General features: G+C 35.8%; 1 long non-coding RNA gene across 1 annotated transcript; it reads left to right on the top strand.

Moving 5' to 3' along the window:
- The first annotated feature begins 61,282 nt into the window (after positions 1 to 61,282).
- On the top strand, positions 61,283 to 69,706 carry LOC112934529 (uncharacterized). Its single transcript, XR_003237971.2, has 2 exons — positions 61,283 to 61,346; positions 69,523 to 69,706. It is a non-coding gene; the product is annotated as an uncharacterized lncRNA (long non-coding RNA).
- Positions 69,707 to 72,089: the final 2,383 nt, after the last annotated feature.

The following is a 72,089-nucleotide window of genomic DNA, read 5'->3' as shown; positions in this document are numbered from 1 at the left end:
TCACTGCAGACCCAGAGGTTTCAGAGTGAGATGTTGAGGCAGTGCCTGTTTGATGGCATTATTTTCTCTGGATGCAGGAGACCAGGTCTCTGCTGAGAGTGCAGGAGGAAGTTGAATGCTCTGATAATTTATTCATGTGCTCAGTGATTGGAAAGTCTCTGAGCATGAGTCTTTGTTGTGGCCAGTTCTGTTGGTGCCGTCTGTCTAAAACTGAAAGGAATTAAAAACCAAGCTCTGCGGCCTTTATAATAATGACTGATAAAAACTAGATACTGAATAACAAAGCATTATTGGACAGATGGATAGATGATAGATAGATAGATAGATAGATAAGCAGACTTAGATTACCCAACAAGCCATGGCCGCTGTGGCATTTGACATGGAGTGTGTCTTTAATACTCCGGAGAATTCTGTATGACAGAGTTTTATTTTATTAACCCACTTTCTACATGAAAACTCTGAGGATCAGAAGAGTAAGTAACCTTCTACACTTCACTACAGTAGAGTTAGAATTTGAAACCAGCTTTGTTTGACTCCCGAGTCCATTTAATTGTCATTTAATTATGTGCCCAGACAACATGATCCAGAGTCTCAAACTCTAAATAGGAAAGAAGCATAAACTATTATAAAGCATAAACTATTATAAGGAAGGAGCCCAGAGGAGAGCAATAAACAACAGTCAGGAGTAGGAACACAAGCTCTGTGGGAAAAGCAGTGAGGGGCTTACAAGGGGAGGTCAATTCCTTAAAGAGAGGAAAAGCAGTGAAGGGATAGCTCATAATAATTTTCAAGCACATGGAACTTTCTCTTTCTGGAGAAATCAAAATGTCATTCCATAAACATCAGTGATCAGAGTAGAGTATCATGCCATCACTTAATGGTATGTACTAACTTCCACAGGAGTTAACTAGCACAGTTTCTGTTGACTGTCTGGTTGGGAAAACCTCCCATATGGTATTGTAATGCAGTGGAAGAAGCCAGTACAGAGTGAGTGCCATAGGAATGCAGAAGACAGACACCCAAATTAAGTACGGGTGGGGATGGATATTGGGAGATCCCAGGAAGGTGAGGGAACAGGGTATATGTGGAGAACTGCTGGCAATTTATCAGATAAAGCTGAAGGAAAAGATCTAAGCAAAGAGTGGCAAGTGTGATAGAGGTGGGCTGGGACCAAGTTCACAGGACATTTTCACATCTTGTTGTAAGACTGTGAGCACCTTAGGGACCAGAACTGAATCCTGTCCCCCTTTGCCCAGCAGAGTGCTTGAAACCTAGTTGACTCTAAAAACATGCTGCTAAGAAATTGTGTTTTATTCTGCAAAAGAAATATTGCAGGGTAAAGTACAGAGGAGTGGCATAATTAGATTAGTGTTTTAAAGGGCTTGGGGGATTCCAGGTGGCTGAGGCAGAGGCAGAGTGATGTCCAGTGTGTTTGGCATGTGTTAGAGGTCAGGACCTCAGGCTCAGGAACAGGTCAGTGCTGGGAACGGCTAAAAGATCAGATTCGGGGCAGTCCTGCTGATGGTAATCTTTCAGTGCCCAAATGAGCAGTTTGGACTAAAATCAGGTAGGGACATTAAGAGCGATTGTAGGGCAATATATTGATAACAGTGTCTTAGAAAGCTTGATTAGACAATGAATTGCAGGGCAAAAGCCTACAGGTTGAGTGTTCAGTTTGGGGGCTACATGGAAGTAATTATGTACTAGAAGGCAGAAGTTCAAACCAGGGTCTTGAGGTCAGAAATAAGGAGGGTAAGATAAATTTTGAAAATAAATCAGCACTTGGGGATTATATTTATTTTTTCATTTATTCATAATTATTCAGTTTATTCATTAGCATGTCATATTGTTCTACAAAGAACTTAAGCGACATATAAACAAGAGAAAATAAGTTCAAGAGAGCTCTCAGATTCTGATCCTGAGGAATAGATACTGTTGTGCTGACCAGAAATTTACATGAGAAAAATAAGGAGAGATCAATTTAATTTGTGCATGATGATAATAATGTAAAAAAACGATAGAAAAATATTTATTACAGAAGTACAACGTGCCAGTCATTCTCCTATTAAATTATTTCTACCTCAGTCCTGTAATATTACTAGTCCCCCCCCTTGGTTAAGTCTTGGAGGTTATAGAAGTTGCCCAAGGTCACAGAGCTATAAATGATAAGACCCGGATTCAAACTAAGTTGGATGAGTCTGAAGCCACACTTTCAATAAGCATGTGATACTTTTCTCCCCTTTTCCTGTGATTCTTAGTTGATAGCGCGACGCTATCAACATCCAATTGGAGATGCCGCTGGAAGAGGTATATGGAACTAGAGCTCGACTGAAGGGCTTACACAAGACTGTTTTCCTTCAGGAGCCTGCAATATGACCATATTGCTTGATGTTAAAAGCATGGACTATACTTTCAAGTAAGTAGGAGAAATACTTCAGTGGAGACTTGGATCTGAAAATATTCAAAGTATTACCCTTTTAGAGGATGCAGGAAGTTTCTACATTTTAGGGTAGATGTTGATTTTTTTTTTTTCCCTCTCCAGGAGATGTCACTTTGGAGTGTTGCTTTAGTCACATGGCTATACGTTAAGTACATGGTGGTTTTGGAATGCTTCCTGCAGACTTGATTTACTGAGTCCTCTCTGCTTGGTAACATATATTGGGTGGTTTAGCTGGGATACTCTTCTTAGATATGGACTTATATTTCCATACATCTGAAAATTGCAGTTTGGGAAGAGGAGTACATGTGTTCTTGTGTGCATATGTGTGTGTTAGAGGAGGCCACAGGAAATCAGGCTTACAGACAAACTAGAAAGTCGAGAAAGGGAAAGGGTCTTCCCTTATTCTTGTAGTAAGAGGATTGGAAAGCATTGCTGGATTCTCCTGGATTATTTTTCGTCTGCCCGTCGTACACTGTAATTTTAAATAAACTATATTGAACTTTGGGATGGATTCTTGGACTTTGTGATTGCATTCTCAGGACAATGGGAGGAATATGAATAGGTAACTTTGTTTTTCAGTCTCAACTCTGACTTTAAAAAAGCCACCTTTTCTCTGAATGTACAATAATATAATGATATTTACCTAATAGGTCCAACATATGTAAAGTTCTTAACTCTGTGCTCTGGCACAGAATAGGCACTCCATGGTGCTAGATTTTGAATACTACTAACTAATACCTGATTTGGAGGGAGTAGTTACAGTCAGCAGTCAATGTACTAAGTAAGTACATCATGTGCTTCTCATCCAATCTCCATAAAACCCTATGATATAGATAATGCTATTATCCTCATTTTAGTTATGAAGAACCTGAGGCATAGGGAGTTGCAGTGACTTCCTCGTGGTCACAATTAACAGGTGGTAGATCTGGGAATTAATCCCATGCCATCTATACTGCAGCCTGATCAATTTTGTCACCCTCTGCTAATCATCTTTCTACAAGAAAGAGGCCTCGGCATGGGATAGGAATTTAATGTTTTTCTTCTGGGTCCTAAGAGGTTTGGTTCCAGATTCTAAGCTGGGGCTTTCCCATTGTTAGATGCTAAGGTATGTGAAAGCATCCAAAGTTTGGAACAGTGGGCCCTAAGACTAGTATGGTCTTAGAGCCAATTTCATCATTATTCTTTGTGTCACCTGAACTTCTGGGGGAGTGTATTAAACATCTCAGCATGCCTTAACATAAGCAATGCCTTAGCCAGCAACATCAGCCTGAAGTAGCCAGTTATGAGATGGTGAGTAAGGGTCTGCAGGATTCTGTGGCCGTAATTGTTTAGACCTTCAAAGTAAAAGCCATTGTGGACTTGTGGAACATATTCAACATTGAGGTAGCAAGAATTCCCACAAATTATATGAGAAGAGGAAAGTAACAGAAGATTGGATTTCCTGCCATTAGGGGGACAGGGTCTGAGACAATGAACTGCAATATTACAACTCTAAAGGCAACGTTCACATTGGACTTGTTCTTCAGAGGGAACCAATATTTAGACTGTAATGTGAGTGGTGCCCTCTAGGAGTATGTAGTGCAGCCATAATGTGTAAAGAAAAGTATTACTCTCAGAAAATTAGAGAGGCTAGAGACCCTTGAATTGCATAAACATCAGTGACATCATTATTTAGTCCCTGCTAGGAACTAGGCATTTTACATTTATCTTATTGCTAATCCTTATGACAGTGCTGCTAGTTAGCTTTTATGATCCCTATTTACTGAAACAGAAAATGAGACTTAAAGAGGTTAAGTGAGCTCCTCAAGGTCACATAGCTAATAAGTAGTGAAGATGAAATTTAAACCTAGGTCATCTCACTCTAGAGTCTGACCTTTTTTCATCATACCAACCTGCTAGGACTGAGTGCCAGGCAAAGGAAGAAGAAACAATATAGGAAATAGGAGTCTGAGAGCAAGTAGGAGAGGCAGACCAGTTAGGAGCAATGGGAGCTACGGGAATTTTAGGAAGTCATGATCAGTGGTATGAGATGGAGCTATGGGAATTTTAGGAAGTCATGATCAGTGGTATGAGATGCAGCAGAAACTCAAATAGCACAAAATAAAGGCAGAACAACAGATTAGGATGGCAATAGTTTGTCACCTTTAGTATCATCGAAGCCATATTTATCTATTAAAAATTATGGAACATTTGGAAAATAGTAGCAGCATCTGAAAACCTTCTGTTTAAGGGATTAGAAATTAACTAAATAAACTGACCAAATAAATAAATAAATAAACCCAACCCAGAGTGTTAAGTGTATTAATCAGAATAACCCATCTTAAGCCACAGTAACAAATAACCTTCAGTGTTGAATGGATTAACACAAGTTTTTACCCACTACATGTCCCTTGACTGATGTTCTCTTTTTTGTCCCCTTCCTTTGAGTCCCAAGTCGATGGAACATCTACTATCTCAAGTATTGACATGTATCAGCAGATACATGTCAGCAGAAAGGGACCTCTGACAATTATGTATTTTGGCTTAGAAGTGACATATGTCCCATCTACTCACAACTCTGGCCAGATCTAGTCATATGACCCCACAGACTCACAACACTCCCATTAGGAGGCACAAAGTGGACAGGGGCCGGCAGATAAGTACTAAGACCCCCCAGGGTATGGGACTTGAAAGAGGTGGCAGGATCCAGGATTTTCTTTTCCCAAGGCAAGTTTGGTATGTTTTTTATATTTGAAGGAAAAAGAGAAAGAGCCAGTTGATTGAAACAGGAAAGGTCATAAATATTAAAAAGCCTGTGAAAGTGACAGAGCAAAGTTTTAGAGAGGTGGAAAGAAGCCTGATAAAGAGCCCAGAAAAAGAAACAGGTTACGAATGGACAAGTCCTCTCTGAGAGTCTGAGGATTTTGAGAGTGAGAGTGAGACATATACGCAGAGAAGTGCTAGATAAAAAAGAGAGGGAAAGCCTGAAACATTTACTGTGAGAAATGGACTAGAATGGCCCAGTTATGCCTCATAAATCCAGTCAGGACTGTAGTGAACAAATGAAGCTGAGAGCTGAACCCAAAAGGACAAAAGAAATGATAAGACTACATGGCATCTGAAATAGTGTTTTACTCCCCCCCTCAACACTTTTTTTTTTTTTTGCTTATGAAAAAAATGGCATTTTAAAGTTATGTGGTTTCCTTCATGTATGGAGAACAATAGCAATCTTATAGCTTATGACACCACTATCCATGTGTATAAATGTTGAAGAGAAAAAGAGCAATTCATAAGTAAGAGGATTTTCCTCAAGGGCCAACTCATCTTCACTAGACCATCTCTTAGTATGAGACCAGACAAGGAAACAATCCGTATCTTGGTTTATTTAGATACAATGAGAATTTTGACTCATGTTTCTAGAGGAATGAATTCTATTCCAAATTTGAGGAGAACATTCCCATAGAAGAGTTTAATCAATGCCTGGGAGCACACTATTGTTTGCCCAGCATTAGAGAGAGCACAAATGTAATTTGCTATATATATATATATTTTTTTTTGAGACTCTATTTCAAGCGGCAGAAAATCTAGTTCTTTCTGACTTAAGCAAACAAGATATATATTATAACTTATACTTAAAAAAAATCCTAGGGATAGAATTAGACTCCAGCAGCAACTAGAGGTTCTTTTTTTCTTCTCTCCTTCACTCTTTCTCTCCCCCCTCCCTCTCTGCTTGTCTCCCTGTGTCTGTCTGTCTCTTTCCCTGTCCCTTTCTCCTCCCTTATTCCATCTCTGAGCTCTTCTTTCTACTGTACTAGCTTTATTCCTAAATCAGCTTCCCTACATGGTTACATGATGTCCACCAACATCTCCATGTTTACCTTCTATAAGCTTTGTCTAAAGGAAAAGAAAGACCTATCTTCCTAACAGTTTCAATGACAATCCCCTAGTTGTGGTTTGCTGGCTCTGATTGGCTGGTTTGGGACATGTGACCAGCCTGAATGAATCCTGTGATGTACCCCCTCAAGCAGATGCAGATTACATATCCCTCCTTCAATCAGAGACTGGTAGGAGCACTGATATCATCCCCAAGAAAAACAGAGCATCACTTGCAGATGAGGAGTCAACAGATGCTATTTAGGCCAAAACAATGTTTACTTACATTGAAAGAATTTTAACTATAATTTCAATACTTTCATACATCCTCTGAAGTTTTGGACTCACAGAGGTAATGTCTCCAGTCAAAGAGAATAACATTGTCTGTCCATAGCCTTTGAGACTTATCTATGTTTCTTTATATGGCACTCTTGAGTAAGAACCGTTTTGAAAATAAGCAGAAAGTTTAAAAAAAAAAAAAAAGGATAGCCTAACGAGCTAAAGTCAGAATATTTTCAATGATGGCTAACTAGAATTATTCTATAATTACTCCACCACAGCCCTGAAAGTGAGTCACCAAGAAATGAATATTTATAAGCTTTCTGACCTCAAAAAATTCGAAATCTTAAAGGAGGTCACCTAAGGAGACTGTGGAAAACTTCCATGCAACTTATTGGCAGATGATTTTAGTTCTTATTTCAAAAAGCTTGGTATGAAATGCATGCCATCTGGTTACTGGGAAAATTCTAGTGTGTATTAATTGCTTGTGTGAGAGACATTCCTTCCATTTAGTTGTAAATGATTGCACCTGCAAAGGGGGAAAAAAAAAGAACATGTCTTATCACTTGCTCCTGGGGCTGGAAGATTTGATGACACAATACTGCTATTTCATCCACTTTTAAAATCTGTGTCTGATCAGTACAGCTGTTCTCCCACAACTATTTTGAATATGCTGCGTTGTATACCAGAACACAGGATTGCCGGGGAAAAATTTCGAATAGCACGAAATGTGTAGACTACAGTGGTTCCTTTCCATTTCTTGAAGGCATGTCTATTTCAAGATAAAACGCAGGTATTTTGGATTTTGATTTTAACCCTATCCGAGGAGTATAGTTCAGGAAAGCAGGCTTTAGGCAATTCTATATTTTCTAGGCTTGACTCACCTGAGAAAGTTGGCAAATTTCTGCCTAAAATGAAGCAAATCTCTGCCTAAAAGCACAAGTGGAAACCTCCATGGAGAGTCCTTCATCACTTTCCCTGTGAGACCATAGAGATGATCTAGGCATGCAGCCTCAAACTGGGAGATTTATAGACTTTACAAGTTAAAAACCTTGTTACAAAAAGCCTTGTAATACTATAGTCTATTTTGTGGATCCAACCTTTATTTCATCTGGGGTGCACAACTCAGTACCACACAACCAGTGGAGACAAAGGAGTTTTTCTTGTTGGTACAGAGGAAAGATGATAGAATTTAGAGTTTAGGTAGAGTTTATACATATCCTCGCTCTGCCACTTATTAGCAGTGTGATCTTTGGGAAATTACTTGCATTCTGGGGGCTTTAGCTCCTAAAAAGAGGATTAAATACAATTTTCCTAGGGCATATGAGAAGTATTCATGAAATATTATATGTGAAAGTGCTTGGTACATAGATATTAATCTAATGTCCCTTCCTCAACTCAAGCATTATAGAAGTGCTCTATTATTGCTTAGTCCTCCCGAGTTAATCTCATGCTACCTGGCAAGTTTACAGTATGCACAAATTATTTTCTGCTAAATGGCCATGATTTACGGATTCAGACTTGCAAACTCTTCTTTCTTCTGCATTTGTGAACATCAGGCATTGAGAAAGAATAAATAGATACAAATATTGGCAAAATCCTAACCAGTGGATCTGATTTTATTCCTCCAACATGTGTAAAAACTTTCCAGGAAGTGTATTTAGTGTCATTTGGCTGAATGGTAGTTTTGATTTTTACTGCCAGAGGCGATCTCTTCTTATCACACAGAGCAATTCAGCTCCTGATATGCCCCACACCATAGAAAATATGGGAGTTGAGATCCCAAGAATGCTGAACTATTTAATCAAGTGGTGACAAACATACTTATTCAGTACCACCCAGACAAGGAGAACACCATACTCTGTCTTCAGAGAATAGGAATGCAACTATCAATTATGGCAGCTGAGTAGTAATTTGGGCCACAGCACTGCAATGGGAAACTCAGCTTGCAGTATACCTGGTGAAACCTTTACATCAAGAAATGTGATATGGAAGTCAAAACCAAGTGGTAAAAATCTTTAAAGACCTGTAGCAACTTATCAACAGAGAAGACACAGCATATAGAGGACAACAAAATAGAGACCAGGGATAATGGTTCTTGACTGTTACCCATCTTTGAAGAGTGTCATCAGGTTGAATTGTCATAAAATAGATTATTGTACATTAAGTTGAATGTATGCTAGTTTTCTGGTTTTCAATGCCTTTTTTTCCAGAAAAAAAAATCAAGCAGTTACATTATTAGAAAAAAGGAAAAGCAGAACCTTATTGTCATATGGGAGTTGTTAAAGATGAAAATATTAACATCCTATTCACTTCTATCCCAAATTTTCAAGGATATCAATTTGCTTCTTAAACATTTAATTTTACTGTGCCAGATTCTAAATGCTGTGAACTTGTGGTTTCAAGCATTTAGCTTCCTTTAATGCCACTTTAACAGCTGATATTTGTGATTAATAAAATATATCTTTTAAACCAATGTTTCACCATCATATTAAAAATTGTGTTTTTAGAGAGCTTATGCTCCCTTGGCTGGAATTAGTTAATTCACACTAATGATGTTTTGATTAAGAGAATTTCTTTTTCACTGGATTCATGGAGTTCTTAGAAAATGTACTGAATAGTTCAATATTGAAGTTCCATCTTATTAATTGGAGCTGGGATTTTATCTCCTGCATGTTGAATGTTGTAGCTACTAGAAACATTACTTAAATAATTGTTGGCTTATTGCACAGGTTGGTTAAGGTCAAGGAGACCAAATCCCAGCTTAGATTTCAGAGATGACAGAGCATATCTGTTTTGATCAGGGAGTTACCATGTGCATAAAGAAGTCCTCTCTCTGGGATCATACCACTTTGCTATTTTAAGATCTTTAATATTTTATGCATTATGCATTTGTCAGACAGAAAGATGCCTTCACCCACTAAACCGACATTTTAATTGAGGAAGTTGTAGCCAGAAATAAGAGCTTATGTTCTAGTTAGTAAGAGTTAACCCAAACTATAAATATATAAGGCCTTATTATGCAAGAGAAATAACTTAAATGTGATTATAAACCATGAATTAGTCTTTTTTAATCTTGAATTTGTCTTTATATTGTATTTTGTCTTAGAATGATCTGAAAATTAAATATATTTAAAATAGTTCTTTAAAGTAAAAACATGTATATATTAAACATTTAAAGCTGCCTTTAATTCTTCAGCTCTCTGTGTTTGCACAATTCTCTAATTCTGTGCTGCATAGAAGTAGAGTTGCGATTTTTCACTTCCCCACAAGGTCAGGGGATTAAGGCCGGAGAATTGGGCAGAAAGATCAGTTATGACAAGGAGAAAAGGGATGGAAAAAAGAAAGAGCTGAACTTTGTCTCTTGCACCATTTCCCTGCTTATATCCTTAGGACTCATGTCTTGCATCACTTCCTTCTTAGATTAAAACACTTGGAACAGAACAGGGTTGATGTTCTATAACTTAGCCTATTGAATTAGCCCCATCTTATTTTCTGAAGGCAAAATGATAACAACGATAACAACACCCCTAGAAAATCACACGCACACACCGACATACACGGGGAGGTACACAAAGCTGGATGACTCTTTCAGTTATTGGATTGGCTTGGGTGGGAAAGTATGGGTGATCATGTTAACACGTTTTTAGCTAGGATGAACCCAAGCATTTCCCTTTCATGAACTGATTTCTCTGAAAGGGCCACCCCCGACCCCTAGGAACATGGTCTGAGGTGTGTTCCCACATGGCCTCAGTTGCAACTGTCTTGGTCATTATATGCTGACCAAAGCGTTACAAGTTTTAGCTTAGTGCTATTGTCACGAAGATACAAAAAACTGAACTTAAATATTGAAGACCTAAAGGCACAGATCTCTAACACCAAGACAGCATATTCTTCTTCTAAGGCTCTAACATTCCTCCTTACATTAATACTTCCTGACGAGTTAGCACTTACAGAGAAGAGAAAAACTTTTAAGTGTGGCATCAAAGATCTTTCATGATCTCCTTCTTACATTTTCAGTTTTGTCCCTCATCCCTCCCCCTGTATACTGAAAACTTTGCAAATCACTGAATATGCTCCGTTGTTCTTTCTCCTGGTGTGTGCTACATCCCGTTTCTTTTGCTAGACTCTTTTACCATACTTCATTGCCTGGTTAACTTTTTTTTTTTTCTTAACATTTTATTTATTTATTCATGAGAGACACACAGAGAGAGAGAGGGAGACAGAGACACAGGCAGAGGGAGAAGCAGGATCCACGCAGGGAACCCGACGTGGGACTCGACCCCGGGGACTCCAGGATCATGCCCTGGGCTAAACCACTGAGCCCCCCGGGCTGCCCTGGTTAACTTATTTGTACTCAGCTTTGCTTTAAACCAACTTAGGTTTATTTCCTGTTACAAGTCCTTTACTGATTCTCATAAGATTAAGCACTTAATGTGATTAAGCACTGCCGCTAAGTGCACATTATACTTCTCCTGGTGAGGCACCTCATATGCTGTCTTCTTTCTCTTTTTGATTATGCATTCCTTCAGGGTCTATGCTGTTGTATCTGTTGTATTAGGATATTCACTAAATATGTGTGATCAAAACTGGCCATCTCTGGGAACCAACTGTTAGAAAATTGCTGGTATTTTGCTATGTGTTTAGTAGGAACAAATTGGGAAGAATTGAGGATAGAGGTCACTGACAGGAAAGAAGTTTTTCTTGAAAGATGAGAATGAATTTGACTGGAATTCAAAGCTTAGAGAGTTGCTACAGATAATTATTAGAAACATTTGAATGTCAGGCTGAAAAGTTATGCTGAATGAGAAGTCAAGAACCATTGATGAATCTTAAGGAGAATTACATGATTCTAGTAGTGATAATGATGGATAAGATAAAAAGAACAGAAGTGATTTTTCTTGGAGTTACTTTTGCCTTTCACATACTTTCGTTTCTTTATAGCCTCTCATTCTGTACTTCTTAGTCACTTTGACACTTGATGACTAAAATTATGGAATTTTAGCACCAAAAAAGTCTTAGTCATCTAGTTGAATCACCTTATTCAGTATTTGAGTTTTTTTCCCTATAAGGTTTTTTTTTTTATTATTATTACAATCTATACTTACAATTCATATGTCCTCATCTGGCTCATTCAACTTTTGGAAAAAAAAACTCAAAGAGTTTATTTTTATATTTAATTAAGATATACATTTCTTTTAGGTCAACCACTCATCTTGGATCCCTTCTTTAAGACTATATATAACAAATTAGCACCCCCTACACAGCCTTGTTTTCACTGAAGTTCCTCTGCTCCAGAATGAACATCTGATTCCATTCATGCTAAGCTACCTGATGTCATATTAAATTGTAGGTACAAGGGTAAATCTATGTGTCCTTAAGGAAGATACTTAAATAACAGAAATGCCAAATAGTCCCTGACTATTTGTGTGGATTATTTGCATGCCCGCTTAGGGACTTCTGTTTTGTTTCCTTGTAGTTCAACCACTGATTTTCCTAGGGATTCTAATTCTGACATTTCCATGCTTTAGTTTGATATGCCTTTTTAAGTAAACACAGTATTTGACCTAACCAGCCTCTACTTCATCATTGACAAGGTTTTGGCTTCTTATCAAAGTCCATATCATCCCATTCTCCATGATCCAATATAACAGTTGCTATTTTCATCTTTGCTCTTAGGCTTTCATCACTCAAATTTTATAATGACCTTGTCTAGTGATGAATTAGGATATAAAAAAACAGCATGTCTTCCCTATTCTGTATTTGTACAGTTGTGGGTTTTGGCCACTAGTGAAAGTTTTTATGTTTATTGCTATCAGATTACATCATATTATATTTAACTCTTCATTAGTCTATTCTGTTGACAATGTATTTATCTGGTATATAACATATTCCATTCCATTTATAATATATTTTGGAGGTTTAAAAGAGAATCAAAGTACTTTTTTTATCAGCATCTCAATCTTAGACCTAAATTCCTTCTATCAAAATTTGTTCATTCTTTTTGGCATGAAAAATAATCTTATTTGACAGATAAGTTAGAAGCAAAAGATTAAGAAACTCAGTTTTTCTTTGTATCATCTCTTGTCAGTTATTGACAGGCAGCTATGTCCTTTTTTTCATCATTGTGCCTCTATCTTCTTCAGAGAAGTTTATCATTAACTATAGTTTTTTTCTTATTTGTTACATGTTGATTGCCTTTATGTCTCACTAAAATGTAATTCATAGTAGTTAAAATTTTCAGCAAGGCAAAAAAATGATTTTTCGAATGTTCTGATTTTGTTTTCCAAAGAGAGTCATCCAGCTAGTTTTGAATCTCTGCAACATTGTATTTGTTTGTCAAGTTTATGCATTGTAATCAGAAAATACTGTCTTCTCTGGATCTGGCTTTGTAGTTTAAAATACATGCTTGAAGTGTATTAGTCCTATTCATCTCTTCTTTGTTTTCCTCATAAATGACAGGCAAAAAGCATCTACCCTTAGGCTCCTGGGTTTCAACTGGAAGCTCATAATTTCTTTAATTGGGCAACTATACTGTTCACCTAGCATTCATTATGCCTGTTTGAGTTAAGTTACACTACTATCATTTCATGTGGATCAGGAGTCTAATCACATCAAGTTATGGTGAATCCTCTGAAGTTTATTAACTGTGCTGAACCAAAACTCAACTTATTTTAATTAACTTGCTCATTAATATTACTGATTTATCATTCATAACATTTAGGTTAGTCTGTAGACGGCATTCGTCTGTAAGAGAACACTTCCTGAATTGAGTCTTTATTTTTTGCATTAAAAAAAAAATTGTTTTCAGATTCCAGTGTGGACCTGTTTATCTGAGCATTTCTCTTCACAATCTTCCTTTCCAGTAAAAATGCAGACCGAAGTACATGAAAAATAATACTGATAAAATGTAAAGTATTATCTCATTATAGCATTTTCTGTGCCTCGTTAACTTAATTAGTTTTGACTCCATCCCAGTCATTATTTGGAAAGCCATGAGGGTTTCAGTTATGTTCACTCATTTTTGCCATTTTTTTTTTCTGCCCCCTTGCTAGTGTCCGCCACTTAGGAGGACACGTGAGTGCCATTCTTCATCATTGCTACTGCTGTTGATGGTTTCTGTGAGACTCATGATGACATTGCTAAGGCTGCTGTCAACTGGGACAGGTCGTTGAGACATTGTGACAGCTGTATTCACTGGCATTCTATTGAGGTGCATAATGCCCTTGAAATCCATCCAAGTGGTTGTTTGTATCAATAGCAATCCACTTTGCAAATCTCTGTCTTTTAATTGATGTAATTAGACGGTTTACGTTTGATGCAATTATTGAATCTTTGTTAAGGCCTACATCTGACATTTTGTTTGTTTGCTTCCTCTGTTTTTCACTTCTTTATTTCTTTTTTCCCTGCTTTCCTGTGTGTGACTTGAACTTTTTTTTAGACTTCCACTTTATCTATTGTGGTTCTTATTGTATCTCTTTGTGTGCATATATACATATGTATTTAGTGATTGCTCTGGATATATTACATGATATATATATATATAGTAAATTTTCAGTTCTATCTACTAGTGTTGACATTTTAACAATTCAAGTGAAGTACGGTGACTTTATCTCCCTTTTTTTTTCCTGATTATAATAAAATTGCCCTAAATATTTCCTCTATAACATTAAGACTTGCTTTAAGCAGTGTTATAATGTTTGCTTGAAACATCAAACATAATTTGGAAAACTTAAGAAGGAAAGGAAAGCCTGTTACACTTACCCATAGTTTTGCTCTTTCTGTTGCCCTGTTATTTTAAACTTAAAAAAAAAAAATCATTTCTCTTTCAAGAACTTCTTTTAGCCTTTTTTTTTTCCTGTGTAGCACTGATAGCAACACATTCTCCTAGTTATTCTTTATCTAACAATATCTTGATTTCTCTTTCATTCCTAAAGGATATTTTCACTGGATATTGGTTTCTGGTTGACAGTATTTTTCTCTCAGCACTTGGAAAATGTACTACTTTCTTCTGCCCTTTATGATTGCTGATGAGAAATCTGTTGTTATTCAAATTGTTTTCGCCTTATACCTAAAGTGTAGTTTTTCTTGCTGCTTTAATATTTTTTCTTTCTTCTTCGTTTTCATAAGTATGACTATGGTATGTCTTGGAACAGAATTTTTGGGGGTTTATGTTGTTTAGATTCTACTATGCTCTTGAACCTGTAATTTACATCTTTTGCCAAATTTGATAAATGCAGCTATTATTTCTTTAAGTACTTTTTCAGTCCCACTTTCTTTTCCTTTCCTTCTGGGACTCTATTTTAATGACACAGGTGTTCAATCTTTTGCTACAGTTCTACATATCCCTGAGATTCTTTTCAGTTCAGCAATGATCACCTTTTCTCATTCAAGTTGAGAGTTTCCTGGTTCTCGTTATGAGAATAATTTTCTATTATGTTCTGGACATTGGGGGTATTATGCTATGAAGATCTGGGTCTTATTTAAATCCTCTGTTTTACTAAGTTTTCTCTGATACCATGTTGGCAGAAGAAAAGATGGCTCTACCTCACTATTGCTGGGTGGGAATGGTTTACCTCGTGGTCTTCATTGACACTTCAAGGGGTGCCTTGTTACCAGTCAGCAGGGATGGGAGTTGAGGTCCCCATTGGCCTCTGATGATACCACCCTTGTCTGAAAGGAGGAGAGGTACTTACTTACTGCTTCCCATATAGCCTCTACTGATATAAGGGTGAAGGGCAGTTCTCATCAATGCTGGGAGGTTGCAAAAGTCCTTAATTTCTATTAAGTCTCTGACAGTAACTCAACAAGGAGGGAACTGAGTATCTCATTACTCCTAGGTCAGAGTGTAAGTCCAAACTCCCCACATGGTCTCCACTGATACCACAGAGGGGTGGAGTGTTACTTTTGGGTAGGAATAAAATTCCCATATCCTTGCTACCCAACCTTCTCTGACACGACCATGGTTGGAGAATTGGGAAATTTTATTATAGTCTCAGGATGGTGGAGTTCAGGCTGTTTTCTTACCCTTTGCTGATTAGCTAGGGGTGAGGCAGCAGGGTTTTTTTGCTTGTTTGTCTATTTTTTGATTCTTGAATGGAGTTGGGTGTTTATTGTCTAAAAGTGTTCTACTTTGCTAGACCTGTTTCCTGGTTCTTTGGCTAAATAGAATTTAAAAAGCAACATAAAATGCTTTCCTTAATCAAAGGAGATTTACCTCAAGTCATGGAACACAAAATTTCAGAGATGGGAGGAATCTAAGTGCTTTTTCATACCTACTAACCATCTTGAATTCATGTCCAGCAGAGATGATACAGAACAAAAGTTGAAGCAGTGTGTGTTTTTTAAAGCAGACTGAAGTTGAGGTCATAGTATAAATATATCCTAAGAAATGTAAACATTATAGGTTAATCTAGGGCTGAAAGAATGTGTCTCACTTGAAGAGTCTTAGTACTTAATATTGGCCAAAGATATATTAGAAAAATTTTAATCTAGGGTATTAATTTATGATCTGTAAGAAGCTTTGTGAAGACAATTTTTAAAACCTCAATGAGTTGTTTCTACCCTGTTCTGGAAAAAAAATGTTTTTCATGGTATGTGCTGATAAGTCAGAAATTTCTGAAGCAAAACAAACTTCTTTATTTCCTTTCTGTTTGTACAGGTTTTTCCACATTTTAAATATAAATATTTCTATTAAGAAATAATAGCACACATTTCATGATAGAAAAAAAGCCAAAATCCTTTCATCATACTATTTTATCGGTACTAGTATATCAAAAGGCTCCAGATCCAAGATACAATCTGCTAAAAATACAGCTCTCATTAGCCTTACTTACAAGACTATTTTAGTCTATTTATAGGATAGGCTAAGCATTTCATGGGAAGAAGTTCATTGTAAGCAAGACAAATGTCACCCAATCTGAGGACACATGGAAAGATATGGGATGATCAAAATGTACATTTACTCAGATTTAGTCTGGACCTTTTTCATCTTTTCTATTCATCACCCACAACTTGAAATATTGGCCCAGTGTCTTGGAGAGAGAAAATGGCTGTTTAAACTGTCATCCTTATTGGGGCTTCTGAGGAAGGGTCAGGCACTAGTACTTTGTGGAGGGGCATTTCCTCATGGGCTAGGCCTGGAGCCATTGCTGGGGGTCAGATAGCATACTGAAGAGCAAGTAGCCTGGAGGTCTATGATGGCCACTATATGAGAAATCTTTTTGGGATTCCTAGACTCTTCTAGTAAGACTAGAACAGAGGATAGGTGTGTCTGTGGGCATAGCAATTGTGGAGATGAAAGCAGAGCCAATGAGAACAGTCTGTTTCATTACAATGACCTTGTTTTACATCTTTTAGATTGATGTAGTCCAGAAAGACATGAATTACATTAGAAACCTAATTTCTTTTTAAAATTTATACTCCTTTAACTTTGAAATGTATAGCACACATTTGAAAACTTCTTGTGTTACTGTATAGCTACCTTTTGCTGTTGACCAAATGAAAATAATTTACTCAACTACCCCTTCCAGAAGACTTCGGCTCCTAGGACTTCTACCAATCTACAAATACTTGCTGCTGTGTTACAAAATATAGTTAAATGTTTTGAAATTTATTATTTACACCAATAAATGGGATTTTAAAAAATGTTTATTTTACAAACCTGATATATTCTTATCTTAAACTTGATTCTCTACTGGAGGTCTCAAGAATGTCCGTTTTGCAATTATTAAACATGCTTTGATACCTTAGTTCAGACATTAACTGGCTTTGTAAGTCATGGGACCTCACTGATAAGTTTTAGGGCTGTGCCCTTCCCAAGTGTTTCTTATCTTTTGTTTTCTCTCACCTCTAACCCTTAGGTGAGACAGGAAAGCTAGAGGGAGTTGAAGTCAACTTTTTTGCATATGTGAGATAAGGCTCCAGTAAGGTCTTTTTCAATGAAGAATAGGTTTTATTATGCAATACACTAGTCATACTTCAAAATGGTTATTTCCCCCCCTCCTGCCAACAATAGGAGGTGATGTAAGTGGGCACTTCAACCAAGGTTGGTTTCCTGGTGTAAAAACAATGAAACTCTGTGAATACCCTAAGATTATATTCCTGAGGAGTTTTTTGTTTTGGGTTTTTTGTTTGTTTGTTTTTGGTTTTTACTCTCCAGGAAGTCCATACTCAGCAATTCATCAAAATTACAATTTAACTGTACATTTACTATTTAAGCTCCTGATTCCAGCAGTTTCTGCTCCAGGTAAGCTGAACTTGCATTTGCCTGTCTCTCTAGGTTTTTGGATGCCAGTTTGCCCTATAATCTCAAAAAAATCCCCCTCCCCCAATTGTTCAGCCTTTTATTTATTTATTTATTTATTTATTTATTTATTTATTTATTTATTTATTTAATCTTGTAAGATCTGGAGTGACAACTTTAAAACACTTTATATTTTGGAGCTGAAACTTAAAGTACACATTTTTTTTAAACAGAAAATGAACATTAACTACATTTACCACTTGTCTCGTATTACTTTAGAAATTACACTCCTGACAGCTACCTCAATAGAGGCAAATTTGCCTAATATTTCTAGTAAAATTGTTTCATGCACTGCTAATATTGTTTCTTGGAACATTAACACATGTAACTCACGACAAAGATCTTTATACCTCTACACATATTGCTGGCATAAATTTTCAAGAACTCTCAAAGAATTAGGGACAAGATTGTATTGGAAGAATAAGGATATGATCTAAATTGTTCAGACAGACATAACAAGTTTGTCTTAGTTATCGATGGATTTCCAAACATTTCCAGCACATGTTTATATTGATTTTAATCAAGATGGTCTAAAAAAGTATCATCAGTCTACAAAACCAAAGTGCTGTTATGGATATGATATATGCTTACATAGCAACAATTTTAGTACAAGTAATGAATAGCTGAAAATTGCTGGTAGAGTTTGGGGTTGTTCAATTGTACTGTCCTTTCAAAGTCAGCAGTTGAAAGTATAAACAGAAAAGAATGTCAAGATTTCCCTCCTTTCTTTACATCTTGCCATGTCAAAAGGAAAATGAAGAATCAGAGATGAGTAATGCAAGGAGCATACACTGCTCCACATTCTGTTGTTTTGACAATGATGAGAGCTTACAAATTTCAAGTTCCTTTGAAGAAACATAAAATTGTTTGACAGGAACACTTCTGGGATGGGTATGAAAAGATCTCCATGAGCCCTCTCCCCAATGAAACAATCATATAAGTAAAAATTAAGTAATTAATAAAGAGAGCGGGAGCAGGGGGGTGGGTGGGGACAGAGAGGAAAAAGGAGAGAGAAAATCTTAGGCAGGCTCCCCACCAAGCACACAGCTCAACGTGCTGCTCAGTCTCACAACCCTGAGATCTTGACCTGAGCTGAAATCAAGAGTGGGACCCTTAACCAGCTGAGCCATCCAGGTGCCCTGCAAAAATTATTTAAAAATCAATTTTTTAATGCCTGGAAATTGTCCTAAGGACATAATAAAATGGAGAGATATTTATTGAAGAAAATTTATTAAATATGAATAAGAATTGTGAAATAATGCAATATTTAAAGCATGCCTCACTCCCAGCTCAGTGTGATTGAAGCACTGTTTCAGGTGGATTTAGCCAAGAAGATGGGGCTCACTTCATCTCCAATTCCCAGACTAGGACTACAGTTTCTCCCTGGGAAGGGCAATATACCAGCATTCTCATCATCCCCAGCAACATGTTGCAGAAGCTGCTTCAGGCCAGCAAGTTTAAGAAATCTGTAGCTCCCCTTTTCCACCCAGACCCACTCACAGACTGGAAAAGCTCTACCTCTGCTATGATTGACTAAAAACTGGCTCTGAGCATGCCTACTCCAGCTCCCTCCGAAGAATGACATCAGAGGCTATCCAAAGTGGGTTAAATACACCTCACTGAGCTAATCTCGCCAGATCATTTAGCAAAGAAAGAAATAAACAATTCACAGGAGTGGGAAAATCAACATCCAGATTTGACTAGTTTTCACTAAAAAATATGAAATATCCAAAGAAAGATTGCGTCATTCACAGGGGGAAAATTCAGACAAGAGAAACTGCCTTTGAAGTGGCCCAGATGGTAGACTTAGAAGAGAAAGACTTCAAAGCAACTGTTATAAACACGTTTGAAGAACAAAAGGAAACCCTGGTTAAGAAATTTTTTAAAGAGTAAAAATGACAATGTTTTATCAAATAAGAAATATTAATAGAAAGAAATTGTGAGAAGGAATGAAATGTTAAGCCTGGCATTGATGAGTATAATAATCATAATGAAATATTTAGAAGAGGGGATGAAGAATAGGTTTTTACTGGCAGAGGAATCAGTGAACTTAGAAATATATGAAGATGGAATCTGAAGAACAGAGAATAAAAAGAATAAATAAATATGAAGAGAGCCCCTGGAAAATGTATCACACCAACATATGCATAATAGGAATATCTGAAGGAAAGTAGAAAAAACACTAAAAAAATGGCCAAACATTTTCCAAATTTGATGATATACATTAATCTACACATCTTATCAGCTCTATAAACTTGGATAGGAGCACAAAGATCCACACCCAGATACACCAGAGTCAAATGTTGAAAGCCAAAAATAAACAGAAAAACCTAAGCACAGTAAGAGAAAAAAGACTTCTCACATACAGTGGAACTCCCAATATTATTAAAAGCTGAATCCTTATCAGAAACAGTGAACAGCAAAAGACAAGTGCTATTAAAAGTGTTATAAGAAAAAAAAAGTATCCACTTTTTAAAAAAGATTTTTTAAAGATTTTATTTATTTATGTGAGAGAGACAGGTAGTGACAGAGAATACAAATGGGGAGGAGAGGGAGAAGTAGGGTCCCTAGGATCATGACCTGAGCCGAAGGCAGACACTTAACCAACTGAGCCACCCAAGTACAGTCCATCAAGAATCTTATATGCAGGGAAACTTTTCTAAATGAAGGCAAAACACATTCCCATATATAAGCATACCTCATTTTATTGTGCTTGTTTTATTGTGCTCCACAGATACTGTATATATATATATACACAAATTTTTTTTACAATTGAATGTTTGTGGCAGTCTGTGTGATGCGAGTCTATTGGCACCATTTCTCCAACAGCACTTGCTCACTTTATGTCTGTGTCACTTTTTGGTAATTCTCACAATATTTCAAACTTTTTCATTATTATATTTTCGTGGCGATCTATAATAAGTCATTATTACTCTCTAAAATCTCAAATGATGTTTAGCACTTTTTAGCAATAAAGGATTTTTTAATTAAGATGTGCACATTGCTTCTTTAGACATAATGCTATTACACACTTATTTAATAGATAGTGTAAGGTAAAAATTACTTTTATATGCACTGGGAAATCAGAATATTCATTTGACATACATTATTGTGATATTTATTGTAGTGGTCTGGAACCAAATCTACAATATCTCCAAGGTATACTTGTAAATAAAAACTGAGAGCATTTGTTAATAGCAGACATCCAATAAGCACTGAAGAAGATTCTTTAGGCTGAAAGCAAATGACATTAAATAGTATTTCAAATCCACATGACAAAACAAAGAGACTAGTAAAGATAATTATGTAAGTAATCATAAAAGATAGTATAATGACATATTTCTTCTCTGTTTTTCTCTTAACTAATTTTAAAAGAAATGCCTCATTTTATGTTTATGCACATAAAACAATATGTGTATAATTGTATTGTTGGGTCTCCATCATGTAGAAATGAAATATATATGTAATATAAAATATAACAGCACAAAGAAGGTGGATGGCAACAAGGCTATATTGGAGTAAGGAAGTGACAACAGAGTTGGTAACTCAAACAATAAGAACAAAAACAAACAAAAAAAAGCCAAAAAAGAAGGTTAACATAACTAACTCCTAAATATATAATTGCTCTCTTCTTTTCTCAGCTTTATTAAGAGATATAAAATTATGTAAAGTAATAGTTATACCATTGTATTGTTGGATTTTTAACATATATATATGTATTATGTGTAACAATAATTCTAAAAAAAAGAGGAGGAGAAAACTAAGAAGTAAAGTTTCTATATCTCACTGGATTTAAGTTAATATAAATCTGAAATAGATATTATCAAGTTAAGATATGTTTTAAGCCCTGGAGCTAACACTAAGAAAATTATCATTTAAAAAAAGTTAAAGTTATTAAAGGAATTAAAATGTTACAACAGGAAATATTCACTTAATGCTTAAAGAAATAGTAAAGGAGGAACCCAGGAGCAAGAAGACATGAGACTTGAGGTGCCTGAGTGCCTTCATTTATTAAACATCTGACTCTTTATTTCAGCTCACGTCATGATCTCATGATCATAAGATTGAGCTCTGGTCATGCTCCACACTCTGCAGGGACTCTGCTTAGGGTTCTTTCTATCCCTCTCCCTCTGCCCCTTCTCTCATCTCCCTCTCTCTCCAAAATAAATACATCTTGGAAAAAAAAAAGACATGAGACATGCAGAAAACAAAAAGTAAAATGACAGACATAGCCCAACCATATCAATAATAACAGTAAATGTGAATGTTGTAAAAATTTCACTCAAAGGTAGGGGTTTTGGGACTAGATTTTGAAAATCCAACTATACACTGTCTACAGAAGGCATACTTTAGATTCAAAGATAAAAATGTGTTTTAAGTAAAGGAATGGACAATTACATGCTATGCAAATAGCAACCCCATAAATGCTGGTATAGCTATACTAATATCAGACAAGTAGATTTAAAGAAAATATTACTAGAGATAAAGAAGGATATTTTATCATGAGAAAAAAAATCAATCCACCAGGAAGATATAACAATAATAAACATGTATGTGTCTAACAACAGAGTCTCCAAATACTTAAAGCAAAAACTGATAAAACTAAACAAGAGAAATAGACAATTAAATGCTAATAGGACACTTTAAGATTCTACTTTTGATAATGGATAAAACAACTCTTTAGAACACCAATGAAGATACAGAGATTTAGAAACACCAGAAATCAATAGGAACTAACAGATATCTATAGAACACTCCACTCTGCAGAATATGCATTCTTCTCAGCACACAGGCAACATTCACCAGGAGAGACCACATGCTGGGCTTTAAAACAGTTATGAACAAATTTAATAGTATTGAAATCATACAAAGTATGTTCTCTCAACAAAATGAAATAAAGTTTGAAATCAACAGAATAAAATCTAGGAAACTCACAAATATGTAGAAATTAAACAATGCACTCCTAAATAACCAGTGAGTCAAAGGATAAAACACACACACACACACACACACACACACACACAAATGCCTTTTTTTAAAAAAAGATTTATTTATTTGGGAAAAAGAGAGTGTGCACAAGCAGGGGGGCAGAGGATGAGGGAGAGAGTATCTGAAGCAGACTCTGCACCAACCATGGAGCCTCATGTGTCTGAGATCACTACTGGAGCCAAAACCAAGAGTCAGACACTTAACTGAGCCACCCAGGTGCCCCAAGAATACTTTTAAATAAATGAAAGTGAAAATATGACATGCCAAAATTTGTGAATGAAAACAATAGAGAAAATTAGCAAAATAAAAAGAAGTTTCTTTGGGGAAAATATCTGTAAATTCACAAACCTTTAGCTAATATTACCAGGCTGAAAAGAGGACTCAAACTACCAAAACCGGGAATGAAAGAGTAGATATTAGTAATGCCTCTACAGAAATAAGTATAATTACATAAATAGGTATTATAGCAACTATATGCCATGAAATTTAATAACTTTGATGAAATGACCAAATTCCCAGAACTACCAACAGTGACTCAATAAGAATTAGAACATTTTAACAGACCTATAATATTAACATAAAGAAACTGAATTAGAAATTTTAAAACTCTTAGGCGTTGAATCACTAGATTGTACACCTGAAACAAATATTACACTCTTTGCTACTTAACTGGAATTTAAGTAAAAATTACTTTTTTTAAGTAAAAGTATTTTAAAAAGGAATTTTAAAACTCCTATACAGAAAATTCTAGTCTCACATGACTTCACTGGTAATTTCTATCAAACATTTAAAAATTAATGCCAATCCTTCACCAGCTTCTCTGAAAAATTGGAGAAGTAACAAATCCAAACTCATTCTCTTAGGCCAACATTACTCTGATACCAAAATCAGATGGAGACAACTCAAGAAAACTACATACCAATATTTCTTATGATTATTGAGATAGAATTCTCAACAAAATATTATCAAACTGAATCTAGCAACATAAAAAGAAAAGAAAATTATATACACCATGGCCAAGTGGGGATTTATCCACAGTTGGTTTAAAGTGTGAAAATTAATGTAATAGGCTATATTAATCAAACAAAGGACCAAAGCTCATAATCATTGTTAATGGATACAGAAAAAAAATTGACAAAATTCAACACACTTTCATGATAAAAATTCTCAACAAACTAGGAATAGGAGTTTTCTCAACTGATAAAAGACATCTATAAAAAAGTGACAGATGATAGTGAAAAACTGAATGTTTTCTCCCTAAGATCAGGAACAAATTAAAGTAATAAAAAAAAAACTTCTCACATTCATAGATCAGAAGACTGAATATGTTAAGATGACAATGCTCACCAAATCTATAGATTCAACACATTCCTTTCAAAATCTCAGCTTCCTTTTTTGTATAAACTTGCAAACTAGTCCTAAAAGCCATATGGAATTGCAAGGGGTCCAGAATAGCCAAAACAGTCTAGAAAAACAACAAAATTGTGAGGACCACACTTTGTGATTGCAAACTCTTTACAAAGCTAGAATAATCAAGGCAGAGTGGTACTGGCATAAGGAGAGACAGATCAATGGGACGGAGTTTGAAGTCCAGAAAAACACTCTTCCCTTTATGATCAATTGATTTGCAACAGAGGTGTCAAATGATTGATTCATGAAAGAAAAATAATCTTTTCAAAAAAATGATGCTGTAACTATTGGATATCCACATGCAAAAAAGTGAATATGAACCTGCTCATATACCATACATGCAATTAACTCAAAATTGATCATAAGCCTACATGTAACAGGTAAAACACTTTAAGAAAAAAAAATAGTAGTAAATCATTATAACCTTGAGTTAGATAATTGCATTTTTTCTTTTTTTTTTAAATTCAGAGGCAGAGAGAGAGGCAGAGACACAGGCAGACGGAGAAGCAGGCTCCATGCAGGGAGCCTGATGTAGGACTAGATCCCGGGTCTCCAGGATCACACCCCAGGCTGCAGGCGGCGCTAAACCGCTGCGCCACCAGGGCTGTCCGATAATTGCATTTTATTTATTTATTTTTTATAATAAATTTATTTTTTATTGGTGTTTAATTTGCCAACATATAGAATAACACCCAGTGCTCATCCCATCAAGTGCCCCCCTCAGTGCCCATCATCCAGTCACCCCCACCCCTGCCTACCTCCACTTCCACCACCCCTAGTTCGTTTCCCAGAGTTAGGAGTCTCTCATGTTCTGTCTCCCTCACTGATATTTCCCACTCATTTTTTCTCCTTTCCCTTTTATTCCCTTTCACTATTTTTTATATTCCCCAAATGAATGAGACCATGTAATGTTTGTCCTTCTCCGATTGACTTATTTCACTCAGCATAATACCCTCCAGTTCCATCCATGTCAAAGCGAAGGATGGTTATTTGTCGTTTCTAATGGCTGAGTGATAGTCCATTGTATACACAGACCCCATCTTCTTTATCCATCATCTTTCGATGCACACCGAGGCTCCTTCTACAGTTTGGCTATTGTGGACATTGCTGATAGAAACATCGAGGTGCAGGTCTCCTGTCATTTCAATGCATCTGTATCTTTGGGGTAAATCCCCAGCAGTGCAATTGCTGGGTCGTAGGGCAGGTCTATTTTTAACTCTTTGAGGAACCTCCACACAGTTTTCCAGAGTGGCTGCACCAGTTCACATTCCCACCAACAGTGCAGGAGGGTTCCCCTTTTCTCCGCATCCTCTCCAACATTTGTGGTTTCCTGCCTTGTTAATTTTCCCCATTCTCACTGGTGTGAGGTGGGAACTCATTGTGGTTTTGATGTGTATTTCCCTGATGGCAAGTGATGCGGAGCATTTTCTCATGTTGGCCATGTCTATGTCTTCTTTGGTGAAATTTCTGTTCGTGTCTTTTGCCCACTTCATGATTGGATTGTTTGTTTCTTTGGTGTTGAGTTTAATAAGTTCTTTATAGGTCTTGGAAACTAGCCCTTTATCTGATACGTCATTTGCAAATATCTTCTCCCATTCTGTAGGTTGTCTTTTAGTTTTGTTGACTATATTCTTTGCTGTGCAAAAGCTTCTTATCTTGATGAAGTCCCAATAGTTCATTTTTGCTATTGTTTCTTTTGCCTTCATGGATGTATCTTGCAAGAAGTTACTGTGGCGGAGTTCAAAAAGGGTGTTGCCTGTGTTCTCCTCTAGGATTTTGATGGAATCTTGTCTCACATTTAGATCTTTCATCCATTTTGAATTTATCTTTGTGTATGATGAAAGAGAGTGGTCTAGTTTCATTCTTCTGCATGTGGATGTCCAATTTTCCCAGAACCATTTATTGAAGAGACTGTCTTTCTTCCAATGGATAGTCTTTCCTCCTTTATCGAATATCAGTTGACCATAAAGTTCAGGGTCCACATCTGGATTCTCTATTCTGTTCCATTGATCTATGTGTCAAATAAAACACGAAAACAGAACTGGAGGGAAAAAAATAAATGTATTTTATCAAACTAAAAAATATAGTGCAAAAAAATCCCATAATAGTAAAAATACCAGATAAAGTAAAAAAGAAAATCATGGATATGATACATGTATCTAGAATATTTTCAGAACTACTGCAAGCAACAATAAAAAGACAACACAATTTTTAAATGTAAGCACCTGAGCATCATAGTCAATAAAGAAATGTAAGCCCAAACTACAATGAAATGTCTCTTTATACTCACTGGGATAGTTGTAGTCAAACAAGTACACAATAACATATTGGAGAGACTATGGAGAAATGAGAACCCTTATATGCTGCTGGTGAGGATGTAAAATTGTGTAGCTGTTTTGAAAAATAGTTTGACAGTTCCTCAAAATGTTAAACATAGTGTTAACACATGACCTAGAAATTTCATTCCTAGGTATATGCCAGAGAGAAATGAAAATTTATATTTACACAAAATTATGTATGAGTGTTTATAATACTATTATTCATAATTGCCCAAAGTGGAAACAAGCCAAATTTTCATTAATTCATATCCATAAAATGGGATATTATTCAGCCATAAGAAAAACCAAAGTTCTAATTCATACAACATAGATGAACCTTCAAAACATTTCCTGAGTATAAGAAATCTGTTACTAAAGACCACAAATTTTATAATTACATTATATAAAATGCCCAGAATAGGCAAATCTATAGAAACTAATAAGTAGTCACTTAGGGATGGGGGATAGAATGAGAATGAATGCTAACAGGTATGGGGTTTCTTTTGGAGGTGATAAAAAACTCTATAATTAGATTGTGTGGCTGTACAATTCTGTCAATATACTGAAAATATCAAGTTGTACACTTTTAATAGGTGAATTCTATGGTATTTAAGTTATATCTCAATAAAACTGTTAAAAACATGGAATTGCAGTATTTAAATTAATTTGAATTGGAAGAATATCTAGTAGATTGCCAGACTGGATTGCATTAAATACCAAAAAGTTATCGCTGAGGAGAGAACAGCAATGGAAAGTTCAGATTTGGTTCATGGCTCTGAGAATGGAATTATGCTTTCAAATTTATTACAAGTTAACATCTGCTTCTGCCTATAAAAGTCAATGAAAAGTTGTGGTAAGTTTTAAAATGAAATTTACTCACTGGTCTTACTCCAAAAGTTGCTAGACTGTCAATGGCCAAGAAAACACCCTGTGTTTTGTCTCATTATACAAGGCTAAAGGAGAGGCATTGCAAAACTAGAGTTCTTTGCTCACTGGGGTAATGCCACCTCATCGGTTCTCCCAAAGAAAGGGAAGTTTTTAATATAGCTTTAGATGGGAACTGTCTACATGAAGAAAAAAAAAGGAAATTCTATGAAATATGTAAATAATATAATCCCCAAATAAGCTTCTTCTATTTTTCTTTTTTCTTTTTACTTTTTAGCAGAATGCTCACTTCAGAATATGATATTAGTCAACTGCATTTTGCATCTAAAATAAGTTATTTGCTCCTCTGTTGTAGATTTCAGTTTGTATATGTGATAATACTTTGCACAATTAGACATTACTATAATTTGTATTTTTCTAAGAAAAATAACTATTATCTGAACACAGTTTTGGTTTTGAAGTAGATTTGAAGACTCATTAATTGGACTTCAAGATAAATTGATTTGGGAGGACAAGATTGGATATAGAAATACATCTTGGAATGTGATTAATGACACCAAAGGAAATAATAAATAGCATGTTCCCTTGGAAATGGACTGTAAACATCCAATGTCTGAATGATATTGTACATCTGCAATTCTCTGCCTTGCCACCTAAGACCCGATTTTTATGCCATTATAAACACAGCTGTTATTTGTCTTCTGCAACTGCAAAAAAAAAAAAAATCTTATTGGCTCTTAATGTACTATTACTATTGATTCTACTTTTGTAAAGTTAAAGGCTTTATTTTCCTTTATATGGCAGAATGTTTTAGTGACCAACAAACAGATTGGGTTGATTAGAAGACAGAACTATTATACCAAAATGAAGGGAATGAGTGAAGGCAGACAATGATCAAGGGCTACCTGCAGGGCATTAATATCCCTATTTCTAAGTGCTGTGAGTTCATTCTTACTGCTTCTTCTGATAACTAGTATTATTGATTTCTTTTTAAATAGCTTTTTCTCATTTGATGATTATTAGCAATTCTAGGCTTAAAGTGAGATGAGAATGCAGGGATTTATAATTGGACATACAAGCAGGAAAAGCAGAATCAGAGTCCTCTTCCTTCTACCAAACCACTAAGTTTATAGATTTGGATTTACATTGATTAAAGGAGGATGAGATCAGAATAACAATTTTCAGTTTCTTTAATGTTAGCCAGATTTCTCAAAATCACTTTAATTTTCTATCCAGAATTTTTCTGCATTTTTCTCTGAAAACTAGCCTTGTGAAGTCCAAGGAAAATGGAAAAATGGGGATGAGAAAATGGCAGCAGAGTAGGAGAACTGTGGACTGGACTTATGCCATGAATATAACTAGATAAATACCAAATCATCCTAAATATTCCCAAAGAATTCACCTGAAGACTGACAGAAAAAAACTCCACAACTCAAGATAGAGAAGAAGCCAATCAAAGAAATAGGAAGTACAGAGAGCATTTTGGAAGAGAAACAGATCATGACCACTGCAGTGAGGAGGAAGACATGGTTCTGGAGAAGAGAAGAGACAGGCTAGTACACAGGGGAGCACACAGGGAAAACAAAACCCCATAGCGACTGGCTTGGAAAGTCAGAGGGGCTGAACTTTGTGACTTCTTGCAACCGGCAGGGCTTAAAGGCTGGAGTCTTCAGGTCAGCAGGCCTGGCTCAGGGAGAGCCCACAGGCATTGGAGTTGCTCATGGAGAGAAGGCAGAGCAAACAGTCCACGGACATACCACATGGAAACAGTGCTCTGAAGAGCTCTGCGGGCCCACTGTGGGGAGGTTATTTGCTCATCTTGGAGTGTATCCCAGAGAGGCAGCATTTACACAGAGGCCCCTCAGGATCAAAGGAAGTGGCTGACAACGTTTCCCTCCCCCACCCTTCATCATAAGTACAGGGCCACCTGTGGGAACCAGCATAGTGCCAACACTCCTGCCTAACTGAGCTTCTTCCTAGTGTACCATTCTTTTCAGTGTCTTTTGCCTCAGTCCCAGTTTAGCAGGCCTTCTTCCTCCAGAAGACCAGCCCAAACCTCTACCAACACCATGTTTCCTGATATGGGGGTTTTGCTGAGCCTTGATTCTGGAGATGGTGGCAACAGGCCTCATTTCTCAAGCAGACCAGAGCATATCTAGTTAAAATGCAACACATTCAGGCCAGGGAGCAGACACTGCCCACAACAGGCAAATGATGCCTCTGTAGATGACTGGCCTAAAGGATAAAGTGGCCAAGACAAAACAGCAGAGAACATGCAGTACACATTGGAGATACTCCTGGAAGCACCAGGCCCCAGGGAACAGAGACACTACACAGCAGGGCACTATAGGACCTCTTCTTCAGAAGAACGTTACTCTCAAGAACAAGAGATGTGGTTGGCTTTCCTAACACAGAGAAACAGGCACAGAGACTTAGACAGAATGAGAAGACAGAGAAATATATCTGAAATGAAAAAAACAGGACAAGGCCAGAGATCTAAGGGAAACAGATATAAGTAGTAGACTATTAGAGAATTTAAAGTAATGGTCATAAGGATATTCACCGGATTTGAGCAAAGAGTAGAAGGCATGAATGAGATGCTTAACACAGAGATAAAGAATAACATAGCAGAGAGGAAGGATACAGTTAATGAAATGGAAAACATGCTTGATGGATAGAGAAGGATAGAAGAAGCAGAGGAACAAATTAGTGACCTAGAAGACAGAAAAATGGAAAATAATCAAGTTGAGAGAGGAAAAGAAAAAGAAAAGAATTATGCAGAATGAAAGTAAATTTAGGGAAATCAGTGATTCTATCAAATGTAACATTCATATTATAGGAGTTCCAGAAGAAGAAGAAGAGAGAATAGGGGGAAGAAAATTTATTTGAAGAAATGATGGCTGAAAATATCCTGAAACTGGGGAAGGAAGCTGATATAAAGATCCAGGAAGCAAGAGAACTCCTATCAAAATCAGCCAAAGCAGACCCACACCAAGCCAAGTTGTAATTAAATTAGCAAAATAGTGATAAAGAAAAAAGAATTAAAAGTAGCATGACAAAAGACGACAGTAACTTACAAGGGGAAACCCATAAGGATAGCAGGATATTTTTCAGCAAAAAACTTTCCAAGCCAAAAGGGAGTGGTATGATATATTCAATGTGTTTAATGGGGGAAAATCTGCAGTTAAGAATACTCTATCCAGCAAGGCTATCATCTAGAATTCAAAGATATATAAAGAGTTTCTCAGACAAGAAAAACTAAAGAAGTTCATGACCACCAAACCAGCCTGGTAAAAAATATTAAAGGGGACTCTAGAATGGAAAGGAGAGACTGAAAATGACAATATAAAGACAGGAAACACAAAAGCAGTAAAAATGAATGTTTCTGTAAGAAATAAAAGAACTCACAAAATGAATGGATATAAAATATAACAACATATACCTAAAATGTGGGGAGGAGAAGACAAGTAAAAATGGGTTTAGACTTAAATGACCATCAAAAGACTGCAATATGTAGAAAAGGGTATATACAAACCTAATGGTACATGTATATCAAAAGCACTGGTAAATATTCAAAGAATAAAGAGGAAAAAATCCAAATATATCACTGAAGAAATATATCACTAAAGAAAATCAGCAACCCATGAAAGACAAGAAGAGATCAGAGAAAACCTTCAGAAACAATTATAAAGACTTTGAATGTAAATGGACTAAATACTCCAGTCAAAAGGACATAGGGTGACAGAAAGGATAAAAAAGCAAGACCTCTCTGTGTTCTGCTTACAAGAGCAGCAAGTCTTTAGATGCAAAGACACTTGCAGATTAAAAGTGCTGGGGTAGAGAAACATCTCTCATGCAAATGGATGTCAAAAGAAAGCCAGAGTAGCACTACTTATATCAGACAAAATAGGCTTTAAATCAAAGACTTTAACAATAGACAAAACTAGGACAATACATAATCATTAAGGGGACAATACAACTAGAAGATGTAATAATTGTAAATATTTATACATCCAACATAGTAGTAGCACCCAAATACATAACACAGTTAATAACAAACATGATGCAATAATAGTAGGGAATTAAAAAACCCTACTAACATCAACAGACTGATCATGAAACAGAAAATCAACAAGGAAATAGTGTCTTTGAATTACGTATTGGAACAGATGGATTTAACAGATTTATGTACAATATTCAATCCTAAAACAGCAGAATATGCATTCTTTACAAGTGTACATAGAAAGTTATCCAGAATAGACCATATATTAGGGCACAAAACAAGCCTCAACAAATTTAAGAAGATGGAAGTCCTATCATACATCTTTTCTGACTATAATGCTATGTAACTAGAAGTCAACGACAACAACAACAACAAAATCTGAAAAGACCATAAATACATGGTGGTTAAGTAACATGCTACTAAAGAATGAATGAGTTATCTGGGAAATAAAAAGGTGCATGGAAACAAATGAAAATGAAAACATAATGGTTCAAAACCTTTGGGATATAGCAAAAGTAGTTCTAAGAGGGAGGTTTATAGCAATACAGGCCTACCTCAAGAAGCAAGAAAAAAATCTCAAACCATCTAACCTTGCACCTAAAGGAGCTAGAAAAAGAGCAATAAATAAAATCCGAAACCAACAGAGGGAAGGATTTAATAAAGATTAGAGAAAAATAAATAATATAGAAACAAAAAATAGATTAATGAAACCAGGAGATGGTTCTTCGAAAAAAAATCCATAAACTTGATAAATCTCTAGCCATACTTTTCAAGAAAAAAAGAGAAAGGATTCAAATAAATAAAATCACAAATGGGAGAGGAGAAATCACACCAACACCACAGAAATACAGTTATGAGAATATATATGAAAAGCTATATGCCAATAAATTGAAACACCTGGAAGAAATGGATAAATTCCTAGAAACATAGAACCAACCAAAACTGAAATAGGAAGAAATAGAAAATTTGAACAGATTAATTATCAGCAATGGAAGTGAACTGGTAATCGAAAAACTCCCAAAAAACAAAAGTCCAGGACCAGATGGCTTCACAGGAAAATTCTACCAAACATTTAAAGAAGAGTTTTATACCTATTCTTCTCAAACTATTGCAAAAAATAGAAAAGGAAGGAAAACTTCCAAATTTACCTTCTGAGGTCAACATTATCCTGATACCAAAAGTAGATAAAGACATCACTAAAAAAGAGAGCAATAGGCCAATATCTCTGACGAACATAGATGACAAAATCCTCAACAAAATAATAGCAAACTGAATTTAAAAATACATTCAAAATATCATTTGCCATGATTGAGTGGAATTTATTTCTGGGTTGCAAGTGTGGTTCAATACCCACAAATCAATCAACCTGATACATCACATCAGTAAGCAAAAGGATAGGAACCATCTGATCATTTCAAAAGATACAGAAAAAGTAGTTGACAAAATACAACATCCATTCATAATACAAATCCTCAACCAGGTAGATTTAGAGGAACATACTTCAACATAAAAAAGGCCATATATGAAAAACTGAGAGAAAACATCAACTCAATGGGGAAAAAACTGATAGTTTTCCCCCTAAGGTCAGGAACAAGACAAGGCTGTCCATTCTACTACTTTTATTCGACATAGTACTGGAAGTCCCTGCCACAGCAATCAGACAATAAAATAAATAAATAAAATAAAATAAAATATAAAATAAAATAAAATAAAATATAAAATGAAATAAAAATAAAATAAAATCCATCAAAATTGGTAAGGAAGAAGTACAATTTTCACTGTTTGGTGATGATATGATACTATATCTAGAAAATTCAAAAGATTCCGTCAAAACACTGCTAAAACTGACAATGAAATTGGTAAAGTCACAGGATACAAAACCAAAGTACAGAAATCTTTGCATTTCTACACACTGATTATGAAGCATCAGAAAGAGAAATTAAGCAAACAATCCTATTTACAATTGCACCAAAAATATTAAGATACCTAGTAATAACCCTAACCAAAGAGGTGAAAGACCTATACTCTGAACACTATAAAATTCTGATTAAAGAAGTTGAAGATGACACAAAGAACTGGAAAGACATTTCATGCTCGTGGATTGGAAAAACAAATATTGTCAAATTGTTTATACTACCCGAAGCAATCTACACATTTAATGCAATCCCTATCAAAATACCAACAGCGTGTTCTACAGAACTAGGACAAGCAATTCTAAAATTTGTATGAAACTACAAAAGCCCTCAAATAGCTAAAGCAATCAACGTTCTTCCTTTTTTTTTTTTTTTTTTACATAATTCAACAGAGGCTGGCCTATGTGTGAGAAGCGAAGCAAGCACAGTATAGGAGAAGTTTTGCAGCACCGGCTACAATATGAACACAGAGATTTTTTTTGGACTGCTAGGTCGTCCATTTGTTAATCAGAGGCAACCAGATTTATATATACAAAGAACAGGAACTTGGACTAACAAGTTTGCTATTTGTCCCTTGTGTAAACTGGAAGACACATTATATATTTAGATGATTACACATCGAGAAATAATTTCTGTCACTAACTCCCCTCTCATGAAAGAAATGCATTATGAAAGTTTTTACTTAGAAAGAAAAAGACACATTGTTATTATAAAAACAACATATGTGTTTCTGAATCAGTAGAATGGTAAACAATATGAATTACCAATTTTGACATAATTACATGACAAGAATGACAAGAATATATACCTTGTCCCCAACTGAATTTGTTGACTAAAGGCAAGATGATGCAACCTGTAGTGAATAAAATTCTAGATTATTTTTTAAAATGAATATTCATTTACAAAACAAGAAAAAGATTAGTTACACAAGGGTTTTGGAGAGCTACGTGGGTTTAATCCTGTTCTTTCTGACACTGGCTCTTTCACCTCAAAGGTGTTAGTGTACCACAATGGACCTAGATGCTTCATCTCTAAAACTGAATAATAATATTGCCTGTTTCATAAAATGGTTGTAAGAATGAAAATTTAAAAACCCCATTTCAATGATTTTAATTATTACTACACTGTATTCTGTGAAAAGCATTCCATTAAATATCAATAAAAGCGTTTACTAATATTATTTCTATGATAGTAATCTCAAAGGGAGGTCAAATTAAAAATACATTAGATAGTTACTATGTAATTTTCAAGATATAAAGGTTATGGTAATTAATTTTACTAGAGTATACATATTACATGTTTATTTAAGAACTGACTTATAAGTAGAGATACTCTTTAAATTTGGTATAAGTGGATCATACCAATGGCATGTCATAGCCTCCTTGCATTTAGGAACACAAAACAGCATTTCAGCACTATGACTGAAGGCATTTTAAATAGCACAATCCCCAACAAAAAGCACAAAAAAATATGAATAAAAAATGTTCCACTAAATCGACTGGGAAAAGGACACTTGTTTACAGTATGGCAGCTAAAACAGGACACAGCATCACCTTCTTTGACCTCAGCTGAGAATGTTTCATTAGGCAAACTCAGATTTTTCACTGCCCTGCATATGTCCACAAATGACCATGAAAGTGCCACAAGTATAGCTTTTGGGGTTATAAATAAATTTTAGTGAGTAAGCAAATTCCCACATAAAAAATGCATTAATAATGAGGATCAACTGTATATAGTTCTCCCCTGGGCTGAGCTGCCGTATCTGGGAATAATGACATAACCTTCTACAATGTCATTCTCAATGTATCTTATTTTGGAACTTTCTGTTAGATTCACCAGACCTTTATTTTCAAATAAATGACTTCATATTTGTATTTGAAAACTCCAGCAGGATTTTTTTTTCTTTTTCTGTTATTTTATCAAGGTATAATATTTCCCCCTTTTTAGAGTATATTTCTGTGACTCTTCACAAACATCTGCAAGCAAAACCAAGACATAGAACAGTTACCACACCTCAGAAATTCCCACATGCTCTTGTGTAGTCACCCTCTCCCTCAGCTACAGTCTTTGGTAACTAATTTGATTTCTGTCCCCACAGTTCTGCTTTTTCCAGATGTCGTATGAATGAAATTATATAACCTGAAGGCCTTTGAGTGTGCCTTCTTTCATTTAGCATGAATGCACTTGTGGTCAATCCATATGTTTACATGTATGGATGGTTTGTTTCTTCTTTTTCTGAGTAGTATTCCATTGTAGGAATGGCCACAATTAGTTTTTCCATTCTCCACATGAGGGGACTTGTAGTTGTCTCCAGTTTTTGTCTATTTGGACAGCGCTGTTATGAACATTAGTGTGCAGATATTTCTGTAAATGTGTTTTCATTTCTCTGGGGTAGGTACTAAGGAATGGGATTGTTGGATCATACGATTAAGTGCATGTTAATTTTAGCAGAAACTGCAAAACTCTTACCACAGTGGCTGTATCATTTTGTATTTCTACGAGCAATGTATGCAAAGTTCCTGTTGCTCTAAGCATCTCCCGGCATTTGATGTTGCCAGGTTTTGTTTGTTTGTAATTATTTCCATTTTAATAGATGTGTTGTGGTATCTCACTGCAGGTTTAATTTGTGTTTGTAATCTAATGATTATTAATATTGAGAATTTTTTTCAGGTACTTATTTGCCATTGATAAGTCATCTTTCTTGAAGCATCTGTATAAATCTTTTTCCCATTTAAAAAATCAGGTTTTATTATTTTTGTATTTAGAGTATTTTTATATTCTAGATATAAGTTCTTTATCAGAGATGTGAATTGCAAATATTTTCCCCCAATCTGTGGCTTATCTTTTCTTACCTCTCAATGTCTTTTGAAGAATAGAAGTTTTAAATTTTGATTAAGTACACCAGACCTTTATTTTCAAATAAATGACTTCATATTTGTATTTGAAAAATCCAGCTGGCTTTTTTTCCTTTTTCTCTCATTTTTCCTTATGGTTTGTGCTTTTACTACTGTATCTAAGAAAGTTTTGCCTAACGAGGTTTCAAATATTTTCTCTTTTATTTTTCCTAGAAGTTTTATTATTTTTTTAAATTAATTTTTATTGGTGTTCAATTTACCAACATACAGAAAAACACCCAGTGCTCATCCCATCAAATGTACCCCTCAGTGCCCGTCACCCATTCCCCTCCAACACCCGCCCTCCTCCCCTTCCACCACCCCTAGTTCGTTTCCCCGAGTTAGGAGTCTTTATGTTCTGTCTCCCTTCCTGAAGTTTTATTATTTTTGATTTCTAGTTTAGAGACATTTTCTGTATTAAGTTGAGGTATGTGTGTGGTAGGAGGTATGAATTAAAGTTCATTTCTTTAAAAACTGTGAATGTCTAATTGATATAGCACAATTTTGAAAAGGCAATCCTGCTTTTATTGAATTTCCTTTGCACCTTGTTGAAATTCATATATATATATGTATGTATGTATATATTCAGATTATATTCTGTTGCATTGATCAATAAATCTTTACTTTCACTAATAAAACAGTCTCTTGCTTACTATAATGCTATAATTAATCTTGAAGGATAGAAAGTTGGGGGTAGTGTGAATTCTCAAACTTTTTACAAAATTGTTTTGGATATTCTCGTTCGTTGCTTTTTCATATAAATATTTGAATTAACTCACCAATTTGTACTGAAAAGTTCTGCTAAGAATTTGATTGGGAAATAATTCAGTTTTTCACCATTAAGTATGATATTAGCTGTAGGCTTTTTTGTACATTTTTTTTTATCAAATTGAGGAAGCCCCTATATTCCCAGTTTGCTGATTTTTTTTATCAGTAGTTGTTGAATTTTGTCATATGTCTTTTTCTCCTTCTATTAAATTGAATATTTGTCTTTAGATTGTTGATATGGTAAATTATATTACTCAATTTAAAAATATTTAAAATATTGAACCAGTCTTAAATACAGATAAACCCCACTTAGTCATGGTGTATTATCTTTTTGATATATTTCTGGATCCAATTTTCTGCATTTACTTTGGAATTTTTATATTTCCCTTCAAGAAGGGTAATGATCAATAATTTTATTTGTTTGATTTTCTTTGTCTCATTTTGGTATCCAGTTAATTCTCTTCTTAGCGAATTACTTGAAAAGTATTCTCTTATCTCAAAGTTATGGAAGAGTTTAGATATAATTGGTATTATTCCTTCCTTAGATATTCAGTAGAATTCACCAGTGAAGCCATATGCACCTGAGGTTCCCATTTGGGGAAGTTTTTACTACAGATTAAATTACATTAACAATTATAAGGCTTTCCAGTAATGATCCCTCCCTCATTTCTGATATTGGTCATTTGTGTCTTTTATCTTCTAGGAAGTCTTGCTATTGATTTACCAATGTTACTGATCTTTTCAAAGGAAGAATTATACATTTTTTAAATTTATTTTTCTGTATAGACAACAGAGAACATTATTTTTTATATTTTATTAAAATTTTGCTCTTTATTAAATTAAATATATTTGTATCAGTATAATTATATGCAAACATATATAACTACTTGATAAATAATTACATTATATAATTATATACAATTATAAGTATTTTAATTATTTCCTTATTTCTTCATTTTGGGTTTGATTTTTCTTTTTTTAAGTGTCTCTAGGCAGCATCACAGATAATTGATTTTAGACCTTTTTTTTTTCCCAATACAGGTATTTTGTGCTATATATTTTCATCTAAATACAAATTTAATCCCACAAATTTAATTTCATTCAGTTTTCTTTTTGCCTTCTTTTACCCATGTTACTTATTTTCCAAATATTTAGGGATTTTCGAGGTGTCTTCCTGTTATGGATTTCCAACTTAATTGTGGCCAGATAATGCATTTTATAATTTATGCTCTTTTAAATTTACTGAGTTTTTTAATGGTCTCTAGAGTTTTGTATATGTTAGAAATGAATTTGCATTCTGCTATTTTTATGTAGAATGTTCTATAGATCTCAATTAGGTCAAGTTCATTGGTAATAGTGTTCAAGTCTTCTGTGCCGTAACTGATTTTATGTATATTTGCCCTATCAATTATTAAGACAGGGTGTCGAAATCATTGACTATAATTGTTGATTGTTCTGTATCTCCTTAGTTCTATCATATGTTCCATGATGTATTTTATTTACATACAATGAAGCTTGTTTATAAAGTACACAAACGTTTAGGGTTATTATGTCCTCTTTATGGATTGACCTCTTCATTGAAATGTCTGGTTATCTCTGATAATATTCTCTAATCTGAACCCAACTTATTCTGATATTAGCAAGCCCTCCAAATTTTTTAATTTAGGATTAGCATGATATATCATTTTGCATCTTTTAATTTTAATCAGATTATGTTTGTATTTTGTATAGATTACAGGCAGCGTATAATTGAATTTTACTTTTTTTACACATCTTACAATCTCTGTATTTTAATAGAGGATATTTAGACCCTTTATATTTAATATTTATGTCACTATGGTTGTGTTTAAGTCTATGCTTTGCTATTTGTTTTGCATATTTCTTATTTCCTCTTTGTTCATTTTTTGCCCATGTTGCCCTTCTTATTTTGAATTAACTATTTTTTACATTAATTTTTATCTTCATTATTGGCTTACTAACTAAATGTTTTGTTTTGTAATTACTTTAGTATTTGAAGTATACATGTTTAATTTATCACAGTCCACCTTCATATACCTTGTAGTACATCATGCATAGTATACGAACCTCACAGCAGTACACATTAATTTTCCCACTCTAGATCTTTGTGCTATTGTCATACATTTTACTTCTACATCTGTTATAAATCCTACATTAAAAATGTTGTAATTTTTAAAAATGATTTTATTTATTTATTCATGAGAGACACACAGAGAGAGGCAGAGACATAGGCAGAGGGAGAAGCAGGGTCTCTGTAGAGAGCCCAATGCAGGACTCAATCCCAGGACCCTGAGATCACAACCTGAACCAAAGGCAGATGCTCAACCACTGAGCCACCCAGGTGCCAGGTGCCCCTGTTTTCACTTTTTGCCTATTTTGAATAATGCTGTTATAAATATTCATGTGGAAGTCTTTGTACAGACATATGTTTTCATTCCTCTTGGGTAGATAACTGGAGTGGAATTGCTGGTTTTTACAGTAGGTTTATGTTTAACATTGTTTTAAGGCTTTATTATTTATTTTTTTTTAGAGACATTTTAGGTTCATAGCAAAATTGACAGGAAAGTACAGAGATTACCCAGTTTTAGGTTCACAACAAAATTGACAGGCAGGTATAGATATTATCCATTACTTTCTACTCTGATGCATATCTAACCTCTTCCATAATCAATATCCCCAATCGGAGTGGTACCTTTGTTACAATTGATGAACCTATACTGACACATAATAATCACCCAAAGTCCATAGTTTACTTTACGATTCACTTATGGTATATTTTCTATGGGTTTGGAGGGATGTATAGTGACATGCTCCTATCATTATAGTTTAACATAGAATATTTTCATTACTCTAAATCCCCTGCTTTCCACCTATTCATCCCCCCACCCCAAACCTTGGCCAAGCACTGATTTTTGTTTTTTACTATCTCTATAGTTTTGCCCTTTTCAGAATATCAGATAGTTGGAATCATACAGTGCAGTTTTTCAACTTGGTCTCTTTCACCTGATAATATGCATTTAAGGTTCCTACATGACTTTTCATAGCCTAATATCTCATTTCTATTTAGCACTGAATAATATTCTAAGGTCTGGATGTATAACAGTTTACTTATTCATTCATCTACTGAAGAACATCTTAGTTGCTTTCAAGTTTTGAAGTTTTGGCAATTACAAACAAAGTTACTGTAACATGCCTGCACTGGTTTCTAGACGTAGTTTTCATTTCCTTCAGGTAAATACCAAGGATCACAATTCCTGGATTGTATGGTAAGAGTATGTTTAGTTTTGTAAGAAACCTCCACCAGTTTTTTCCCACCAGCACTATTTTACATCCCTGCTAGCAGCGTATAATAGTTCCTGTTGCTTCACATTCTCATGTGCATTTGCTGTTGTTAGGGTTCTGGATAACGGCCATTCTCTAATAGGTGTGTAGTGATATCTCATTGCTGTTTTTAAATTTCGTATCCCTTATAATATATGATATGGAGCATCATTTCCTATCCTTATGCCATCCGTACATCTTCTTTGGTGAGGAATCTGTTAAGGTCTTTGGTCCTTTTTTTAAAAAAGATTTTATTTACTCATTTGAGAGAGAGAGTCATGAACTGTGGGGAGTGGGCAGGCAGAGGAAGAGGGAGAAGCAGGCTCCCCACTGAGCAGACAGCCAGACTAGGACTTGATTCCAGGACTTTGGGATCATGACCTGAGCTGAAGGCAGATGCTAAACTCACTAAGCCACCCAGGCGCCCCTCCTTGGTCCAGTTTTAATTGGTTTGATTGTCTTTTTTATCATTTAGTTTTAAGGATTCTTTGTATTTTTGGATGCCATTTCTTTGTCAAGTGTGGTTTTTAAAAAATATTTCCTCCCAGCCTGGCTTGTTTTCTTATTCTTTTGACAGTGTCTTTCAAAGAGAGGACGTTTTAAATTTTAATGAAGTCCTAGTTACCAATTATTTCTTTCATGGTTGTGTCTTCAGTGTTCTATCTAAAAAGACATCACCATACCCAAGGTCTTCTTGATTTTCTCCTATATCATTTTTTAAGGAATTTTATAATTTTATGATTTACACTTAGATACTATGATACATTTTGAGTTAACTTTTGTGAAAGGTGTAAGGTCCGTGTCTAAATTTATTCTTTTGCATGCAGATGTCCAGTTGATCTAGCTCCATTTGTTGAAGATATTTTTACTCCATAGTATTTCCTTTGCTCCTTTGTCAAAGATCAGCTGACTATATTTGTGGGATCTATTTCTGGGCTCTGTATTTTGTTCTATTGCTCCTTTTATTTATTCTTTCACCAATATCACATTGTCTTGATTACGATAGTTGTATAGTAATATCTTGAAGCCAGGTAGTGTCTGTCCTCCAACTTTCCTTTTACTTTCAGTATTGTGTTGGCTATTCTGGATCTTTTGACTCTCCATACAGACTTCAGAACCAGTTTTTCAATATGTTGGATGAAGTAGTCTATAAATAAGCCTTCTATCCAGTTGATTGATGGTATTGTTGAGTTCAACTATGTCTTCACTAATTTACTGACTGTTGGGTCTGTGTATTCCTGGTAGATAGGTATTAAAGTCTCCAACAGTGCACTTATCTATTTCTCTTTATATTTTTGTCAGTTTTTGCCTCATGTAGTTTGTCATATCTTCTTGGTGAATTGAGCCCTTTATCATAATGCAATGTCCTTTTTTCATCCCTGATAACTTTCCTTGAAGTCTGTTCTATCTGAAATAAATGTGGCTACTCCTGCTTTCCTTTGATTAGTGTTAGCATGGTATATGTTTCTCCATCCATTTACTTTTAATCTATACATGTCGTTTATTTAAAGTGGATTTCTTGTAGACAACATATATTTACATCATGCTTTTTTATATACTCTGATGATCTTTGGTGCATTTAGACCATTGACATGCAAAGTTATTACTGACATAGTTGGATTAAAGTCTGCTATATTTTTAACTTTTCTGTTTGTTATCCTTGTTCTTTGTTTCTGTTTTTGTCTTCCATTCTTTTGTTTTGTTTTGTTTGCCATTTGTGGTTTTAATTGAGCATCTTATAGGATTCAATTTTACCTCCTTTTAGCATCAATTATACTTCCTTTTTAAAAATTTCTTAATAGTTGCCCTAGACTTAGCAAAATATATTTACAGTAGATCCAAGCCCACTTTCAAAAAACACTATACCACTTAGTGGATAGTGTGAATATTTTATAACAAAATAATCCTAATTCCTCCCTCTCATCCCTTGTATAATTTTTATAACTCATTTTACTTATATGTAGGCACACAACTAAACACACAATATATGTAAATAGGAATACATAATCAGATACGTTGTTTCTATTATTATTTTGAGGAAACTGTTAGATCAATTAATAATAAGGAAAATAAATATATTTAATGCTACCTTCACTTATTCTTTCTTTGGTGCTCTTCCTTTCTGTATGTAGACCTGAGTTCCTGGCCTATATTGTTTTCCTTCTAAGGAAGCTCTTTTGACATTTCTTGTAAGCCCAGTCTACTAGCAACAAAGTTGATCAATTTTTGTTTGTCTGAGAAAGTCCTTATTTGTCCTTTACTTTTGAGAGACAATTTCTCAAAATATAGAATTCTAGGTTGATAGGTTTTCTTCTTCTGACACTTTAAATCTTCATTCTACTCTCTTTTGCTTTCAGGGTTTCTAGAGAGACATCAGATATAATTCTTATCTTTACTCCTTTTTAGGCAAGTTTTTTTTTTCTGTCTTTCTATAGATTTTTTCTCTATCTTTGATTTTCTGTAGTTAGAAAATGATTTGACTAGGTGTTTTTTGTTTTTGTTCATTTGTTTGCATTTTTTTTCCTTCTTAGACTAGGTGTTTTTTTTGTTTTTTGTTCATTTGTTTGCATTTCTTTCCTTCTTAGTGTTCTCTAAGCTTCTTGGGTCTGTGATTTGTTCTCTGACATTAATTTGGGGGAAATTCTCATTCATGATTGTTTCATATATTTCTTCTTTTCTCTCCTTCTGGTGTTCCCACTATATGCATATTACATCTTTTATAGTTGTCCCACAATCCTTGGTATTCTCTTTTGTTTTTCCATCTTTGTTCCCCTTGTTTTCAGTGTTTGAGGTTTCTATTAAGATATTTTCAAACTTAGACATTCTTTCCTCAGTCATGTTGTCTGAAGCCCGTCAAAGGCTTTCTTCATTTATGTTATAGTGTTTTTGTCTCTAGCATTTCTTTTCACCTCTTTCTTAGGCTTTCCATCTCTCTGCTTATATTGCTAATTTGTTCTTGCATGCTATTTACTTTATTCATGTCTTGTTATGAGCCTCCAGCAATTCGTCAATTACAGTTTAGGTTTTCCTATCCTGTCACTTATTTTTATGATGGTTTCCTCTACTGAGTCTCTGCTCTGCTAAGCTATGGATCCCTATTTTGTTTGTCTTGGGGGCATAGGTTTGCCTTGTATTCTCACCTCACTTATGGATCCAACAAGTGTTCTTGATTTTCAGCTTTTTACTTATTGTAGGACACATTAGGGACTTCTAGGCTCCTTACATTTGGAACTAGAAATTAGAAGGTTATGTTTAATTTATAAAGAAGCTGTGAAACTGTTTTCCAAAATGACTGAACTATTTTATGTTTCCACCAGCAATGTTTGTGTGTTCCATTTTCTCCACATCCTCAATATTTGTTACTGTTTTATTTCTTCTAACCATACTACTGTGAAAATGTTATCTCATTGTGGTCTCGATTTGCATTTCTCTAATGCATAAGGATGTTGAACAAATTTTTATGGGCTTGTTAGTCATTCATATATCCTTTGTGAAATATCTGTTTATATATCTTACCCATTTTTAAAACAAATCAATCTTCTTATTATTGACTTGTAAGAAGTTTTTTTATATATTATGGATACACTTTGTTTACGGGGTATGTGTTTTGCCAGTATTTTCTTCAGTTTGTTGCTTGTCTTTTCTTTTTCTTAATGGCATCTTTTGAAGTATAGAGGTTTTGAATTTTGATGAGATCCAGTTTATCGACTTACTGCTTTATAGACTGTGCTTTTATTGTTATAAATAAGAAGTCATTACCTAGCTCAAGTTTCAAATGATTTTATCCCATGTTTTATTATTTTTCTTCTTCCATTTGAGTCTATGATTCATTCTTAGTTAATCTCTTTATATGGCATCAAGTATGGATCTAAGTTTTTGGGGTGTTTTTTGTTTGTTTTGCTTTGCATGTGGATATCGAACTGTTCGAGTACATTTGTTGAACAAGTAATCCTTTCCCCCAATGAACTACTTTTACACCTAGTCAAAAATCAATGAACAGTCAATTATCTTCTAAAGTTATTTAAAAATACAATAAAAATTTGGTTAAAATTTTTCTACATCTCCACATCTTTTCCATTTCTGATGTTCTTCCCTCTTTGTAGCCACAGATTTCCATAAGGTATTATTTTCCCTCTGCCTGAAGAATTGTCCTTAATATTTCTTTTATGTAAGTTAATACTTTCAGATTTTATATATCTGAGAAAAGTCTTTATTTCACTTTCTTTTTTGATAGATATTTTTATATAGCATAGGATTCTAGGCTGACAAGTGTTCCTTTTAATACTTTAAAGCTGTTATTTAACCATGTTTCAGTTTGATAACTATGTCATTCTTTGTTCCTCTGTATGAGTCTTTTTTTTATTCTGCTTTTAGTATTTTTCTTTATCACTGCTTTTAATTAATTTGATTTTAATGTGTCTTTGGTTTCTCTAATGATTCTTTCACTTATGTCTCATTGAGCTTCTTTAATCTGCAGGTTTAGAATTTTCATTAAATTTTGGGGAAAATTAGCCATTATTTCCTCAAAAAACTTTTATGTACTTGTCACTATCTCCTCATCTTCATGCTTCCCAAGTGTGTGTATATTAGATTGCCTGAAGTTGTTCCACATTTTATTATTGCTCTATTATTTTATATTTCTAGAACACAGTTAAGTTGCTCAGAAACAATTTCATTCTTTTTAAGACTTGCTTTTAAGCTTTTTTTTTTTTTTTTTTTTTGGCAGGACCATTGCAGCCTTTAGTCTTGGGATCATTTTGTCCCATAATTGAAGTAATACTGTCTGAGTACTCTATCCAATTCCCTATATACTCCAAAGTTTTTCCCACTCTGGCTAGTGGAACTATTAACTATTATAGGTCCTACATGTGGCCGGGGGACATGCTTTTCCTTTCTCATAGTTCTTGATCTCAGATTGTTTCCTCATGTACATATTCTTATCAGTAATCACCTGAAGACTACAAGTGGATGCTCTGCAGACATCCAGAATTCTATGTCTGTGTGACTCTCTCCCCTCTAGTACTCTCCTCTCCAAACTCCAGCTGCCTTAGTCTCTTGTACTTTGAACTGTTTCTCCAACTCAAAGAGACCAGTAGACTCCATTTTGTTTCCTCTCCTTGTCTGTGGGTTAGAAACTCTCTCAACATAGTAGCAAGCTGAAGAAAGTTTACAGCTCAACTTGCTTGTTTCCTGCCTCTTGGAGACATTTAAAAATATTAATGAAATGTATTTTCATATTGATTATGATAATTGTAAGAAAACTAGCATTTGACAAACAAAATAACATATATACATTTTAGGACTATATCTCGTTTATTAGGATTAAAATCATTTCTGAAAAAAATGCGTAAAATAGGACATATTAATTAAGAATAAATTGTTACATGGTAGGTAAAACAAACTGAAAAAACCAAGAAAAAGCAGTTCATCTATGGAGAGGAAACTACTCTCTGTATGTGCATATATCCTATTTAGTTGTCCTTAAAGGCAACTGGTGCTTTGCTGTTGTTCTTCCCTCTGTTGGAATTCAACAAAAATATTATCAGTGGCTATTGACAATTTATGTCAGTCCTTCTATAAAGAATTCAATAAAAAAATGTTAAAACTTGGAAGACATCTTGGAGATCATTTGGTAGTTCCACTTTCTTATTTTACCCATGAGAAAGTCAAGACCTAATTTATTAATTTGTTTTATAATAAAAACCTTTTTTAGAGTTTATGTTTACAGGCTATAACACCAGGACTTTAGGACTCTATACTATTCTGTTCCCCACATAATCAAATTGACTCAGAACTGGAGCACCTATTAAATGTATTTCACATGTAATAGTCTGTTTTACTAGATGTAGGCTTAGATCATCCTAGATAATAATTTGTTATTTACACTTTAATGTACTTTTTATGCCTGAGAGCAGTAGCCACTGAATAAGTCATGGTCCTGGCATTTAAACAGTTGTCTCAAATGGCTCAAATAAAGGGAATTTAAATAATGGGATGTACGGAGGTATGAGAGTAACAGAAAAGGATACGTACTGAGACAGTTGTAGACCAGCAACAGCGGGAAGTTATTGCCCTACTTATGATTAATAACTATTTTAGGCCTGAAATGACAAAAGGAGAAATTAGTTGTACAGGGACCTGGTGAGAGTTTGAACTGTTTAGGAGGCTTTCCTATAGGAGCTGTTGTCATGGAGAAATGTACCCACTCTCTGAGACACTGTGCCAAAACACTAAAGGATCAGAGAAGAAATACCTGACTTCTTTCTGATCCTGCCCTTCCATTTCCTGTCACTACTGTGTGTGAACCCAGCTGGAAGCCAGTTTATAAGGACACCTGCTGATGTTGTCCAGAGTGGTCAGCTCTGTGCCACAGAGAAGAGCAGAAGTAGAAGATTGAATATGGAGAATGAGAATAACCAGAAGAGCTTCAGGAGCTCCAGCTCCAAAGACAATTCCTAGATGGGCTTTGTTGTGATGAACATACTCTGCTGTTTTTGAGGAAAGAGTAATATCTTAGTTAACTAGAACTTTTGTTCATAGATGTACATAAATAATTCTGAGCTTCATGGGCCATACCAGGTAAAGGAAGTTGCCATTTAGAGTTTCAAAATATCCTATATCAACTCACATTCTTTCTCTTGTTTCAAAGTCATTCAGAAATATGAGAGGTATGTGTGGGGGTGAATGTGAGGGTGAGGGCATTAGGGAGAAGGGAAGAAGAAAATATTGCACACTTATTAGCCTTAAATAGTGAAGCCTCTATCACTCAATAAATCCACTTATTCCATAAACATTTCTTAGAGGCTCAATCACTAAATTGACAGAGTAATGCTTTGGGGGGAGGCATAGAGAGAAGGCTGATGAGGCCAGGACACTAATGTGGTTGATTACAAAGTAAAATTTACACTTGCAGAATTTATAATATAAAAGACCTGCCTAGGAAGAGGGATCAGTAATCACAGAATCAATGATTACTAGAGAGTGGTTATAATAGCTGGGACTTTTGTTTTCAAGTAAAAGAAAACCCATACCAGTCAGCTTAAAGAGAAAGAAGATTTTATTATACAAAGACTATTCCATTGTCTATTTCATGAAACTCTACAGTTGAAATACAGCCAGGTCCTTGAAACCAGGGGTCTTCTCAGGGTCAGATCTTCTCATCTTTCCTCTTTCCTCTCTGACCCCTCCTACTCCTTTATTCACACTTGCTTTGTTTTTGTTTTGTTTTTTTTTTCCTCTACATGCTGGCTTTCTCTGCCTTCTCAGGTTCTCATAGAGGACATTTCTAAATTCTTTCCTGAAGATGAACCAAATTGCCCTCTTAGTCCCAAATCCAAATTCTTGCTAAAGAAATTCTGGCTCTACATGGATGAGGTGACCACCCTAGTCTCAGTCAACTATGGGGCAGAGGAGATCATATGGTCGAGATGTGGCTGCTCTGAATTTTGCACCTGTAAATGAAGAATGAGGCAGATCCTAGATAAGGAGGTGATGGGCATGGAGCCCAATTATTATCTAGGCACCTGAGCTCAAAAACTGTTCTTTCAAACTTAAACAAAAATGTAAACTGGGGCATCTGGGTGACTCAGTTGGTTAGGCATCTGCCTTCGTCCTGGGTCATGATCCAGGTTCCTGGGATGGAGTCCTGTGTGGGGTTCCTTACTCAGCAAGGGGTCTGCTTCTTCCTCTCTCTCTCTGCCCCTCCTTCCTGCTTATGCTCTCTCTTTTAAGTAAAGAAATAAAATCTTTAAAAAATATAAAAATTTAAAAATGTAAATCAACCTTAAGAAATAAAATATCTTAAGAATTTTTTATCATTATGCTGAGTGAAATAAGTCAATCGGAGAAGGACAAACAGTGTATGTTCTCATTCATTTGGGGAATATGAATAATAGTGAAAGGGAATATAAAGGAAGGGAAAAGAAATGTTGGGAAATATCAGGAAGGGAGACAGAACATAAAGACTCCTAACTCGGGGAAACGAACTAGGGGTGGTGGAAGGGGAGGAGGGTGGGTGTTGGAGGGGAATGGGTGATGGGCACTGAGGTGGACACTTGACGGGATGAGCACTGGGTGTTTTTCTGTATGTTGGTAAATTGAACACCAATAAAAATTAATTAAAAAACAAAAAGAGGAACACGGTCTTGGAAATAAAAGTGGAAGAAGGTTAAAAAAAAGAATTTTTTATCAATATATTTATATTCAATTTATTTAAGTAAATGTGCTTAAAGTCAATATATTTAATCTGTTTACTATTTGTTTATTAAATTGCATTTAAACTTAGGAATGGCAGGTGAAGGGAAAAGCAGGACAGGTGCTTTTGTAGCACGACAGTTAAGAGGACAGGGCCTGTATGGGACTGGGATGCCAGAGAAGTTCTTAGAAACCAACCCCTACTTGCTTTTCCACTCAGTGTATTTCTTTTTCCTGTTTTTAATGAGACATTTTGGTAATTAAGGCTTCTGTTTTACCATGGCTTCACTTGAAAGGTTGGAGTCATTCCAAATGGTAATCTCTGTGTAAAACCCAATTTAAGAGACTTACTGAAACTCATCCTTTCTTTCCTTTCTCTGTCCTTCTTTTTTTTTTCTTTTCCAGCATTCCACACTAAAGAATGTTTAATTATTTTCCAAATCTGATATCCAAAAATGAAGGCAAATTCAGAATTGAGGAAGAATAAATGATTTTGGTTATTTCTTCTCCACATGAGCTTTGGTTTATTTTGTAGCATCTTCACATTCAACCAGAAGTGATCAATCAAGCTACACCTTCCCATTGAGAATATCTATGCATGTGATGAAAAGGCTGCACACCTGCCCTACTGCCAGGCTTGGTGTTTGCTCTGGTAATTACTCTTGATGACATCAAGATTTCTAATCAGAGCATTAGAAAAGATTGGAAATATGATTCTGGATGTTTTGTAACATAAAAACCTTTATATTTATACTTTAAAATAAAGATGGAATAAATGGAGAGTGGCATATAAGTGACATGCATATCGGTATTCCTTCTTCCTCCATTAACTTAAATTGTCTGTCTTTACTGACAGCCTTTTTCCACCTTTCTTCTGACTCACAGGGCAGTTTCCATGTTGTTATTTTGCAACCAAAATCAGACATCTCTTTTGAAGTATAAGCTCTTCCCACTTATATGATTCTCTTTAACATCTTCTTTTCTTTTTTAAAAGATTTTATTTATTTATTCTTGAGACACACACAGACACACACAGAGAGAGAGAGAGAGAGGCAGAGTTACAGGCAGAAGGAGAAGCAGGCTCCATGCAGGGAGACCAATACGGGTCTCGATCCCAGGACCCCAGGATTACAACCTGCGTCTAAGGCAGATGCTTAACTGCTGAGCCACCCAGGCGTCCCAACATCTTCTTTTATATAGCTTCATATCTTCTAGAAAACTCTCTATTATTCTCAATAATTCCAATGATGAGTTTGCAGCCTTTATCTTCACTTCATCTTTTTTTTTTTTTTTTGCCTATAGCCTAAGAATGCTTCTCACATCCTGATTTTACAATTCCTTCATTCTCATAAAATCTACTCCAAACATCCACCATATTTTCTATCACCTCTATCACCGCCTAACAAAAAAGGCTTGGCTTAAATATCTTAAATTATGAATTTATATTATTTAAGTATAGGTTCTTGTTTTGTTATAAACTGCTATTTGAAATAGTTCCACAGGGATATGGTTTTATATTTCTTTGAGAACAGAGGTAATGGTTTCTCAAGGCACCTAGTGGAGTTCTTGTACCATAAATATGCATATTTTCACTCTTATTAGATATTTTGGGTTGTTATCCAAAATAGTACCCACTTACAGTCCTGTCATCTCACAATGTTATTGGACTTAATATTTATCATTCAGATGGTTGTGAAAATTATGCCACTGTAATTTTTGTCTTTCCACATTTGCAAGAGCCACTTTCTTTTTGCAAAACTTTTGTTCATATTTTACTTTGTGAGGTTTTCTTTTTCTTATAGATTTGTAACTTTTAAAAATATGCATTATAAATGCTAATGTTTAATTAGTTAAATATTTTTCCAATATTGTCTCTAAGTAGATGACAACTTTTTTACTTATGTTTTGTTATAGTAATATTACATTTATCAATCTTATCTTTTATGCTTGATTCTTTGCATTCTTTTTTTTTATTTTTTTATTTATTTATGATAGTCATACAGAGAGAGAGAGAGATGCAGAGACACAGGCAGAGGGAGAAGCAGGCTCCATACACCGAGAGCCTGACGTGGGATTCGATCCCGGGTCTCCAGGATCGCGCCCTGGGCCAAAGGCAGGCGCCAAACCGCTGCACCACCCAGGGATCCCAATTCTTTGCATTCTTGATTAAGAAGTGTTTTCCTACATCAGTGTCATAAAAACAATCTCCTATGTTTCTTCAAAATGCTTTGAGGTTTTATTTTTCATATTTGAAAAATGGGAATATAATTTTCATTTCTTTTACTTGTGGACTGCAAGGCCATTGCTGATATTCCAAGTTGCCGACCTGCATATGTATGGCTTCTTTATTTGGTTCCATTGATCTGTTTGTTTGCTCAGTGGCAATATCACTCCTCAACCTTACTTCTTATTTATAATTATTTTGGATATTCTTGATTTTATTCTAGTTGTATAATTTGAAAATCAGTTCTTATTGTTCTTCTGTAAACTTGGGGATATTTGATATTATTATGATATCCAATCTTTTTGTGATATATCTATTGATTTTAGTCTAGTATTGCTAACTTCAAGAAAGTTCATGCATCAAATATTGTTTCAACCCCTCTATGACAGACATCGTGCTAGGAGGTTTGTCATCACTGACAAAACGAAGTTTATTTTCTAACCAGATAAAAGAATATGCGTATTACATAAATAATTTACATAGTGTGTGAAAAGATAGCAAGCGCGAAGGAAAATGAGAAATACTTAGGCAGATTAATGAAGATCAGCATTGCAGGAGTCCCAGAACATAGTGGATTTTCATTTAAATAAGGTAAATAGAATAGAACTAATTGAGAAAATGCTTGTAGGAGTTGATGCAAGAGTATTCCAGACAGAGTCAACAACCAGGCAAAAACCCTGTGGTGGAATCTCTCCTGAAGTATTCCAGATTGGCAAGAAGGTTTGGAGAGGAATGAATGAGCTGGGAAATGGGTCAGAGGTATAACAGTGGTTACATCACACAGGGTCTTCTGAGCTCCCAAGAAATTTTGCTTTTATCTTGGGAGATAAAGAGCTTTGCAAGGTTTGCTGTAGAAGAATATCATAATCTATCTGGCTGATGTATTTAGACAGGACTAAAGAAGTTAAGAGTAGGAGCAGCAAGGCATGTTTTGAGTCTATTTTAGGAATCTAAGTAAGAGATGATGATGGCTCAAACCAGGGAGAGGGCAGAAGGGAAGGCTGGATTCTATATATACTTTGAAGGCAGAATCATTAAGATTGCCTAACAGAAAGGATGTGGGTTATAAGTGAAAGAAAAAAGTCAAGAGAACACCAAGGCTTTTGGCCTAAAAGAAATAATTACTATTTATTGAGATGTGGAAGGCTATGGGTAAGATGATCAGAAGCTAGTTTTGGACTTAATAACTTTTAATTGAATATTAGACATCCTTGTGGATATATTTGTTAGGAAGGTAGATATGCACATGTTGACTTTAAAGTAGAGGCCCAGCCTAGAGATATAAGCTGTGAGACTCCTGGCATACATATGATATGTAAGCCATGAGACTGGAAATAATGAACAAGAGACTGAAAATATATGTAAGAAAAGAAGAAGCCTAAGGACTAGGGAGAAGAGGGAACAACCAGTGGGCAAGAAAAAAAGAAAAACAAGGTGATGAATAAAAATATTAAGGAAGAGAAAGTGGTCATTTGTGTCAGATGCTTCTATCAGTTTAATTAAGGTGAAAATTGAAAGCTGGTCTTTGGATCTAGTTTGGAGATTGGTCACTTTGAAAAGAGAAGTTTTAGGAGACTGCTGATGGTGCAAGTATGTTAGGAATGTGTTTAAGAGAGAACTATGAGAAATAGCTCAGTAGCTGGCAAAGAAAGCTGACTCAAAAAGTTTCATTGTAGGGGATCCCTGGGTGGCTCAGCCATTGAGCGCCACCTTCAGCCCAGGGCATGATCCTGGAGACCTGGGATGGACTCCCGTATCGGGCTCCCTGCATGGGGCCTGTTTCTCCCTCTACCTGTGTCTCTGCCTCTCTCTCTCTCTCTCTCTCTCTCTGTCTCTCTGTCTCTCATGAATAAATAAATAAAATCTTAAAAAAAAAAGTTTCATTGTAATCAAGAAATAACAGGAGAGTGATGTCCCCAAGATGATAATATAGTTGTTCCTGACGTCACTTCTCACAAGAAAAACAACTAGTAAATATTAAAAAACAAGATACCACAGAGAGAATCCTAGAACACAGGCTGAGTCTGACGCATCCCACATTCCCACCCCCACCCCAGTACCACAGAGCCTAAGACAAACTGTGTTGGAAGTATAAGTGAAGCGGGTACATGGTGACTGCGTTGCCCTTTTCCCAGGTCAGCCCAGCATCACATGGAGAGGTCTTTACTCAACCTCTGGTTCTTCCAGTGGGAAAATAGAACCCAAAGGGTACAACCAGCACCACCCCACTGTGGGTTGCTTTGTGGTAGCCGCTCCCTACTCCGATGGCACCCCATGAGGATCGGAGGGTACTGGGAATCTGACTCTGAAGGAGAAGTGGGGAGGGACTTGGAGCAATGAGCACACAACTCTGGGCAGACCGAGTTTCTACCTGTGGCGCCCAAGTAGTCATCCAAACCAGAAGCTTAGTTCATCTGCAGAAACAAATTGGTGGTACACTCTTACTAGGGAACTCAGTGAGGTACAGATCTGCCTGCTTCAGATCCTCAAGCAAGGAGCTTCACCAGCACTGCAGCCTGGTTTGCCCATTCCTAGCCAAGGAGATGAGTCACAGCCCAACTGTGGAGAATATGTCCCAACCACATCTAACTGGGGGCTGGGGGAACACCTGGAAGCTATGTAGCCCAGTAATGCTCAAGCCAAGAAGTGAGTTAGTAGAGCTGATGGGCCCAGAGCAAAACTAGTAGTGGGCGTGGAGAGTTCCCGTGCTATACATAAGCAAGGGAATTAATTCATGTTCAAAGCGTAGAGTACCTCCAGGTCCTTCCCAATTGGACAGGCTGTTTGGGAAATTGAGAGTTGCCAGGAGTGGGCCCTCCCCTTCCTGCCCAGGGAAGGGAGCTAACACCTAGCTCTACCTGCTGTGCTTCACCGCCCCATCTGACAGGATGGCAAGGACACCTGGAAGAGTGACATTTGAGCTAAAAGAAGGACAGATAGAGCCAGTAGTTTGCAAATCCATCCCAGTGGACCTGTTTAGCCTGGGGAGCTTGGGGCATGGGTCAGCTTAAGTTAAGACTACAAAGAACATTGCCTGCTTTAAAGCTGCTTTTGCTACTGCACCTGGACAAGACAATTAATATATAGTCCCCCTCAATGCTGAATACAGCGTCCAGCCTGCTTGACTAGGGAACCTAACCAGGGCACACAGAAGGTATGCAGCCTATCCAACATACCTGCTTATAGTGGCACCTGAACAGGGAGCACAGCCCATGGCTTTCTCTATCTGCAGAGCAAAATGAGTGGCTTCATCTGAACAGAGAAAATAGTGTGTAGTCTTATATGATGGGAGTCCCCAGAAAGCTGTATGTGCCTTTGGTCCTGTCCTATTTCTCTGCCAGAGCAGGGAAGCTAATTCATAGCCCCATTTATTACTGAATATAGTTCCCAGTTCCAAACATTTGGTAAGCCTGACCAGAGAATCCTGGCAATTTTGGTGGACATCTTGTAGTAGGAAACCAAGTCAACAGTCCTATTCAACTGTTCTCAGCCAGTGGCACAACCCTGCATCCTTAACCTCAGAGCTCTAACAGTTGCCTTACCCCAAAATAGACCATAATAGTAGACCCTACCTGGCCAACTACATTACAAGCAAAGATGCTCAGAGACCCAAATTGAGCAGACTGGTAAAGATCTATTTCTGTTAAAGCAAATCTGTAAGTCTGGAAGAGAAACCTAATTAATTACTCAAATGTGCAGATATCAAGATAAGGAATCAAGGATCATAAAGAACAGGCAAATGTGATACCATCAAAGAAAATTAATAAACTCTCATAACTGACCTTAAAGAAATGGAAATCAGTGAACTGACCAAGAATTCAGAATCATCCTCTTAAAGAAATTTAGTGAGCTACAAGAATACACAGACTACTAAACACAACTAGAAAAACAATGCATTAATAAAATAAGAGGATTGACAAAACAAAAGAAACCATTTAAAAAAACAAAATCTAGAGCTGAAAAATACAATAACTGAATTAAAGAATTCAATAGTTTCAAAAGCAGACTCAACCAAGCAAAAGAAAAATCAGTGACCCAGAGGATAGAACATTAGGAATTATCCAGTCAGAAGAGAAAAAAAAATGGATGAAAAGGAATGAAGAAAGCCTATGAAACTTATGAAACATAATAAGATGAAACAATATTTGCATTATGCAAATTCCAGGAGGAGAAAAGAATAGAAAAAGTATATTTAAAACAGTAATGTAGGGATCCCTGGGTGGCGCAGCGGTTTGGCGCCTGCCTTTGGCCCAGGGCGCGATCCTGGAGACGCGGGATCGAATCCCACATCGGGCTCCCGGTGCATGGAGCCTGCTTCTCCCTCTGCCTGTGTCTCTGCCTCTCTCTCTCTCTCTCTGTTACCATCATAAATAAATAAAAATTAAAAAAAAAAAAATTAAAACAGTAATGTAGGGCAGCCTGAGTGGCCCAGCGGTTTAACGCCACCTTCAGCCCAGGGCATGATCCTGGAGACCCGGGATTGAGTCCTACATGGGGCTCCCTGCATGGAGCCTGATTCTCCCTCTGCCTGTGTCTCTGCCTCTCTCCCTCTCTTTCTGTGTCTCTCATGAATGAATAAATAAAATCTTTAAAAAATATATATTTAAAAAAAATAAATAAAACAGTAATGTACAAAAACTTCCTGAACCTGGGGAGAAAATGGATATCCAGATCCATGAGGCCCAAAGGACATCAAATTGGTTGAACCTGCATAAGGCTATACCAAGATACATTACAATTAAATTTTGCAAACATCAAACACAAAGAAAGAATTTTAAAAGTAACAAGGGAGAAGAGAAATTTACATATAAGGGAATCCCTCCTACCCCCATAAGACTACCAGTGGATTTCTCAACAGATACATTTCAGGCCAGGAGAGAATGAGATGACATTTTCAAAATACTGAAAGAGGAAAAGCCGTCAACCAAGAATACTATACGCAGTGAAGCTCCTTCAGAAATGAAGGAGAAATACTCTACCGAACAAACAAAATCTTGAAGGAGTTTATTACCACTAGACTTGCCTCACAAGAAATGATAAAAGGAATTCTTTGAATGAAAATAAAAGGAAGCTAATTAACATCATACAAACATACAAAAAGGTAGCATTAAACTTACTGGTAATAATAAATATATAGTCAAAGATAGATTCTGTAATTTTGTAATGGAGGTACATAAATCACTTATGACTCTAGCTTAAAGATTTAAGAAATGAACTAAATAAAAATCAACATAGTAAAAAAGACATAACTACAATAATCTGTTATTAGTTATACAAGATATAAAATACGTAAACTATAACAATAACCTAAAATGTGAGGACGGAAGTAAAAGTGTAAAGTTAAGGTATCTTATGTAAGTCTCATGGTGACCACAAGGGGGAAAATCTGCAGCAATCACACAAAAGAACATAATAAGGAAGCCAAAACATACCAATATCAAAAAACATCACTAATTGAAAAAAAAAAAAAACAGCAAGATAAGAAACAAGGAACAGTGGATCTACAAAAGCCAGAAATCGATGAACAAAATGGGTGTAGTAAGTTGTTACCAATAGTATCAATAACTATCAATAGTTATTTTAAATATAATCAGATTATATTTTCCAGGTAGAACACATAAGAAGGCTAAAAACAAGACTTAACAGTATGCTGCTATAAGAGGTTCAATTTAGCCTTAAAGACACAGGTAGACTGAGAATGAAGGGATAGAAAAAGTCATTTCAAGCAAATGGTAACAACAGCAAAAAAAAAAGCAGGGGTAGTTATATCAAACAAACAAACAAAAAAAGACTTTAAAAATGGTAAAAAGAGACAAAGACAAAGGAGGTCATTATATAATGATTACGGGTTAGTCCGTCAAGAAGATACAACAATTATAAGTATTTATGCACCCAACATTGGAGCACCTAAATATATAAAGCAGAATCTAACAGAGCTAAAAGGAGACATAGGTCATTCAGGCAGAGAATCAATAAGAAAGCAGTGGAATGAACAACACTGTAGACCAAATGGACCTAACAGACATTACAGAACATTCTATCTAACAACAGCAGAACATACGTTATTCTCAAACACACATGGGACATTTTCTGGATAGACCGTATGTTAGGCCACAAAAAAAGTTCTAGCAAATTTAAGGAGATTGACATCATACCAAGCATCTTCCCTAACCACAATGTTGGAAAGCAATAACGAGGAAAACTAGAAAATTCACACAAACACATAGAAATCAAACAACATTCTCCTGAACAACGAGTGGATCAAAGAAGAAGTTAAAAGGGAAATTAAAAATTCATTGAGACAAACGATACTGGAAATATGACATATCAGAACATGGGATGCAGCAAAAGCAGTTCTAAGAGGGAAGTTCGTAGCAATAAGCACATTATAGAGCAAGAAAGAGAGTTAATCCTGAGTTCTCATTGCAAATTTCTTTTTTTCTTTTTTCTATTATTTCTTTTCTTCTTATTGTATCTCTATGAGATGCTGAATGTTAGCTGAGCCTGTTGAGGTAATCATTTCACAATATATGTAAATCAAACCGTTATGCTGTACGCCTTAAACTTATACGGTGATGTCAGTTATTTCTCAAACAAACTTTTCAAAAAAGAAAAAAAGTAAGGGCTTGTATCTATGTTATATATGTTAATGGCAATGATAATAAGAAAGAAATGTTGATGTAGGGGGAGAATTGCTGAGATTATATCCATGAAGAGAACATACAAGATCTAGTGGAACAAGGAAATGATTACCAAAGATTGCCTTTATCTATAACCACAGACATTATTTCCCCAACCATTACTTACAATTACCATTATTTATAGATTTTGGTAAGTAGGTTGATGTACTGGCAGGAGTCTGGCATGTCAAAGGTGATATTTTTGCTAAAGCAGATTAATTTGACTTCAGGTACATAGTAGGAGTTCATTCACTGGGTACATGTGCTCTTTTCTATCTTAATTAGGAAAAGGATCAAAAACATTTCACCCACGCATGGCATAGACAGTAATACAGGTCCACAGAGTTTCTCCTGTTCTCTGTTCTGATACGGTCTAAATAGATCTGGATAATCTAGATATCCCCCACAGTGTCTCGGTGATTTTATAATCAATGACATTATGCTGATCCAGTAAGAGGAGTAAGAGGTGACGGGTATTCTGTGAGGCCTTGGTAGAAGACAACAAGCTTAGAGAGTGGAAAATAAACCCTATGAGAATCCTCAGGTTTGCCATAGCAGTACGTTTTTTAGGGCTTCAGTGTTTGGGCTCCAAAGTAAAAGACAAATTGCATTCCACACCAGAAAAAAAAAAAAAAAAAAGGAAGCATAATGTCTGGTAGGCCTCTTTTAGTACATGGGACAACACACTCAATACGTAGGAATATCAATGTGGTCCTGGTGATGTGAGGAATGGAGATTTGAGTCACACCAGAATCACTAAGAACAATAGAGGGCATAGGTGAGGCCAAGAGGAAGTTCGAATGGATAATGGCAGAGGAAGATAAAAGATACCAGTAGTGTCCACACTGCACCAACTATAATGCAGTGATTCTACCTTGAAATGGTAATTCCCTTATTCATGAGCTGGCTTGAAAAAATTCCAGAAAGTACTACACAAAGAGAAGATCAGCCATTGAGTTCAGGTTAACATTTCTATTGGTAAATCAGTTGCAGATTGAAGCATTTTCCTATTAGGTAATATTATACTGGATGTTAGACTGCATGTATCCGAGAGCCAAAAGTAACTGATGAAAATCCCTTAGATGAAAATTATAGAAAGTCAGCTATACGGAAATCCTCCCATAGGAAGCAGCAGTTGACGGGAACGTACAGCTAAGTACTTAGCTAATTCCTCTGAGATCAAATAAGAACTCCCCAATCAACTGTTCCTATTTGAAACTGAATATGCCTCCCCTTGCCAGCAGCTCTCTTCCTTTCTGTAGGACTGTGCTGAGGGGAGTTACCACAATACTCATGTTGCAAGTCACAAGAAAATAAGGTCTCACAGTTATTACTTAACTGGGACCCTGGAGCATTGCTGTAAAGTAGCCGCCCCCACGTGTAGACCTCCCATGATTCTAGAACTGCTCTGTAGGGCTGGAGAATGTTTCTGAGCCATGGGGAGAACCAACTGATGGATAAGGGTGCCTGAAATTCAACTACTGTTCATTCATTTTATTTAACCAACGTTTATTGTTTGCCTCTTCTATGCCAGCCACTCTGCTCAGCACTTTGAGAGTTTAAAAATGAGCAAGACATAGATCCGACTGTTCTGATACTTCAAATCTTTAAAATTTATTTATTTACTTATGCATGTATGTGTGTATGTATGTATTTTAACTCCATAGTTCTCAAGTTGTGGAGGGGGCCCAACTGGTAGGGCCCAGGAATCTGCATGGGTAGCTGGTTCCCATGGTGATTCCGACATTACTGATTATTGAATCCCACCTTGAAAAAACACTTCTCTAGCACGTATGAAAGTTTATTTGTAGCTGAAAACGAGACCCTGTGGGAGGAAAGAAATTACAAAGGGAAAAATAGAAGAATGTTATGAAAGCTGTATTTATGTTACCATTTTAAATTAGGTAATTTTTTTTTTTTTTAGCACATTTAATGAAATGTGAATGAAGCCTCAGGTCTAGATTCAAAGATGAAATTTCAGACAGTAATGTGAGCTGCAGTCGGCATCAGCTCCTCCGCCTTGGGAGGGCAAGTGGTGTCCGTGGGGAAGGTTTCCCCCTGAGTACTGTTGCTTCTTAGTCCTGGCTGAGCCTCAACCAAGACTCCACACACTTTGCGAATAGCAAAATGACCATCAGTTCCTTCCCCTTCCTATCTTTTAAGAGCACCAAGCGGGGTGCCTGGCTGGCTCAATCAGAAGAGCTTGTGACTCCATCTCCGGGTCATGAGTGTGAGCCTCACACTGGGTGTAATGATTAATAAAAATAAATAAATAAACTTAAAAAAAAGAGCATCAAGGAAATGTATTCACTTAGTATGTACTTTTCCCTCCCTCCCGACCTCCCTCTCTCTCTCCCCCTTCCTCTCTCTATCTCTCTCTCTTTCTATTGGGGACAAACCCTTGAGAGAATCCTCTGTAGGATTCCAAATGGTAAATGGTAAATGCTACAAAGAAGCCATAAATTTTTGTTTGTTTGTTTTAATGCTGGCACCTTTTTACTTGCTTACCTTGAATCCCCTCCCATCTTTTCAATGCATTAGAATTCCACCATCTGCTTTCTGGAGGCCTTTGGCCATTCTCTTGGGGTTGCTGGAAGCCTGTAGGCAGACTGCTTATCTCAGCCTCTGAACAGTTAACCCTGCCTCTTATCATTATAAAAAACAACCCCCCCCAAAAAAAAACCCAAAAATATTTTTATCATTTTAAGCCTTTTTATCCTTTTATGCTTTTTAAATAAAAATGATCATCTATCTATGTATTTCTTGGAGCTTTTTAAAAATGAGCCTGCTATTATTAGTGCTGCATGCTTAACACAACCCCCATACTTTAAAAAATTTATGTCAAGTTAATAACATCTCTGTTTGTTTCTAATATCAATCCTACGGTCAAAACACTTGTCAGACTAATAAACAACAGCAAAATTAGAACTACTTCAATGAATTTGGGTCAATGTATCACTCTCTCAAAGCACATTTTAAATTTATCACAACGATAGCCTGGGGAAATTTTGGCTTTTTGGCATTTACTAGTTTAAGTCATTATTTTGAGAGCAAATTGTACTCAACCTGGAGTTCAAGTGTAAGAGACAATAAAACACAATGTCTGAATAAATGAGTTTTGATTGCCTTAGAAAAGGTTTAGTCTTCATCCTTCCCCTTCCAAATAGTAAGGATTTCAGGATTTCTTGTGATTATACACAATAGTCCTTATTTTCCTTTAAAGTTGTCTGTTGAACCATATTATAATTATAGGTTATATTTATTTAATGCTCACTCTGTGCCAGGAACTGTGTTGAAGCACATTACATGTATTATGCCACCAAGTAGCTATTTCATCTTAGAAGTGAGAGAATTGAGTCTTAGAGATATTAAGGTACTTTCTCAAGGTCATATCTTTAATAAGTGACAGAACTCAAAATAAAACCCAGCAGCTCTAGTAGCATAATTCTTATCATGGTAAGTTACCTCTGATATCAATAGCCATCGAGTTCCCTCAAAACTCATAGAAATAATTTCTGAAGGATGGGGGTATACAAGAACATTATTGCTTCAGCAAGGCCAAAGGAGGATGAAAACTGAAAAGATGGCATTAAATACGATGAAAATACAAGCACTAATGACATTAGAGAGAGCAGTGTGCTCAGAAGCTAGACAAAAAAAAAAAGAAAAGAAAAGAAAAAAATGTGGTGGCTGCACCAAGTGTGATTGGTCTCCTGGTCTGATTGTTTTCAATTCCTGGAAATGCATAGGCTCTAAGGAAGCAACATGTTTGTCATTGTTATAGAAACGGAAGACCCCGTGTGGCTGTGACAAAATGAGCGAGACGGAGAATAGTACAGAGTGAAATTGAAGAGGTAAGTTAAGTTAAGAGGAGTTTCATGCGGAGTCCTGTAGGCTATGGTGAAGGGGCTGCATTTATTGTGAGCAGTGGGAAGACACTGAGGGGCTTTAAGCAAAGGGAGATGAGTATATGGGGCATGTTTTTATATGATCATTCTGAATGCTGTATGATGTAGAAGTTGTAGAAGGACAAGAGAGGAAGCAGAGAGATTAGTGGGGAAGCCACTACAGTTGTCAACGGTGATGGGCTTAACTATAGAGGGAGCAGTAGAAATGAGTAAATTCAAGATATTACGGAGGAGAGCCAATAGGAATTGGTGATGAATTGTATATAAGGCCTGAGAAAAGATTAAAAAAAATCAAGGATGACTCCCCGAGATGACAGTAGAGGACTAGTGGTTTGTTGAGATGAGAAAGATGAGGATCAGAAGCAACTCAGAGGATAACCAGAAGCTCTGTTTTGGACATTTCAAGGTGTCTTTTTTTTTTTTTTTTTTTAAACATCCAAGGGAAGGATTTAAGTAGGTAAATACCACATGTTCAAAACGAGGAATCTAGGATCCCGAGTCTCCCTGAAGGAGGTCACAGAAACAGAGGGTGTGGTGTGAATTTCGGTGAGCAGGAGTGCTGGGCTCCAGAATGTCCATGAAGATTGGGCATGAAATTCAGAACAGAGGCTAGTGCTCTTTCACGGCAGTTCTTCAGGGAAAAGTGAATCGCCAGCCTCTGGGTCAATACCTAGTTGAACAGAAAACTGTTCAGCTGTAGCAATCAACTCTTTCAGCTTCGATGCAGCTATTGCGCAGCCTGGCCACTGCCCCAAGAAACAGTGATGCAGATGAGTCTGGTACCAGTTACCTCATAGACGCAGACAGGCCACTCCCTTAAATTCACTGGTAGCCCCCAGATTCTTGGTGTTATTTTCTTTTTTTCCTGGACAGAGCGTCTGGTGTTGTTTTCACTTTATTACCAAAGTCCCTTCAACAGCTTCCAGTTGGCCTCTCCTCCCAGGGAAGGCCTCCCTAGGTGATTCTTAAGGTGATGTCCTTTCCTTTTATTCTGTTGTGTGGCCTCAACCTCTATCGACAATGACAATTCATTTCTGTCGGGGACCTCACTCCGGCAGGGACCTCACTACAACAGGAACTGAATAAATGATTCGGACAACCTTGTCTTTAAAACCAGTCTGTGACTTTAGTTATATAAATTATTCCAGCAGCAATGGAACCATTCTGTTTTTTGTGAAGACTTTTTTGTTGTTGTTGTTTCCTCTCCATTTTACACATAAGGGGTAGCATCAGCTGTTTGTGAATCCAGAACATTCTATTTGGACCGTTCTCAAAGAAACACGTCACTCAAAGCTGTGTCAATAGAGAATTAAAACTTCCACATGACTAGGTATTCAAAATGTAAATACAGCCAGCTATGGCATTTTAGAAACCCCAAAGTAAAAACTTTACCACCAAAGGAAAAAAATAGCTTGAAAAGAGGACAGCAGGACAAATGAGGACAGCTAGTCTTTTTTCAGCTTATTTTTGTTGGATTCATTTTGAGTTTTGTAAACCAAGCTCCAGTTAGATCTTGAGGAAAAAAATCTAACTGACATAATTCACTGAGTCAACCTTCACACAAAAAGGTTTTGAACATCAAGGCAGAATTAGCAGCTTTCTAGCCTCATGTCTTGATTGATCAGTTAAAACAGGGCTAAATATATAACTTTATAAATATATCAAATAAGAGTAAAGAAAATAACATGTTAAGTGCTCTTTACTGCTACAACCAAAACAGCAACAACAGAAATCCATCCTTCTAAGTAATGTCTAAAAAAGAAAAACATAAAATTTTATCTGCTTTATTTTTTCTCTACCAAATGTATAGTATGTCTACCAGATGTATACTATTTTAAAATGCTAGATTATACAATAATCATGCTATAAAATAACATCAAGCAGAAAACACTACAAGGAAGCTCTTATTCTTGGGTAAGCATATATATAAAATATCATCTTTCTCTCTTAATGTCACAATCTTTACTCATCTTCCATCCTGCTTTTTGAATCTCAACTGTATACTATGTGCTCAAGAAAAAGGCACATGGAATTCTTTTGGGGACTGATATTATTCCTCTTGGGTGAGAATGCCTAAGTTTTTGGCTAGTGTCATACAACATTTGCCAGCTGGACTTCCCATGTTTGACTATCTGTGGGCACCTATGCCACAATAGAGCATCCTGTTCTTTATTCATCAGCTCAAAGATGTTGTTTTATGGTTAAAAACTTTGTGCCAATATGTAACTTATGAGAAGTTGAAGGGATAACTTTGGGTGTTCATATTTATCCTTATATTATTTAAATAATCTCCACCACATCATTAGGTTCTCAGTGTCAAACTCACAAATTATTCTAAAATATAGTGAGAGAACAACTCAGTTCCTAATGAGAGGCTACCAAAAATCCTATCTGATTTTATTATAAAGTACTATGCTGTGTGATTTTCAAAAAGGAACACATCAGTTTTCTGCAAGAAGAAATTGGCCAGTCGAAATCAATGTCTTCAAACAGATTGTTTTGACTGAATGTAATTCTAGAGAATCGTCAAAGTATAATAACAATTTCAAAGATGGTAAATAAAGTAGCAGAGTCCTGCTCCATGCATTAAGTGAATAATTATAATTGCTTGGATATTTTTAACTTAAAGTTTCACATAAAAGGACCCTGGTGAATGGGACAAAGAATACTTTTTAGACAAAAGAGAAAAGTGAAGCCACCGGTAAATTTTTATAGTCCAAAAGAAATTAGGGAGTTTGTGCTCTTTCGTCCTTTTTTTTTTCCCCTTGAAAATATTTCCTTCAGTTTCTTTTATTTCTAAATAAATACTAGGGCTGGATTTTTAAGTAAAGAGGCAATTATAAGCACATTAACATTTCTACCAGACAGCAAAGATAGTGCTGGCCAGTCAACGCCACACAGAATGCAGCTTGGCCCTGAGCCCTGGGCCACTGCAGTGAGGCCCTCTCCTCTCCATCATCCAGTGCACGGAATAAGCTCCCCATTCTGCTGTGAACTTTCATTGAGGACAACACCGTCGTGCTGCAAACCCAGAGGTGTGCTTTTATTTTGGGGTTTCTCAGTCCCAACTTTCAAAGCCAAAGCCAAAGCCAAAGCCAAAGCAAAGGCGTGGTCTACACCAGGACTTTAAATAAAGTCAGATAGAATAAAATTCCCTTACTAGCATTTATTCTAAACTGCCTTGTCCAGATGGCTTCTTACAGGGAAAGGGAAAAAGGGGATACTCACGCTCTGCTTCCTTTCATGCTGGCGGGCTGTGATTATTGTTAATGACCCACAGCTGTACTAGCTCCCCCCACCACCACCTCTACCCTCTGCCCACCCCCACCTTCCAGCTCCCTTCTTATTTAAGCTTTTCTCCAGTGAGCCTTTCGAACAGGGAGGTGGGAGTACATTTTACGATGGATCAACCTTCAGGACTCACCCTGAATCTGGCTGGTTACTCATAAAACCTGAACACAGCAGTGGGATCCACTCCAAAGCTTATAGCTCCGCAAAAGCAGACCAACCTAACAGTTTCTAATTTTTCTAAATGTCCCAACAAATATTTGTGAGTTGATTAAAGAAAAGCAGTTTAAACATTACTTTTAATCTTCTGGATGTATTTTTAGCCCTTATACACATGGCTAAAAAATGAGTTGTACATTTATTGTTGTGTGTGGCCCTAATCCGTTCTGTCATTCAGCAGATGTAGAAAGATGGACAAGCAGACAGAGAGCTTCTGCTATTTAACGTCCTTTCTGAATAAATGTCTTGTGTTTGCCACCCCTGCTACCTTCAGCACTTCATTTGGTTTATATAAGTTGGATTGGGAAAGGCTTCCATTGAATGAGCCTTTGGATGAGTAAAGGACTTGAAAGGTTTCTGAGATATTGTCTAATCTGGATTTATTCTCGTGTTATAAAGTATATCTGTCTTGCCAGATGCTCTCGCCTCCCCCAATATGTGCCCATTGTACATGGTCTAGCTGTACAACCTCAGAAGGCAGGAGATGATGGCAGCCAGGCAAGGCTTTAAGTTTACTACTGTCATTAACTTTAAAGTTACTGATGCTTAATGTTGCCGTTATTAATAGTATTAATACAAATGCTATCAATTCTAATATTAAAATAATATTAATATTATTGATATTCATATTTACGTTGATTGCGATCAATGTTAATGCTTAGACTTGCTATTGATTTTTGAAGTCTCTGACAGAGCTTATCTCAGTTTTAGGTGCTCATGGTCTTTTGATGGTATAGTTGCTCATCGTTCCCACTGCGTGCCAAAGCTATGATAAAGGAGAGTAAAACAAGTGTGACAGTAATTTGCACAAGCCACACCTTGACCACTGGCCCACTTGGTCTTATTTTTTTTTTCCACTTGGTCTTATTTAATGTAGTCCTTTTGTTGTTTTTATGTGCAAGTGACTCTCTCTGAAAAAACTCTTTCATGGAAATATGAAATATGAAAATATGTGTTCCTGGAATTCTTTAATTAATTTTTTGCTTCTATAGCCTTTCCATCTCTTGTGTTCTTTGGGTATATATTAAAAAAAATATATATATATATATCTATATATATATATCCATACATATAGATTAAAACAACCTATTCAAACCAGGAGAATATATATATATATATATATAAAATCTGTGTGCATATATACACACATATATGGGAAATAGAAGTGTTTAATTATACTTTAAAAAACAATTATATTAACCATTTCATAAAGATACTCCCATTTATTTATAAACAAAACCCTCAGTCTGTACACCATGTGCCTTCAGCTATCATTCTATTTCTCTTCTTTCAGAGTAAAACTTTTGAAAGAATTGTCTATTATTCCTACCCTTCCTTCTTTCTTTTCTTTCATTCATCTACTGTAATTGGTTTTATTCTACTGTTTCCAAGATCAACAAAAGGCCTCTTTTCTCTAAATTCAGGGAGCAATTTCCATTGCTTATCTTTCTTGATTTATTGGCCACATTCAATACTATTGACTCATTTCCTTTTGGAAACACCTTTCCCTTGGGTCCCATGGTTGTATGTTGTTGTGTGCGTGTGTGTGTGTGTGTGTGTGTGTGTGTGTGTTCTCCTACTGCTCTAGCCACTTCTCTTCAATATCTTTTGCAGGTTTCTTTTCCATACTACCCCCTCTTTTACCTGTCATTGAAATATTTGTTTCCTTGGGGAGTTGTCTTAATAAGAGTAGAAGACAACAAAAATCTAATGGATGCTTATGTTCTGTCAAGAACTACCCAAACTCTCTTATATGTATTATATCATTCGATTGTAACAACAACCTATTGAGGATGTACTATAGTAACTGTGAACTGTCTAATGTCTCAAAGAGGGTACTGAAGGAAAGAAAATATAGAACAGAACTAATAAATGGTAGAGCTGAGACATGGACCAGGTCCTCTAAATCCAGAAAACACATGCATAGCACTTAGGCTTCCCTACCCTCTTCTCTTCTCATATCCCTATATGATCCTATCCCCTTGCATAGCAAGGAAGCTAATTCAAATTAACTTTAAAAACTTTGTTCAGCTTATACACAGTGCCAGATACTGTGCAAAATGTTGAAAAAAAATAGTTGTGAACAAAGTATGGGTTTTTACCTAATACTGTAGAGTCATTATTATCCTGTCCCTATAGAGATGCGTTCTTGGCATTAAGAATTATCAGTCATTCTTAAAGTCTCTTTAAGTATTCTGAAGTCTTTTTTTTTTTAAGATTTTTATTTATCTATTCATGAGAGGCACAGAGAGAGAGAGAGAGAGAGAGAGAGAGAGGCGCGGACATAGACAGAGGGAGAAGCAGGCTCCATGCAGGGAGCCCGATGTGGGACTTGATGCCAGGACACTGAGATCACACCATGAGCTGAAGGCAGACACTCACCTGCTGAACCACCCAGGCGTCCCAGTATTCTGAAGTCTTAACATATGTCTAGATGTTATTTTTCTGACTACCCTTCATATAATTATTTTGTATCCTCTCAGGATGGAGTTATATTTGTGCTCCTGTCCATAATATCAAAGTCCTACTGCTTCTTAGATGCTGCTGTTACCTACTTTATATTTCTTTGACTGTATCTTTGAAAAAATAACACAACTTCTGTAAAAATCTCATTTTAACATACGACATGTGCCTTTTCCTTTGTTTCTTTTTTGGCAGGCCTAGCATTATTATCTGTACAGCTCTTGTCAAAACCATAGTGAATAAAAACTCTCCATAAGAACACAGAATAATTGTCATAAAGAGAGGTCTCAGTGCAATAAAACACACAAGGTGCAGAGCACACTTAGATGTTGTGGGACAGAGTACTGCATTTGCCTTGAGGTCCAGTAATGTTCACTGGCCCAGAATATACCAAAAGTCTACTCTGAATTCTCACTGGCATATATTCATTGCTCCTTAATAGAGATATTAATTCAAAAAATATATAGTGTCATTATATTATGTAGAGGTGGCATTAGACAAGTGTGTACAACTAACTGTAATATGTACTAATACTGTATTAATAAAATTTTGAGAGATATGAGGATAATCAGGAGAAGAGCTTTAAAGAAGAATCAATATTTGAGCAGAGACATATAATTAGATAGGTTGGAAAAAGGGGAAGGGTATAGGTGAATAAAGTATAAATGAAAGTTCAGAAAAAGTATTGATATGAGTGATTATTGGGTATGTTGGCATTGGGAGGAGAGGTATCAGAATAGAGAGTTAAACTGGGCAAGACTTGATATTATTAGAATGACATTCTACCCTGAAAGCAAATGAAGAGCCATCAAAACAAGTTTTAAGCAAAGGTAAAATATAGTAAGATTTATCTTCAGAAAAATAACCTATGAGAATCAGGAAGTTTGATTAAAAATGGCTGTGTAGAGCTAGAGAAACACTTATGAAGCTATTACAAGAATAAAGTCACAAAGTGTGGGTAATAGGCATAGTTACTAACAACCAACATTTCCTGTGTTCAAATCCAACTGTTTCATTTTTTTCAGTTATGCAGCCTTGGTAGATTACTTCATCTTTATTAGTCTCAATTTCCCCAACTCTAAAATAATGATGAAAACATTTATCTCATTGGTTTGTTTTGAGGATTAAATGAGGTAATAACTATAGTGTGTCTGTAACTTTACAAGAATTCAGTAAATGTAAACTACCTCTTTTTTCTTATCTCTTAGACTGAAGAAAGTAGGAAGGGAAATTAGGATGTGACTTTGAGAATTCAAATCAAGATTTGAGTAGTGTCATAAGCAGGATCTGACAGCAAAAATAAAGGGAGAGGTTCAAATGAAACCACATTTGGGGCTTGATGTTTTATATCATTAAATGAAATATGGAACATTTCATGTATGATAAATATGACCAGTTTGGTAGAAAAATCAGAGAAAAGATTGTTCTTTGGGGCCTTTTTAAGGTAAGGTAGTTAATGATAAAACTGAAATTTTCATGAATTAGTTGGATATTGAGACTTGTAACAGAAGAAAGAATTGAACGGCAGATAAAAAATTATTCATTTAAGTTATATGTGATGATATAGCTATTTAGTGGAGAGGATATTGCAAGAAGTAAAGATGATGGAGGGAAGAACCATAACAAAACCAAATTTTAGAGATAAGTATAGGAAAAAGAGATGACAGAGGGTAGTTAGGGAGATAAGAAGAGAAGTAGGAGCAAACAGAATCAGAGAAACCAAGGGATTAATGGGTTTAACAAGTGAGAGCTGGAACAATAGTATTGCCTCATGCAAGTAAGTCCACTTGATTGTAGACTGAAACAAGGCCATTGGCTCAATAATTATGACAAAAAGACTTTGGTGACTTTGATGAGGTAGGACTTTAGAATATTTTAACTAATGGAGGGATGCTGTAGTAGATAATGCCTGAATAGAAGATAAAGTAGAAGAAAAAAATCCCAGAATCATGAATGAATGAAAAGGATAAATGGTGGGTTTAATGTTGGAAGAAATTCACAGTCCCTCCTACAATGGTGATCTAGGGATTTAGAACAAACTTCCTGCTAAAAACAACTAAACAAGCTGCCCAAGTGACAAGATAATATTCTTTGTATTCATACTATTTAGTGATTATAGAACTTACTGCATCTGTGGCTTGATGTCTTTCAGCAATCTCGGAAAACCTTCATGATAAAATTGTTGAAAACTGAAGATGGAAAAGAGTTAAAAGCTGACAGAGAAGAAAAGGCATGTTGTCTTCAAAATGGTTGGCTTCTCAACAAGATCAATGGAAGCTAGTGAATAATGGGATGATTTCTAAAGGGCTGAAAATAAAATAACTGTCAACATAGAATTGTTAATTCTGTGTAAAAATATATGTCAAAAGTGAACATAAAAGAAAGGCATTTTCAGACAATAAAAAGTGAAAAAAAATGTTGCCAGCAGACATGCAAAGTAGAAACACTGAAAATATGTTCAGGCAGAAAAAAAAAAAAAAAACAATCTCACATGAAGGTACAGAGATACAGAAAGGCCTAAAGAACATTGAAACAAACAGGTGACTAAATCTAAATGAATATAAAAAATGCCTGGAAAGTTTCAAGAAAGCAATAGTATGAAAGTTGGAAAACAGATAAATTATTATTCTAAGATCCTTGCATTGTCTGAGAAGTGGGAAATACTAATTTATAGTGTACTTCAGTGAGTAAAGAATTTATACTGAAAACTCCATGACAATCCAAAAATTATTTTAAAATGTATAACAAAATAGTACAAAAGAAATTTAGAATAGTAAAATATATACTCCTAAAGAGGGCAATAGAGAGGAGGGAGATGAAAACAGATGAGACAGATTTAAGCCTAAATATTTTAGAAAATATGTTAATACTTCAATTGAAGACACAGATTGAGAGATTGTCAAAAATTCAAAACTCAGCTGATTCTACTGACAAGACAAATACCTTTTTTAAAGATTTTTTTTTTTAATTCATGAGAGATACACAGAGAGAGGCAGAGACACAGGCAGAGGGAGAAGCACGCTCCCTGAGAGGAGCCTGATGCAGGACTCCATCCCAGGACCCTGGGATCATGACCTGAGCCAAAGGCAGACACTCAACCACTGAGCTACCCGAGCATCCAACACAAATACTTTTAATATAAGCTGAATATAATTGAATGGAAAAATTTATCCATGCAAGCACCAACCAAAACAACAATGTGTGTGTGCATGTGTGTGTGTATACTTCAAACCAAGAAGCATTATTAAAGTTAAAAAAATAGGTATTTCATAAAAAAACATCAATTTACCAGGAAGATATAACAATTCTAAATTTGGAAGAAGTTCATATGCTCCTGACACTACAGAGAAGCAGGTTAAAAAGGGTGAAGATTTAGATCAATTCTGTATAACCTTTTAGATCACAGACTCCTTTGGAGAATCTAATAAATATTATTACCCTTTTCTTTAAAAAAAATGCTTCCCCCAAAAAGCTACTCACACACCCAAATTTCTGTTACAATTAAGTAAGTTAAAGCAGGGGTTAAGAATTCTTCGATGTCCTCTATTTTAATATCTAGAGAAAGAAAGTTTATAGACTTTTTAATTTAAATATGTTTCCTTCCTTCCTTCCTTCCTTCCTTCCTTCCTTCCTTCCTTCCTTCCTTCCTTCCTTCCTTCTTTCAAAGAACACAAGTCCTTCTACAGGTACAAAAAACTGGGGCAGAATGAGAGGACTTGAGGGGCTTGTATGGACTCTAGGCAGCTTGAATGAAGCATGAGAAAGGGAAGTTAGTTAAAAATTAGTGAAAATGTTGCTGGGTATATTTAAGGCTGTAATTGAAGTTTGAAATATTTTTATAATGTAGTTTTTGAGCACAGGAACTTAATTTTCTTTAACATTTCTCAGAAGCTGAGAGCAAAAGCAGAGAAAACAAATGGGTGCTCTAGGATTTGAAAGTAGTACAATATTGGATCTTCCAAAAAAATCAAGATAAAGATATCATAGACTGTATTGGTGACCTGATTGTGACATTTGTATGCATAGGGATGAAAGTAAAGACAGAGAAGATGTTTTGTGGTAATTAAGAACATGGGCTTTGGGGGTACCTCAGGGGCTCAGTCAGTTAAGCATCTGCCTTTGGCTCAGGTAATGATCACAGGGCCCTGGAATTGAGCCCCACATGGAGCTCCCTGCTCAGTGGGGAGTCTGCATTTCCCTCTCCCTCTGCCCCTCCCCATTGCTCTCTCTCTCTCTCTCAAATAAATGAATAAATAAAATCTGAAAAACCCCAAAAAACAAACCAAAAAAAAAATACATGGCCTTTGTAGTTAGGTAGACTATTGCATTGAGAGAGCACTGCTGATCAATTCAGCCTCTCTAAGTGGTATTCTCTCATTTTTCAAATGGGGAAAATTAAAATACCTACCTTTAATATTAAGTGAAGAACTATATATAAAATTCTTCATAAAAATCATCATTGTCATCATATCAGCTATCTAAGGCAAACACCAGAAGACAATGATAAAATTAAACAATGATTTTTATATGAGAGAGGATGTGGGAAACGTAGACAGGAAGAAGTTGAAATGATAAAGGGAATTTCAGAAGTAGGACTATTTTGAATAAAAATTTTAGAGTGTGGCCCTAGAGTAAAATTGCAAATTGGAAATAAAAACCATTAAAACCATCCAGGCAACAACGAACAGTCACACAGTGAGCATGCTTCCCTACACCCAG

Source organism: Vulpes vulpes, chromosome 13, assembly GCF_048418805.1.
Source record: "Vulpes vulpes isolate BD-2025 chromosome 13, VulVul3, whole genome shotgun sequence".
Taxonomy (NCBI): Eukaryota; Metazoa; Chordata; class Mammalia; order Carnivora; family Canidae; genus Vulpes; species Vulpes vulpes.
Note: the sequence above shows the minus strand (reverse complement) of the source record. Positions and strands in the feature narration are given on the sequence as shown.